General features: G+C 38.4%; 1 protein-coding gene across 1 annotated transcript; it reads right to left on the minus strand.

Annotated features, from left to right (window-relative positions):
* Positions 1-6616: 6616 nt before the first annotated feature.
* LOC131901566 (sulfotransferase 2A1-like) lies at positions 6617-51207 on the minus strand. Its single transcript, XM_059252679.1, has 6 exons — positions 51075-51207; positions 49791-49999; positions 48004-48130; positions 28240-28334; positions 11175-11352; positions 6617-6729 (listed from the first exon to the last, which is right to left on the minus strand). The coding sequence occupies exons 1-6, from the start codon at positions 51205-51207 to the stop codon at positions 6617-6619; spliced, it is 855 nt and encodes a 284-aa protein (XP_059108662.1).
* Positions 51208-72089: the final 20882 nt, after the last annotated feature.

Here is a 72089-nt window from a genome sequence, read left to right on the forward strand (position 1 = left end):
AACACAGAGACTTATATTGCTTACAAACTGTATGGCCGTGGCAGGCTTCTTGCTAATTGTTCTTACAGCTTAAATTAATCCATTTCTATTCATCTATACCTTGCCACGTGGCTTGTGGCTTACCGGTACTTTACATCTTCCTTGTCCTGATGGCAGCTGGCAGTGTCTCTCCCTCAGCCTTCCACTTCCCAGAATTCTTCTCCTTGTTTCACCTATTCTTCCTGCCTAGCCAATGGCCAATCAGTGATTTATTTACTGACCAATCAGCAACACACTTGACATACAGACCATCCCACAGCAAAAGTGGCTGTACAAGTTTGCACTCCCATAAACAGTGGAGGAGTGTTCTCCTTGTTCCACATCCTCTCCAACATAAGCTGTTTTCAGTGGTTTTGATTCTAACCATTCTGATATATGTAAGATGTTATATCAGAGTCATTTTGTTTTGCATATCCTGATGACTAAGGATGTTGAACAATTCCTTAAATGTCTTAAGGCCATTTGAGATTCTTCTGTTGAGAATTTTCTAGTTAACTCTGGAGCATACTTTTTGAATGGATTGTTTGGTATTTTGATGTTTAGTTTCTTGAATTCTTTATATATTTTGGAGATCAGGCCACTCTCAGATTTGGGGATGATGAAGATCTTTTTCCATTCTGTAGGATGTCATTTTGTCTTATTGACTATGTCCTTTACCCTACAAAAGTTTCTCAGTTTTAGGAGGTCTCATTTATTATTAATAGTTGCTCTCAGTATCTGTGCTACTGGTGTTCTATTTAGGAAGTGGTCTCCTATGCCAATGAGTTCAAGACTACTTCCTACTTTCTCTTCTACCAAGGTCAGTGTCATTGGATTTATGTAGAGGTCTTTGATCCACTTGGACCTGAGTTTTGTGCATGGAGAAAGATATGGATCTACATGCTGACATCCAGTTATGCTAGTATCAATTGTTGAAGATGCTTTCTCTTTTCCGTTGTACAGTTTTGGATTTTTTATCAAAAATCAGGTGTTCATAAGTGTGTGGGTTAACGTCAGGGTCTTCAATTCGACCCATTGATCCACATGTTGGTATTTATGCCAATACCCAATTGTTTGTATTATTATAGCTCTATATTAGAGCTTGAGGTCAGTGACCATGATGTCTCCAGTGGTTGCTTTATTATACAGGATTCTTGTAGCTATTCTGGTTTGTTTTTGTTTTTGTTTTTGTTTTTGTTTTATGAAGATGAGTGTTGTTCTTTCCAGATCTGTGAAGAATTGTGTTAGGATTTTCATGGGGATTGCATTGAATCTGTAGATTGCTTTTGGTAACATTGCCATTCACTATGTTAATCCTACCTGTCCATGAGCATGGAAGATAAGTCCATTTTCCTGATATTTTCTTTGATTTCTTTTTTCAGAGAATTAAAGTTCTTGTCATACAGATCTCTCACTTGCTTAGTTAGAGTTACCCCAAGGTATTTTATATTGTTTGCGTCTACTGCAAAGGGTGATGTTTCTCTGATTTCTTTCTCAGCCCATTTATCATTTGTGTATAGGACGGCAACTGATTTTTTTGAGTTAATCTTGTATCCTTCCACATTACTGAACATATTTATCAGCTGTAGGAGTCCTCTGGTAGAGTTTTTGGTGTCACTTATGTATGCTGTCATAGCATCTGCTAATAGTGAAATTTCACTTCTTCTTTTCCAATTTGTATTCCCTTGATATCTTTTTATTGTCTTATAGGTCTAGCTAGAACTTCAAGTACTATTTTGAATAAATATGGGGAAAGTAGATAACCTTGTCTTGTTCCTGATTTTAGTGGAATCACTTTGAGTTTCTCTCCATCTAATTTGATCTTGGCTGTAGGCTTGCTTTACATTTCCTTTATTATGTTTAGGTGTATTCCTTGAATTCCTGAACTCTCCAGGATGTTTATCATGAATGGGTGCTGAATTTTGTAAAAGTATTTTTTCAGCATCTAATATGATGATCATGTGGGTTTTTCCTTCAGGTTATATATATGGTGTATTATATTGACAGATTTTTTTTTGTTGAACCACCCTTGTATCCTTGGAATGAAGTTCACTTTGTGATGTTTGATTTTTTTTTCCTGTTCTTGATCTTGGTTTGTCAATATTTTATTGAGTAATTTTGCGTCAATGTTCATGAGGGAGATTGGTCTGTAATTCTCTTTCCTTGTTGCATCTTTGTGTGGTTTGGGTATCAGGGCAACTGTAGCCTCTTAAAAAGAGTTTGTTAATGTTCTTCTGTTCTTGTGTGGAACATTTTGAAAAATGTGGCTATTAAGTCTTCTTTGAAAATCTGGTAGAATTCTGCTCTGAAACCATCTGGACATGAGCTTTTTTTTTTTTTTTTTTTTGATTGGGAGACTTTTAATGACTGTTTCTATTTCCTTAGGGATTATTGGTCTATTTAAATTGTTTATCTAGTCTTGATTTAACTTTGGTATGTGGTACCTGTCTAGAAAATTGTCCATTTCTTTTATATTTTCCAATTTTGTGTAGTATAGGTTTTTGAGGTATGATCTGATGATGCTCTGAATTTCCTCATTGTTGTTATTTTTCCCTTTTCATTTTCGATTTTGCTAATTTTTGGTGCTCTATCTGCCTTTTGGTTAGTTTGGATAAGGGCTTTTCCGTCTTGTTGATTTTTTCAAAAAAAAAATACAACTCTTTGTTTCATTGATGCTTTGTATTGTTCTCTTTGTTTCTATTTTGTTGATTTCAGCCCTCAATCTGATCATTTCCTGCCACCTATTCCTCCTGGGTGAATTTTGCTTCTTTTTGTTTTGTAGCTTTAAGGTGTGCTATTCAGTCACTAGTGTGAGATTTCTCCATCTTCTTTATGTTGACATTTAATGATATGAATCTTCCCCTTAACACTGCTTTCAAAGTGTCCCATAAGTTTGGTATGTTGCACTCTCATTTTCATTGAATTCTATGAAATCTTCAATTTATTTCTTTATTTCATCCTTGACCTGTTTGTGATTCAGTTGGCCATTATTCAGTTTCCATGAGATGTAGATAACTATTAGGTCAATTTGAGTCATAGTATCTATTAGTTCCCTTTTTTATCTGTAAAGTTTCTGTTTGATGTGTGATTTATGCTTTAGTAATGTTTCTTTTACAAATGTGGGTGTCCTTTTATTTGGAGCATAAATGTTCAGACCTGAGATTTCATCTTGCTGGATTTTTTTTCTGTGATAAATATGAAATGTCCTTCCTGATCTTTTTTGAATGATTTTTGTTTGAAGTCTATTTTATTAGATATCTGGAAAGCTAAACTAGCTTGCTTTGTAAATTCATTTGATTGTAAAGTCTTTTCCCATCCTTTTACTCTGAAGTAGTACCTGTTTTTGAACGTTTGGTGTGCTTCCTGTATGCAGCGGAAAGATGGATCCTCTTTTCATATCCATCCTGTTATCCTGTGTCTTTTTATAGATCAGTTGAGTCTATATGGTTTTGTGTTATGACTTTTTTGGCTTTAGTGTTTTCTTTGACTGGTGAATCTATTTCCTCTATTGTATCCTCCATGCCAGAGATTCTCTCTCCTATCTGTTGTATTCTGTTGGCTACACTTGCATCTGTAGTTCCTGTTCATTTACTCAGATATTCCATTGCCAACAGTCCCTCTGTTTGTGTATTCTTCATTGCTACTATTTCAATTTTCAGGTCTTGAACTGTTACCTTTACCTGTTTAATTGCTTTTTCTTGGCTTACTTTAAGGGATTTATTGATTTCTTCCATTTTTTTCTTTGTCTTTTCCTCAGTTTCATTAAGGGAATTTTTTATTTTCTTTTAAAGGCCTATATCATCTTCATAAAGTTATTTTTAAGGTTTCTTTCTTCTGCTTCTTCTTTATTGTGATGTTCAGGTCTTGCTGTTGTAGAACCACTAGGTTCTTCTGGTGCCATATTGCTCTTCATGTTGTTGTATTTTTGCACTGGTGTCTACCCTTCCTCTAATATGTGCAAGAGGTGTCTATGCCTTTGGGAGCTGTACTTGGTACAATCTGTGCTTGTTGTGTCTGTGTTTCAGGGTGCCGTTCTTAGTACATATGGAGCTCTTGTTCTAGTAGGAGATTGCAGATTCTGTGTCTCAGGGAGCCACTGAGGTATTTGGGGGGATGCATGGGTTTGGGGGAGGGAGTAGGTCTTGTAGATTGTAGGGCCTGATGGCAGTGTTGATAGTGAGGCCTGCCTGCAGGAGTCTTCCCTGCTGGCCTGCAAATGGGGCAGCAATGTATAGGAGCCTGAGTTGTGCCCCAGGGAAAGTCTCTGCATGGGAGAAGAGTCACTCACCTCTTTGTTCAGTCAGAACTAACAGATTCTGTGTCTCAGGAAACCACAGAGGTCACTGAGGGATGTGTAGTTTTGGGGGAGCAAGTGGATGTTGTAGGTTGCAAGGTCGAATGAGGGATATTACTGGGGATGCCTACCCACTGGAGTCTTCCCTGGCGGCCTGCAACTGGGGCAGTCATCACTTGTATATTTTCAAGGACATTGTTTAACCATTTGGTAACCCTGGGGAAGTCTATTCCTTTTGCTCTCGGTGTTCCTTATTTGCCTGCAGTTCTTTGTGTAGGGTTGAGGTCTCCTGAGCTTTCCCTTGTACGTGTTTGCTCTGTGTTCAGCTCATATTTAGGCAGCTGTGTTGGTCAGACTTAGAAATCCCCAAAAGTACACTAACATCAGATTTTTTTAAAAAAAAAAAAGGAGAGGCTAGAGTGAATGTTCAGTTGTTGAGAAAACTGGCTGCTCTTCCTGGGGACCTGGGTTCAGCTCTTAGCATGTGCATGGTGTCTCACAATCTTTCAATTCTGGGATTGAATGTTCTCTTCTGTCATTTTTGGCTTCCAGGCACACAAATGGCACTCAGCTAGACATGCAGGCAAAACATTTATACACATGAATTAAATAAATCCTAAACAAATACTACTCTTACAGAACACACAGGTTGGATTCCTAGAACCAATATGGTGGCTAAAAAGGATGTGTATCTCCAGTTACACATAATCCATGGCTATGATGCTCTCTTCTAATTTCTGAGGGCACACACATATATGTCCACATTATTATTCATTTTTAATAATGATTTATCATTAAACACTTCATTTAACCTCAGATGGATTTATTTGTTTGTTTATTAGTTATGTGTGTGTGGTATTGGATAAGTCCACAGAAGTGCAGGGTCCTCCAAGGTGATGAGGGTGTTGGATTGTATGCATGGAGATTTACAGGCAGTTGTTAACCACCTGACAAGGGAACTAGAAAAAGAACTTGGGTTCTTTGCAGTCCCTGATGACTGGTTTTCCTTGTCACTTTGTGGTCCAGGAGGGGCAGAAGGAAGAGTAAACCTATTCATCTGCCAGAGCAGAAGGGAAGCTTAGGCATTCACAGCTGTTGTGATGCTAATAGCCACTAGGAGGCAGAAACACACCCACATTCCAGCCCCCGCGTGCACCCTGAACATGAGTGCTTGGTCTTGTGATTTCTAATTACCACCTGGGTTTTCCACATGGCCTCATATGTGGGAAAATAAGGTCAGTCAACACATATTTCTCCCATTCACGTCCCCTCAAGTAAACACACAGAGACTTATATTACTTATAAACTGCATATCCATGGCAGGCTTCTTACTATCTGTTCTTATATCTTAAATTAACCCATTTCTATAAATCTATACCTTGCCACGTGGCTTGTGGCTTACTGGTATCTTACATTCTGCTTCTCCTCTTGGCCGCTGGCAGTGTCTCCCTGCCTCAGCATTCCACTTTCCAGAATTCTCTCTCCCCACCTATACTTCCTGCCTGGCTACTGGCCAGTCAGCATTTTATTTATCAATCAATCATCCACAGCAATACTGAGTAAATTACAATGGTGTGCATGTTTGTTATAAATTTCATAGTGTAACCCAGTATTTTATACACTTACTAAAAGTTACAAAAAAAGGAAAAGTGAAATACTGATATAAAATACTAAGCAAAAATGTAAGTTTATAAACGTCTTAATATACCTTAGGCTATTTGAATGAAGTTTCAAATTCTCTAGAAATATATTTTTTTAATTTCTTTTGCACAAAAGTCACAGAATAAAAATTTTAAAATTCATGTAATTTTTTTATGTTTAAAATGTTTCAAAGATTGTTTTAAGCTGGGATTCCATGAAGCATATTGGAGTTAGCTGATAATGTATAACAAACCATTAATAAAAGAAGCAAATATTTGATGACTCAAGACTCCAAGATTCACAGCTGGAGAGATGATGCTGAGGTCAAGAAAACTGCACTGCCCTTATTGAGGACTTGAGTTCAGTTCCAAGACACAAAGCAGGTAGCTTATAGCATTATATAACTATAACTCCATGGGAACCAATGAGCTCTTGTGACCTCTGAAGGTACTATACACAAAAATATGGGGACACACACACACAAAAAAAAACAGCTACCTCCACTACTATTACCACTCCTAATACTTCTACCACTTAATATCTAAAAAAAAAAAAACTCTAAAATTCAATAAAAGGATTTATTCTGTGACAACACTCAGTAATTAACATATACAAGAACAGGAAAATAAATACCACTCTTTATATATAAATAAATTTAACAATTTATTCCCATGGGAACAACCCTGAAGGGAAAACGGCCATTTTCTCCTGGAATACTTCATCAAAGGCTTCAGCTTGGGCTACTGTAAAGTGATTCTTCCAGTCCCCAGCCATGCCTAGAAAATGTGAAGCAGATACATAGTTGGGTTAATGATGATCTCAACACTGCTCTCAGTCTTTCCTTCACATGCTTTTACCATCTGCTTGACAAGAACCACAAAGTTAGTAAAGTAGAAGTACCAGTGACTTCCTGGAGAATATATCTTATTCTCTTGAAATAATATACATCAATCTTCTAAGTCTGTGGTGATAATGTAACCCCTTATTCTTTCTCATCATATCAACTATATACTCTAATAGCTTCCACACTAGCTCTACCTTTTAGATGTTGAGATTATTCTTGCTTCCCACTACACCTGCATCCATCACACTGTCCAACTACTCAACAGAGTTTCTTATTTCAATTATCCAAACAGATTTCAATTGTTCTTTCTTAATTTTAGTGTACATTTTTAAAAGTTCTATAAAACATGCAAGCAATTTTTAAAAGATCTTTAAAATTAAGTTTAATTGTATGTGTGTAGATATACATGAATGCAGGTTCCTGCAGAGCTTTAAGGCATAGGATCCCTTAAGCTGGAGATGCACATTGTTGTGAGCTATATGCCAATTATCTTGATGCTTTCATCAGATGCAAGAGACCCAGATACTGCCAGCTGAGAACATTCCAAGATTTCTGTTTTCAATCACCATGGTGTCTGGTGATGCATGAAGACATACATGATCTTTTCACCAGACTTTGGTTGTCACCACTCCTTTCTAGTATGTCTTTAGTTTTGACATTAAAGATGACAAATTGTCCATCTCTATTATTGAATTGTGTGTTCCTTTTTTGTAGAATGCTGATGTCTTCCATATACTCACTTCTTGTTCTTTGGTTTCCTAATTTATTCAACTGTGAACACCTCTTTCTATCTTCCCTTCATGTAGTATTCTGCAGGCCCCATCCTTGCTGTCTTTATTTCATAACTCTAAAATTTTGATGAATTTTCTTTTTGTAAATTTGTAAATTTCTTTTTGCCTCAAATATGTATCTAATATATTTAAACTGTAAAATGTTTTTTTCATCAGCAAAGGCTTCATTCATCAAATAATAACAGACACATAGAACATACTCAGTATGGAATTGTTGAAAGCTTTTATGAATGAGGAAGGAAGGTACTGGCCTTGTTTTCATTTTGCAGAAGAGGAAAAATTAGTCCTTGAGATGATACACAGATTGATAGTGATGGATATAGACTTGAAGCCAAAAAGACTGATAGCAGAAGTCATGCTATTCCTAATTACGTTGTATTTATAATGTATCATTTAAGTTAACTTCACATTCCCAGTGGTATTATTAAAGAAAATATATGCTGTTCAAAATTAAATGGTAATTATTGGTACACCATATTCAAATAATATGCCATTAATTGATATGAGTATAAGAGTGTCATCTGTTAAGATGGGAATCTATCGGTATCCATTGCTACTCTCACGTTTATTATTTACTTCATTATTGGAATAAATTTCTTTATTGTTTCCCATAGCACCCCTGGCTCTTCATAAGCCAGACTGGATGCTGAGCTACCAGAATCTCAGTCAATTCAATGTCTACCCACATTGATTGAATCAGCCCAGATGAGAGAAGCATGTCTTTGCAGGTACAGACATGAAGTTGTAAGCCAAATTATGTCAAAATCCTGAGCACATTATAAGCATATATTTCTCTTCATGTGTTCATCTTAAAAATCTCTTCAAACTCTGGTGTGTCGGGGGACAGGATAACCCTAATTTTTGGTGGCTTAAGTCTTGTTGGAAAGGAACTTCCTCATAGTTATGGATGCTGCCAGTCTCACAAACGTTTGTTGTCCAGTCTTTCCCGATTTTTTATTGGCCTGCAGATAGTAGGCTTCATTCTAGGTCTTCTTCCCTCTGTGTCTCAGATTAATGCCTTCTAAGGACATGAGTGAAAATGATTAATGGCTCAAGCATTCTATTTAGGAAACATCCAATATGAAGTATTGAGTTCCAAAACCTATTAAGTTTATCAGAAGATGTTTTCTTCCACATGTCTTCATTGTGACAATGTCGAATGACTATCTCTCTAGTCTGCAGTATCTAAATATGGAATCATAATGATCAAAGTTGTTTGTACATAATTATTACTTGAAGCTTAAAACCAAATTCATCCCACCAAGTCAAATAACTGAGTCTCCCAGGTAAAGAGTAGCTCTTCAGAGGCAAGAAAAGGAATTTTTCTTGGATCCTGAGAAGATCAACTAAAGGACAGTGAAAATAGGTCTAGAGAATTCCTCCCACTTAAGGTCAGTATAGCAGTTAGCAAAGCTTTTCATGCATTATGATTTAGGGAATTAAGTATCTACTGGTAAGTAATTCAATTAATTTTAGAATTAATCTTTGATCACTCATACCTTCAATTTAAAAAAAAAAGGAACCAACCTGATGTAGGAATTGAAAAGACCAACATTATGCTCAAGCATCTTATTCTTTTAAAAGTATTTCCCAGATATCCATCTCAGCAAACTCTATTATGAAGTCATGAATCAGGGTGACGTAAATAATAAAGTTGGTCTCCCCCTTCAATGACCTGGTTTCCAGTGGGACTCATGGCTTATATTTTTGGTTGTGAGCCTAGCCTTTAATGGATGAGCTATCCCTCCAGCCCGACTCATGGCTTATAATGAGTGTGAGTACAAGAAAAATCCCCACAGTAAAAATTATCTTCTAATGTAGAAGAAATGGATGTCATATATAGTCACTACAATAAATTACAAAGGACTTACAGAGTCACATCATTTTTTTTGACAGAAATAACATATATAATACACAAAAAATACAATCTTTTGGAAGAGACTTAACTACAATTCCATTGTGGTCTCATTCTAGAAGAGTCTACATGGAAAAAAGGAAATGACAGATATCTTCACAGAATTGTGTCCTTAATTCTATTGCATCAGCTCAAGTGTGTTTCTGACAAAACTTTTTTTTTTTTTTATTTTTTGAGACAGCGTGTCTCTGTGTAGCTTTGTGCCTTTCCTGGAACTCACTTTGGAGACCAGGCTGGCCTCAAACTCACAGAGATGTGCCTGGCTCTGCCTCCCAAGTGCTGGAATTAAAGGCGTACACCGCCACCGCCGCCACCACCACCACCACCCGGCCTGACAAAACATTTACATGTAACTTTTACATGTTAGTTCCCATAGCCTTTCCCTATTAAACAAGCCACTTCATTCCTTTTGGCTTTCATTAAAGCCTTTTATGTATACATACTGTTTTGCTTTGGCCAAATTCGGATTCATTGCAAGAAATCCAAGAATGGGTAACTTCTCTTCTTATGTGGTACCTTCAGTTCTAGTGCAGACAACTCTGTCTCCATAGAGTCTGGAGCACAGCAGTCTGAGGTTATCTGTCAAAAGTAGTGGATTCTCCAAAGGTCTCAGTCCATAGTATATAGATGACCATATTTTTGAGGTGACATGTATGTGTGCTCAAATCTGAGCCCAAACTTCCTCTTGTGAGGACACTAGGAGTATTGGATTAAATGCAATCTGGTAACCACTTTAACTTACTTCTCTATATGTATACTTCAGATGTCTTTATGTTCTATGACATGATCCTTATAATCTAGGTAGAGGAGGATTGGAGGTTAAGGCTGAAGCCTGTAAATTATTAGAAGAAGAAAATTAAACCCATAAAACATAACTCTCCACTTGCTGCATGTATACCCATGTTCTTTACTTGTCCCCAAAGACCTGACACCTGATTCATTCCTTCTTCAATGCCAAGTCCCACCTCACTAATTATTTGCTAACAAGTTAAAGGTGACACTCGAGGTGTGATTCTTTCTGGCAAAGTTGTTCCTTAACTTTACAGCTATTAAACCATACCCTCAATCTGCACCAAGCATAGAGAGGTAGTACAGACATAGAGAAGATGTATATTCCCATTCCTGGAGAGGCATTCAGAACAAACTGTGTAGCCCTGACCCTGAAGAAATCTCATTTTAAGTTAATAAACATCATCAGATTGTAATATTGGTAAATAATTTGCTCAGTCTTTATGGGGTCTATTCTCACCCTAGTGTGGGACAGCAATCTTGACATGTTCGACATCTTTTCCAGCCATGAATGGAAGTTTTTCTGTGGTTATCATCCCAGGTATATGTTTGGCCCTATGCACTACATGTTTTCTTTAGATTTTTATGATATAAGAATCCTTACCAGACCTCATTGCAACATGTCTACCCTTTTGTTTTCCATTTAGGGTATTGGACACAACCATTTGCAAACCCAAGATGCTCAGCCAGAATAAATCAATTTTTTCAGAGCTACTGAAGCCTACATCATCACCATGGAATGACTAATCTTAAGGTCTGTGAGAAACTATGATATGATGAGCAATGGCTTCTGAAACATTCCCAACTTTTTCTTAGAGTCTTTTTAAAACACCAAGCCCTTCACATGTTCTGACATCATTTAAAGCTCAAAAATTTCTTCACCTTTTCTCAAGAGAACCAAATCATTAGCAGCCACATTTTTTGTCAGGAGACTGAAATTGGGCATTTTATTTTCCTTCATGGCTTGGAAGGAGCTGTACTTGAGTACCATATCCAGCTCATCTGGCTCTAATCTTTTTCCTAGGAAGTCACAAATCTTCTTTATAGTGCTCTTTGTGTCCTAAAAGAAGAAGAAACAAAAATGAAGGTAATCAACAGAAAGCTCTGAGAGAACAGATGCAGAGATGGGAACTATGGATGGAGGGTGAAAAGGGACATGAAGGAAGAAATGGCAATGTTAAATGAGAAAACACTAAAAAGGTTTTAGGAAAGATACAGGCAATGTAGACAGAGTAGGAAACCCACAGCATTTGTATATTGTGTGGGCTTGCAATGTGGCTGATCTTGCAGCCCTAAAAGACAGAGGCTGAAATTTCTTCTAGGGAGGGGAGGATATTAGAGACAGTGTCTCATAACTAATGCTGTTCTCAAACTTACTTCAAAGTGGATGAAGTCCTTGAACATCTGATCCTCCTGCTTTTATCTCTGTAGTGATGTATTCACAGGTGTGTGACAACCCACCTACTAAATGCACTGGGGTCTTTATTCTTGAGAAGTGTCTCAATATAGGGCCCTGTCTCATGGGATGGATTTTGATCTGGAGAACAGACTGACTTCAAACTTAAAGAGATCAGAGATCCACAAACATGCCTTTGGCACCTAAGTGCTGGCATTAAAGGTGTGCCCCACCATACTCAATCTGCCCTGTGGTGTTCAAAGATACTTATAGAAATAATTCTAGACAATTATCCTTGAGAAAAAAGTCAATGTGCACAAAGAATTTGAGAGAGGTTAATGTTTACACCATGTAATATTGTATCCTATGGGTAAATGAGAATAATATAGTTTTACACTTTCATAAGACTGATAATAATTATTACTTGGGGGTACTTCTCTAGATGAAATTCTAAGCAGTCTAATTAAATAAGAAACACAGAGCCAAATACAGGGATGAAAGCTTTAGAAAGCTATCATAAAGCTAGTGATAGCCAACAACTAACTTTAGCTCATCATGATGCCGTAGCTTCCCAAGAGAACCAGCTTCTTCTTGTCTAACCTGCACTTTTATTGCCTTGCTCTTCTGCCTTCTCATTGGCTCTTAGCCCAGCCACCTCACTTTCTCATCACTGCCTGTCTACACAGACCTCCAGGTCTCTATGGTTGGCACTGGAATTAAAGGTGTGTGTCACTGTCTTTTGCTGAGTCCTTGAACACACAGAGACTCTGCCTGCCATGTGATTGGATTAAGGGCATGTGCTACCACTGCCTGACTTCTGTTTATGGCTGGCTATGACCTCTGATCTCCAGGCAAACTTTATTTATTAGCATAAAAATAAAATATCATCATATTTCAGCACAAATAAAATATCACCACATACTTCTGGGAGACAATAGTTTTGAGTTTTACCTCATGTTCTAATTCAGATGGGCATTACATTCACAGATATCTTACTTCAGATATGTGTAGCTTGAGTTTTCCTGCCTGGCCCACAGTCAGGACAAATCTCTATCACCTGCCAGTCCCACAGCCTCAGACCCGACCAAGTAAACAGAGACTTATATTGGTTACAAACTGTATGGCCGTGGCAGGCTTCTTGTTAACTGTTCTTACAGCTTAAATTAATCCATTTCCATTAATCTATACCTTGCCACATGGCTCATGGCTTACCGGCATCTTCACATGCTGTTTGTCATCATGGCGGCTGGCAGTGTCTCTCTGACTCAGCCTTCCACTTTCCAGCTTTATTCTCCTCCTTGTCCTGCCTACACTTCCTGCCTAGCCAATGGCCAATCAGTGTTTTATTTATTGACTAATTAGCAACACATTTGCCATACGGAACATCCCACAGCAGATATGCATATCCTGGAATTACAACTGTGCACTGTCACAAGTGGGTTAATATTAGAAAATAGTCACAAGAAGGCACAATCTTCGATTGTGCTTTGAATTCCAGTTCTTTTCCTGGGTATCTTAATGTATCATTGTCTCAAAACTTTTATTATATATTTAATATTAGAATCAGTTAATAATACATGGGAAGGTAAGCAGCTATGTCAAGAACAGAAAACAAATATGTTGAATGGTTTGACAGAAAACTTATGGGAAACTGCACTACAATGCAACAGAGATATCTGAGCAAGGAAGTTTCCTGAGGAATATTGAATTTTATGATGAGAAAGTAAAAGATTTTCCAAAAGACAAAAGAGTCTTTAGTATTGCTACTTATGTGGAAACTTTCTGTTCCTGGATGACAATATTAAGAGATCAAATTCCTTTTGAATATTCCAATTTTCCTGTTTTTCTTGCTCCTTAATATTTTTCATTAAGAATTATTTTTTGACTACTGCCAGGGAAGCAGGTAGGCTGACTGCAGATTTTTACCTTTCACTGTGTTCTTCCAGATCCAATTCCCCAGTCTCATGCCCAGTTATGCCACAGATTTTCTGTGGCAACTCCCCCCACTCACCTAGAATGGATTCCACAGACCTTCTAACCTCATTCCTCCAATTCATTGTACTATCCCAATATCCAACTCCAACAGGCCCTCTTTGGGGAACCAAAGACCACTCTGGCCAGGGAAGAGGTAAGCTAACTACAGATCTTCACCTCCCCCTCATTCCTTTAAGACCAATTGTCCAGCTTTTCTACCAGCTCTGTAGCAGAACACCGATTTAGCCACCCACATCCCTAGTGGATCTCCAAGACACCTCGTAACATTCCAACACCAATGCATTGATTTGTTCCACACTTCAACTCCATCATGCATTTCCTGGGAACCCACAGAACAAGCTGGGCATGGAAGCAGTTACACTAAATGCAAATCTTCACATCTCTATTTGCTCCTTCAAGTCCAGTCTCCTAGTCTCATTCCCAGTTCTGTGTAGAACAGGTGCTACAGTCTCCCTCCTACAAATGTCCCTGTCTCATATTGATAACACAAGTCTTAAGTTCCAAAATTCCTTCTTCCTTCACATTGTTTTGTCCTAGCAAATCCTGTAAGCACCTACAGGCCACCCTAACCAGGGAAGTAAATAGGCTGACTGTAGATCTTCATTTCTTCCTCCATTCTTCCAAGTCCATCCCTTAATCTCTCAAAAGCTTTATATTGAACTTCTGCTGTGGCCTGACCTCACTCAGTGGCCACATTCTCAGGTTACTAACTAAGCAGCTCCTGTGGAAAACTCTGCTCTCTTCCCTCTTATGAAGCTTCTAATGACCTCCTCCTAGGTGATCCCCATTCCTAAGTGTCAGCTTTCTATATCTGGAAACATTTAACCTGGAACTCCCAGTGTCCACATCTATCAGGATCCCAGAATAATTTCCTACAAGGCAACACACAGCCACCACACTCTCCTAAGTACCAGGCAGAGCAACAAAAAATTAGGAAGGAGGAACCAACCAACCCAACAAAGACAAGACCAGATATCACCACCTAGAATTATAGTTTTCCCAATCCCAGATGCTTAGATGCCAACCTAAAAGCACAGTTAATAACATCCAAGACAGTGTGTTTTCGGTAGAGCCCAGCAACCATACTACAACAGGCACTGAGTAATTCAACATAGCTGCAGAACAAGAAAATGACCATAAAATAGCATGCATGGAGATGATAGAGGTCCTTAAAGAGGGAAAAGAGTAAATCTCATAAAGAAATCTATGAAAACACAAACAGTGGAAGAAAATAAATAAACCATTCAATACCTTAAAGTAGAAATAAAATCAATAAAGAAAACCAAATTGAAAGAAATCTGCAAAAGAAAAACCAAGGAACTCAAACAGGAAGCTCAGATGTGTGCTTCATGAATAGAATATAAGATATGGATGAGAGAATCTCAGACACTAAAGATAAAATAGAAGAAATGGATACATTTGTCAAAGAAAATGTTAAATATAAAAAATACTCATCACAAAACATGCAGGCTATCTGGGACAGTATGAAGAGAACAAATCTAATAATAAGAAGAGAGGAAGAAGATGAAAACCCAGGTTAAAGGCACAGAAAATATTTTCAAAAAAATCATACAAGAAAATTTCTCTAACCTAAAGAAGAACATGCCTATCAAAGTGAAAGAAGCATACAGAACACCAAATAGGCTGAATAAATTAAGTGAGTCCCTACAGCACATAATAATTATAAAAAAATCTAGATATAGAGGGCAAATTATGTATAGATACCTATGTGCTTGAATGGTAAGATCATGTGGGGAGGGTGAAAGGAGAGAGACTTGGAGGAGGGACTATTAGGAGATACATCAAAAACTAAGGGACATTTGAGGGAACATATTCTACCCAATAGTAGTAACTTATATATATATATATATATATATATATATATATATATATATATATATATATATATATGAATGAATACACACAGACATATATGTATGTATATATGTACACACACACACACATATATATATACCATCTAAATAATATAATAATGGGGAAGATGGTGTCCTAAATGGTCATCTCTTGTCACCATAGACTTTTCTATTTCTGAGATTTGTTTACACCTAATTGAGTTGTTGGCCAAAGAGATCTCATGGGAACTCCTAACAACACAGGCTATAGATTGCTCTTCACACTGATAGCAAGGTACTGTTGCTGAAGACAACACCTTCATAACTCATTGAACATGGAGATGCTTGGCTGGTGACTACAAAGAGTTTTCATCCCTACTTTCTAGCATCTTTGCAACAGGAATGTACTTTGCATACCATCAAAAAAGAAGTGTAAACATGAAGCCAGCCACAAACCCTTTGATCTACCAGGGTTTCTGCTGTAGTGCAATCTTTTTCTACATTATGAATCTGTATTATTCACATTGTTTAATAAAAAACTGACAGGAAGGTAGCTGGGCAGCAAGGTAAATGGGAAAGCCAAATTGAGAAGGATGGGAAAAAGAAGGTGGTGCCAGGAGAGCTGCCAGCCAACCACCCAGGAAGCAAGACATGCTAGAGGACAGGTAAAATGACAAGCCACCAGGCATTAATAGATTAATAGAAATGGGTTAATTTAAATGTAAAATTGAACTGATAACATGCCTAAGCTATCAGCTGAACATTTACAATTCATACTCAGCCTCAGATTCGGTTATTTGGGACTCGGAAGTTGCGATAGGAAATGTCCCTTTACATATGGTATTCCAATGTGTGGCTGAAATTTCCCCATAAAATCTGACAAAGCTTATAAAAGGCTCCTAGAGCCCCACCCCCTCCCCAAGATAACCATTCCATGTGGCACTAGAGACCGCTGGAGCCATAAGCCCACCCTGCACCACTTAGGAAATGGTAAGGCCCCATCTCCTGACTGTGCAGACCAGTTCTCTGACCCATAGAACCAGGGGATATGTTCCATGCCTCTCCCCTTACAGCTCAGACAGTACAGCCCTAGAGCCCTACTTGCCAATCCAATAATCCCCTGCAACACCAGTGACAACAGTAGCTATAAGCCCCCCCCCACCAATAGGGAACAAGTCGAGCCCCATCTCTGGACAGTGCAGACCAGGTCTCTAGCCTCTAGGCCCTAGGGGCACATTCTGTGCCCCTCTCCCCAAGTCACTAGAGCCCCAGGAACAAGGGAGCCATATCTGCCCTCCCCCCTCTTCAAGCCAACCACACCCTGTGGCACCAGTAACCACTATAAGTGCACCCTGTACCAACTGGGAATAGCTACTCCCCAAGACAGAGCCCACTAGTGCCAACTGGATTAAGAGCTGCTCCCTGAGACACAGAGTCCAACAGCACCAATTGAACCAAGAGCTCCAGTTAGATCAAAAGTATCAGTTGGACCAAGAGAGTCTCCCTCAGACATAGACACTGCTTACACCGAGTTGAGGAAGAGACGTGTAGATGCAAATGCAAAAATACAGTCAACAACATAAATACCAACATGGCACCATCAGAACATAGTGGTTCCACATTAGCAAGACCTGAACATCCTAACACAGAAGAAGCAGAAGAAATTGATCTTGAAAATGACTTTAAGAAGATGATAGAGGCCATTAAAGATGAAATGACAAATTCCCCTAAAGAAATTGAGAAAAAGACAAAAAATTGGAAGAAATCAATTAATCCCTTAAAAAGAGGTAATAAAAAGCAATTAAACAGGGTTAGGACACAGTTCAAAATTTGAAAAATGAAATAGAGGCAACAAAAAAAGACAAATTGAGGGAATGCAGGAAATAGAAAAACTGAGTAAATGAATAGGAAACACAGATGCAAGCATAACCAACACAATGCAAAAGAAGGAAGAGAGAAACTCTGGCACTGAAGATATGATAGAGGAAATAGATTCATCAGTCAAGGAAAATACTAAAGCCGACAAACATATAACACAAAATTTCCCAGAAAATTGGGACAATATGAAAAGACCAAACCTAAGAATAATAGGGATAGAAAAAGGATACCAACTCAAAGGCACTGAAAATATTCAACAAATCATAGAAGAAACATTCCCAACCTAAAGAAGGAAATGCCTGTAAAGATACAAGAAGCTTACAAAATGCCAAATAGACTGGATCCAAAAAACAAAAAAATGTCCCCTTGCCACTTAATAATCAAGCCACTAAACATACAGACAAAAGAAAAAATATTAAGAGCTGCAAAGGAAAAAAAGCCAAATAACATATAAAGGCACACACTTCAGAATAACACCTGACTTCTTAATGGAGACTCTAAAAGCCAGAAGGTCCTGGTCAGACATTATGCAGACACTAAGAGACCATGGATGCCAACACAGACTATTGAACTCAGCAAAACTCTCAATCGTCATAGAGTAAAGAAAATATTCCATGATAAATACATATTTAAACAATACCTATCTGCAAATCTGGCCCTTTAGAAAGCACAAGAAAAAAAATTCAAAACTAAGGAAGTTAGATACATCCATGAAAATACAGGCAAAGGATAATCCCATATCAACAAATACCAAACAAGAGAAACACAACAGTATCAAAAAATAACAGGAATTAACAATCACTGGTTGTAGCATGAATCTTAGAGAGTCTTACTAATAAAATCAAACCCGAGGCCAGTTATTGGGGTTAATGCTGGTAGATCAGAGAGACAGAACGAGCCACAGCTATCTCACCTTGCCGGATCCTCAGCTGGTCTTGTTTCCTCAGACTGGAAGCTTCTGTGTCCTCATCCCAATGGCTTTCAGCTGAACTGTTGCTCAAAATCCTGAACGCTTAACCAGCCAAATGCTTAACCAGCCAAATGCTTAACCAGCCAAATGCCTAACCAGCTAAATGCTTCTCGTTTCTGGTCCTCACGCCTTATAAACCTTTCTGCTTTGTACCACCACTCCTTGGGATTAAAGACTGCTTTCTGGGATTAAAGGCATGAGTCACCATGCCTGGTTGTTTCCAATGCGGCCTTGAACTCACAGAGATCCACAGGGATTTCTGTCCCTGGAATGCTAGGATTAAAGGCATATGCTAACATTTTCTAGCCTAAGTATCTTGTAGCTTTTCTGTTCTCTGACCCCAGATAAGTTTATTAAGGTACACAATATTTTGGGGAAAACAAAACCACCTCATACAATCCCATATCAACAAATACCAAAGAAGAGAAACACAACAGTACCAAAAAATAACAGGAATTAACAATCACTGGTCATTAATATCTATGAATATTAGTGGTCTCAATTTGCCTATAAAAAAGTCACAGGCTAACAGAATGGATACGGAAACAGGGTATTTCCTTCTGCTGCATAAAAGAAACACACCTTGACTTCAAAGCCAGATACTACCTCAGAGTAAAAGGCTGGGAAGAGACTTGCCAATCAAATGGACTTAAGAAGCAAGGTGGTGTAGCTATTCTAATATCTAACAAAATATAATTCAAATTAAAATCATTCAAAAGGGATCGGGAAAGACACTACATATTTATCACAGAGAAAATCCATCAAGATTAAGTCTTAATTCTGAAAATTTATGCCCCAAACATTACTAAAGCTGAAATTGCACTTCAAACCCCACACACTAGTAGTTAGAGATTTCAACACCCCACTCTCACCACTGGATAGATATACCAGACTGGAACTTAACAGAGAAAGAAGGGACCTAACAAATTATGACTCAAATGGACTTAATAGATATCTACAGAATACTCTGCCCTAACAAAAAAGAATACACCTTCTTCTCAGCACCCCATGGAACCTTCTCTAAAATTGACCAGATAGTTGGTCACAAAGCAAATCTCAACAGATACATAAAAAATTGGAATAATCTCCTGTATTTTATAAGTCAACCATGATGGCTTAAAGTTAGAATTCAACAAAAGAAAAATTACAGAACTCTACAATCTCATGGAAATTGAATAATTCCCACTGAATAAACAATGTGTCAAGGAAGACATAAACAAAGAAATCAAAGATTTCCTAGAATTCAATGAAAATAAAAGTAAAAAATACCCAAACTTATGGGACACTATGAAAGCAGTGCTAAGAGGAAAATTCATAGCACTGAATGCCCACATAAAGAAGATGGAGCAATCTCACACTAGTGACTAAATGGCACACCTGAAAGCTCTAGAACAAAACGAAGCAAACTCACCCAGGAGAAAAAAATACCAGGAAATAATCAAATTGAGGGCTGAAATCAACAAAGAGAACAATACAAAGAAACAATGAAACAACAAGTTGTTTCTTTAAGAAAATCAACAAGATAGACAAGTCCTTATCCAAATTAACTAAGAGAGAGAGAGAGAGAGAGAGAGAGAGAGAGAGAGAGAGAGAGAGAGAGAGAGAGAATGCAAATTAACAAAATCAGAAATGAAAAGGGAGACATTAACAACAGAACAGACATTGAGGAAATCCAGACAATTGTAACAAAATCAGAAATGAAAACGGAGACATTAATAACAGACATTGAGGAAATCCAGACAATTGTCAGGTCATACTTCAAAACCTGTACTCCACCTGAAAGAAATGGACAATTTTCTGGATAGGTACCACATACCAAAATAAAATCAGGACCAGATAAACAATTTAAATAGACCAATAATCTGTAAGGAAATAGAAACAATCAGTAAAAGTCTCTCAATCAAAGGGGAAAAAAAACCCGGTCCATGTGGCTTCAGAACAGAATTCTACAAGATTTTCAAAGAAGAGCTAATACCAATATTCTTCAAATTGTTCCACACAACAGAAACAGAGCAACATTAACAAACTCTTTTTTATGAGGCTACAGTTGCTCTGATACCCAAACCACACAAAGATGCAACAAAGAAAGAGAATTACAGGCCAATCTCCCTTGTACACATTGATGCAAAAATACTCAATAAAATATTGGCAAACCTAATCCAAGAACACATGAAAAAATTATCCACCATAACCAAGTAGGCTTCATTTCAGAGATGCAAGGATATTTCAATATATGCAAATCTGTCAATGTAATACACCATATAAATAAACTTAAAAAAGAAAACCTCATGATCCTCTCATTAGATGCTGAACAAGCCTTCAACAAAATCCATCACTCTTCATGATAAAGGTCCTAAACAACATAAAGGCAATTTACAGCAAGCCAACAGCCAACATCAAATTAAATGGAGAGAAAATCTAACCGATTCCACTGAAATCAGGAACAAGGCAAGGCTGTCCACTCTCCCCATATTTATTCAACATAGCACTTGAAGTTTTAGCTAGAGCACTAAGACAACAAAACAAGATAAAAGGGATAGAAATTGGAAAGAGAGAAGTCAAACTTTCAATATTTGAAGATGATATGTGTACATAATTGACCCCAAAAATTCTGCCAGAGAACTCCTACAGCCCATAAACTCCTTCTGTAATGTGGCAGGATACAAGGTTAACTCAAAAAAAATCAGTAATGTTCCTATTATATACAAATAATAAATGGGCTGATAAAGAAATCAGAGAAGCATCACCCTTTGCAATAACCACAAATAATATAAAATATCTTGGGGTAACTCTAACTAAGCAAGTGAAGGACATGTATGACAAGAACTTTAAGTCTCTGAAGAAAGAAAGTGAAGATGTCAGAAAATGGGAACACCTCTCATGCTCATGGATAGGCAGGATTAACATAGTAAAAATGGCAATCTTACCAAAAGCAATCTACAGATTCAATGCAATCCCCATCAAAATCCCTACACAATTCCTCATAGATTTGGAAAGAACAATACTCAACTTCATATGGAAAAACAAAAAACTCAGAATAGCTAAAAGAATCCTGTACAATAAAACAACTACTGGAGGCAACACAGTCCCTGACCTCAAGCTCTACTATAGAGCTATAGCAATAAAAACAGCTTGGTACCAGCATAAAAATCAACATGTGGACAAATGGAATCTAATTGAAGACCCTGACATTAATCGGCACAACTATGAACACCTGAATGTTGACAAATAAGCCCAAACCATACAATGGGGAAAAAAGACATCTTCAACAAATGGTGCTGGCATAACTGAATGTCAACATGGAGAAGATTGCAAATAGATCCATATCTGTCACCACGCACAAAACTCAAGTCCAAGTGGATCAAAGACCTTAACATAAATCCAGTTACACTGAACTTGATAAAAGGGAAAGTAGGAAGAAGTCTTGCATGTATTAGCACAGGAGAGCACTTCCTAAATATAACACCAGCAGCACTGACACTGAGAACAACAATTAATATATGGGACCTCCTGAAACTTAGAAGCTTTTGTAGGGCAAAGGACACAGTCAATAAGACAAAATGACAGCCTATTGATTGAGAAAACTCTTCACCAACCCCATATCTGACAGAGGGCTGATCTCCAAAATATGTAAAGAACTCAAGAAACTAGACATCAAAATACCTAACAATTCAATTAGAAAATGGGCTACAGAGCTAAACAGAGAATTATCAACAGATTTATCTCAAATGGCCTAAAGACATTTAAGGAATTGCTCAACATCTTTAGTCATCAGGAAAATGCAAATAAAAATGACTATGAGATACCATGATCAAAAACGCTGATGACAGCTTATGTTGGAGAGGATGTGGAGGAAAGCAAACACTCCTCCACTGTTGGTGGGAGTGCAAACTTGTACAGCCACTCTGGAAATCAGTATGGTGGTTTCAAAGAAAATTGGGAATCAATCTTCTTTAAGACCCAGCTATAGCCTTCTTTCGCATATACTCAAGGAATGCTCAATCATACTACAAGGACACAACTATGTTCACAGCAGCATTGTTCATAATAGCCAGACCTAGAAACAACCTGGTGTCCCTCAAACAAAGAATGGATGAAGAAAATGTGGCACATACACACATTGGAGTACTACTCAGCAGTAAAAAACAATGACATCATGAAATTTGCAGGCAAATGTATGGAACTAGAAAATATCCTCCTGAGTGAGGTAACCTAGACTCAGAAGGACAAACATGGTATGTACTCACTCATATGTGGATACCAGATTTCAAGCAAAGGATATCTAGACTGCAACAGGCAACTCCAGGGAGGCTAGCCAGCAGGGAGGATTCTAGGAGGGATGCATGGATCACTCAGAGAAGAAGAAATGGATGATATCTACATGAGCAAACTAGGGGTGAGGGGCTAATGGAGGGCAAGGAAGGGAGGATGAGAACATAGTGGAATGGCAGGTTTGAGCTGGAACAGGAACAGACTGGGAGAGCAATGAAAGAAATAACATGATAAATGAAAACATCATGGGAATAGGGAGAAACAGAGTGGTAAGGAAGTCCCTAGGAATCCACAAGGATGACCCCTCTTTAGACTATTAGCAATAGTTGAGAGGGTGCCTGAACTGGCCTACTTCAGTGATCAGATGGGTGATTATCCTAACTGTCATCATAGAGCTTTCATCCCGTGACTGATGGAAGCAGATGCAGAGATCCACAGCCAGGAGCCAGGCCAAGCTCCAGGAGTCCATTTGATGCGAGAGAGGAGGGATTCTATGAGCAAGGTACATCAAGATCATGATGGGGAAACATACAGAGATGGCCAGCCAAATTAGTGGAAATGCATGAACTGTGGACTAACAGCTGTGGAGCCCCCATGTTACTGAACTAGGCCCTCTGGATAGGTGAGACTGTTGTTTAGTTTGAACTGTTTAGGGGGCCTCCAGGAAGTCGGTTCAGGATCTGTCCCTGGTGCTTGAGCATGCATTTTGGAGCCCAGTGTCTATGGTGGGACAACTTGCACAGCCTTGTTGCAGGGAGGAGGGGCTTGGACCTGTCTAAACTTACTGTACCAGGCTCAGCTGATTCCCTGTGGAAAGACCTTGCCTTGGAGGAGGGGGGAATGTGGGTTGGGTTGGGGGTGAATGCAGGGGTGCAAGAGGAAGGAGGAGAGGGGTATCTGTGGTTGGTATGTAAAATGAATATAAAATTTCTTAATAAAACTTTCTTAGTAATAATTGAAAAAAGGAACCTAGACACACAAGAATGTAGTCAAGCATTGCTGATAGCAACTTATTTGCCAGTGGTCTTGGTTTGCTGGCAGTGAGCACAGGCATGGCTCCTTTAAGAGATGGCTTTCAGGCTTAGTGCTAGCAAAAATAATAGGCGGTGGCTCTTTTAAGAGGCCCTACTACCAAATACTTACATGGGGCTTATGAGCAGCTGGCAGCATGCTACTATGTGGCAGCATGGAACTAGAAACTTCCTAGAGGTCAGGAAGTAAACATGGCTCCCAATGCTGATGGTAAACACGCCTCTGCCATGAGACTAGACTCTCAGGGAACTGAAGGGGAGGAGCTAGTGTGAGCATTCTGTGATCTAATTTACATAGCACTTTTTTTGTTATCCATGTTTAATAAGGACAGAATTTTAAAGAGAGCCTCTAAACAGGTCACAGTGTGTTTAAAAATATGTATAGGCTTGGGAGAGAGAAAAAAAGAATATATATGGTCATTGATTAAAAAAATATAGTTTTTTAAAAAAAGAAATTTCCTTAAACAACAAGCCATATAAATACGGAAAACACACTAAGAGTCTGTATCCTGTATGCTATTGTATTCTCTTTAAATTTTTGACTCCTCATCAACAAATGAGAACTGCAAAGAAACATTTAATTATGAAAGTTGCTACATTAAACCAACCTATATATTTTAAAACTATCTTGACCTCAAAATTTAAGTCAAAAGATATGTTACTTTGGGAAAGAAATTCTGATTTTATTTCCACAGGAAGTGAGAGGCTCTGGAGTCATTCAGGGTTAAGAAAAATCAGGTTTGAATGAGAAAGACCCCCTGAAAAATCTCCAGTGGAAAGGGTTACCCAGCTGATGTAATGTTTGAGAGACCGTCTGTTGCAGTTCCCTCTGAGTTCTGCATCAGAACAACTTCAAGGCTGCTGGCTGAGATGATCCAGCCTCACAGAATACTTCAGTCAGAACTTGACCATAATCCTGAGTTTTCTCAGGATCCCCAAAAGATTACCAGAAGTCAAAATCAACTGCAAATAGTCTGGAGAGTTACACCCATGTTCCCAATAACACACTATGATTGTCATTATTTGGAGGGTTGGCTACAAGTTGTTATACATAATGGTCAGAAAAAAGACAAATGAAAGAGGTTAGATTCAAGAATCTTGTTCTGAAAAAGATAAAGGGGGGTATAGAAATGATAGGATAAAAGGGTAGACTATTGAATCTACTTTAATCCAAAAAAAACCAAACATTAATCTTATGTGTTTGATATTGATATGGATTTTGGTTTATTGATACAAATTTAAAGTTAATTTTGTTATAATGTATGTATATTTCAACTCTTGTTTCAGGTATTATGTTTATGCTGCTAATTTTAAAATGTAATATATAGTTAAGAAATATAGATTAATAGTCATCTATAATAGCAAATGTATAGTTGTGTTAGGTCTTATAGGTATACATAGGTATATTTCATATAGATAGGCAATCTTCAAACACTTCAAAGACCTACAGAATATTTAAAATGTTTTAAGAACATAGACTTTTCTGACAGTGAGACAGTAATCAACAATTACTTCAAAGAGGATGATGGGAATCAAAGAAATTCTATATGGAGTTTGTTTTCTTTATGGCAAAAGCTATCCACAGAGGTAAAGAAACTGACATTGCCTCAATTGCTAACAGTTACTGTCTGAACTTGACCAGCAGGGTGCTAGAAATGGGACTGCTGAACTTTGCCAAGATAGTGTAGGACAGTCCTTCAATATTCCCTGCTTAACAGAAAAGTCTGTCAGATATACTTGGCCTGAAGGCCAGCATTGGATGACTATCCAGGCAACCTGATGCCCTGCCATTAGGTAACTTTTTACTCTTCTGGGTTCTTTGATGGAGTTGAAGACTAGTTATAATTATAGTTTTCCTTAGTTATAATAGATAGTAAATTAGATACAAAATTTTAGACAGACCAAGATAAGATAGATAATTAAGTATTTTCTCTAATTTTGCCAAATGTAAATGGATCAGATACGATTACTCTAATTCTTACTTAATAACTGTTTTAGCTGTATATAGTTTTACTCTATTAAGGGGAAAACCTTCCTTTTTAATTAGACAAATAGGGGAAAATTATCTGTAACAATCCTTTCTAGACTATGAATATGTATTACTCATATTGATTAATAAAGAGCTGACAGACCAGTAGCTGGGCAGGAAGTTAGGCAGTAAAACCAAATTGAGAATGATTGGAAGGAGAGCAGATTCAGGAGATATGCCAGCCAGCTGATCAGGAAACAAGACATGGTAGAGGACAGGTAAAGCCATGAGACACCTGACAATACATACATTAATAAAAATGGGTTGATTTAAAGGTAAGACTTAGCTACTTACAAACCTGAGCTATCAGCCGAGCATTTATAGTTCACATTCAGCCTCTGAGTTAGTTATTTGGGACAAGGTGGTTGGGACAGGAAACTTCCTATTACATAGTCCTACCTACAAGATAAGCTAGGGCAATGATGCCACAAAGCTCATGAGAGTAACCATTGACGGGATTGATATGAAAATAACTGATTTTACTTAAGGCCTACTCTATGAAATGGGACACACAGCTGACACTGCTTTGTGGACCAGAGACTAGACAGACTGGGAACCTAGGGTAAAATCAAATAATACTGGTCTGAAAAATTCGTGACAAAATGACTCCAGATGGTGATCTGCTACGCTCTGAATAGTGCTTTGTACAGCCGCCATCGGAGAAGTTTTCTCCCAAAGCAGTTGAGGAGAAAAATAGAGATCCACAGACAGAGAATACACAGAGTTTGAGATACTTTTGAACAATCAGCCCTAAATGGTATGTCTCTACCAAATCTCTCACTTTAAATCTCAGACAACTCTCAGGAGAAGGAAGAGTGTTAGAGCCAGAGAAGAGGGAGGACACTAAGAAAACATGACCATCCACATCAACATAAGAAAAGCTCATATGAACCCACAGACTGGAGCAGCATGCATAGTGCCACACCAGTCTGCATCAATCCTCTGCTTATATGTTAGGGCCACAGATTAGTAATTTTGTGGTCTTCCTGGATGTATGATAATGTGGGTCTCTGCTTGTGCCTTCTCTTGTGCTGTTTTCCTTCTATTGGTTTGTCTTGTCCAACTTAGAGGAGATAATATTATTTCATCATATTGTACTTTATTTTGTTATATTTATTAAAAATAAATGAATGAAAACCTACCCACTAGAGTAAAGGTTAACAACTGAACTGTCATTTATACCTGCTGGTAGAGGGAAAATCCATTGTCTCCAATGAAGTGACACTGGATATATCAACCACTGCAGACAAAGTCTTCATGTGAAGGAGTAGTTGACCAACATGTACTAGACTCCACAGTTGTGTGTGTGTGTGTGTGTGTGTGTGTGTGTGTGTGTGTGTATGCTTTTATTTGGTTGCAGTTCAGTGGGTTTTTTGGTTATTGTTTTATTTTGTTTTCTTTCAGGAGGAATTTTGTTTTATTTGGATTTTGTTTGGTTTTTCAGAAACAATTTAAGCTTGTGTGGATAAGGAGGAGGAGAAAATTTGGAAGAAATTGTGGGAGAGAAAGAATACATTCAAAATACATTCAAATTTAAAAATTCTTTTAAACAATAAAAATTTTTATAAGAGAAATAAAAATGAAAACAAAAAATTTACAGCTGTCAGTAACCTTCATCATCACCAGAGTCTACTTCTAAAAGGTACACAGTGGCTATAAGATTCTTTTCCTTTCAATTTAATTTAATTCTTCTTTTCCTTCTTAACTAAATTTTTGAACTAATCTAAGGATGAGAAGTGTTTTCTCTGACAGACTGCATATGTTTTTTCTTGTTCAGTAAAAATTACAATTGATATTTTTATCTGTGATATATAAATGATGGTTATCTTTCACTGATAATTTCCAAACTACCTAAACTTTTGAGTTGCTAATCAAATTTGAATATATTTGTGCTTATATGCTTGGTGTCATTATTATGTGTCCATCAGTAGAGGGAGAAATTTTTAACTATATGAAAATAAAATACACAAATGAACTTAAAATTATTTCAATTAATGATCTTGTAAATCAATGTCTCTTTTAGTCAAGGTTGACCTCAATCCTACCATACAAACAAGGATAACCTAGATACCCAGGCACTCAGTGTTGTTCATGTGACTTCAGCACTTGTGCTCTCCCATGATTCACAGATTTCCTGTCTTCGTTCCTCTTGTTGCCATCAAGGGGAGATGACATACATTTGGGCCCAACAGTGGAATGAAGCTGCTTTACAAATTCCCCACTGACCACTGAGTTATCAGGTGTATCAAATGTGTTCCATAGACAAAATCAAAAACCCTATAGTACAAATGTGAGCAACCCCACCCTATCCCATGGTGGAGTAGGACAAAGAAGTTGTGGGTGATGGACAAGGAGACTGGAGAGAAAATTCCAGATTCAGCTCAATAAAAGACATAGGGCATAATCTCACTTTTATTGACTCTTCATTGACCTACCACTGACATGGGTATACTGAAGAATGTGAGGTGCTGCATGGGGTTAGTTTGTGAGAAACCTTGTGATTGAGGTAAGAATTTAATCTACCTGTTTCATGTCTTTGTAGCTCAGTAGCAGGAAGTTGTCACTTTCTCTCATGGACAGCCAGGCACGGGTGTGCTCAAACCATGATCCACATAACACTATGTGAAGGGAAGAGAAAAGTGTTGATTATAAAGAATGAAATGAGGTCTGCCTGATATTCTTCTCTTTTCTGCAAATGGCACACAGCTTTACTAAGAAAAATCAAACTGTGTTTCCAGTATACAACGTGACATTTAACACATAACACAGATAGTGACCTGATTAAATCAAGTTCATTAGTAAACTTATCATCTCACAGCTTTACCCCTGATGCCTCATAGAAACATCCTCCTGGTGGGCTACAATAATGGAGACATATTTTGAGAAAAGCAATCATATCAATACAGTAAGCCAGAGGGGTCTTTGCATGGCCATGCTTAGACTTTATATTACCATCATGTCTAAAGGTCTATCTTACCACTTTTGGAGGAAGATCCCCTCATCCTGGCATCTACCTCTAAGGTTCCACCACTTCTCAATAGTGACTCCTCAATACCCTAGCCTCCTAAACACAGACTACTAGAGACCTTCCAGGAATAGCATGCCACCTTCACTCCAAAGCTTCAATTACATTACCAGGGCTACTGTGATGTATTCTCAACAGTCACAGTGTCCTAACTGTTCTTGGTCTAGAGCTCTCTCTACATTTCTCAGATGCCATTGCACACTTGCATTTTTCATGATTATCTGAAGACCTAACTAAATCAAGTCAGAAGTGAAGTTAAGAGTTAAGCAAGGGTCAGAGCAGTAGGATGCATGAATTCAAGGAATCTAAGATTTGATTGAAAGCTGGGGTCAAATGATCTACAGAGAAGTAGTAGAGGGAAGTGAAATGCACAATACATGACAGAATTTTTTATTGAAAGCTGGGTGAAAATGATCTGCAGAGAAGTAGTAGAGGGAAAATAAATTGTACAATACATGACAGAATTAAGCCACTTAAAGAGATTGAAAGCTGGGCTCAGGTGATGTCTCAATGAAAAACATTTGCTTTGCATGTGTGAGGACCTGAGTTTGAATACTCAGGAACCATTCAACAATGGTGATGCAGTAAATTTGTTACCCTAGTGCTCCTTCTATGACAGCCGGGACCAGCTAATCTGGCACACACAGTGATGAACAAGAAGAAAGAGACTCTGTCTCAAACAAGGTAGAAATTACGGCTCAACACCTGATGTTGTTGTTTGTCTTCCACACTCAAGCTTTGGCACAAGAATAGCCACATTTATACATTTGTAACCACACCAGCGTAAACACACATACCTATGCACATCCAAAGAAAACCTAAAAGCCAAGCCAAATGTGGCATACATCTGCAAGACTAAAACTCTGGAGGTCAAGACAAGAGAAGACCAGAGGTTCAATGTCTTTTTCTATTACATAGAAAATTTGTGGTCAACCTGGGATACAACAGATCCTGTCTGAAAACAAACAAAAAGGCAAAAGCATTTTAGGGATGGCACTAAGCATAAGCTAATGGCATATATGTAGCTGATAATTAACAGTGGTTCTGCCTAGAAAGTCATTTTAAAAGATATGTGTTTATTTGGAGTTACAATATCTCAACAAGGCTGCCTCCATCTTGATATGTAGACAAGCGTGCTCTTGAACTATTGATTCATTTGAATCTGTCCCATGAATATTGTGATTGCAGGTTTGCACAATAGTAATCAGCCTGGATATTTATTATTTTGTTACCTTTTAACTGATGTGTATCAAGTGATGAGACCTAATGGACCTATCCAACAACAAACAACCACAAGATCTGAGTGTTAGTGGGGAGTAATTTTCAATTAGCACATAAGTAAGTACCTGTCTCTTGGTCCTAGAAAAACAGAAAGATTCAAAGACAGAGTTGGGAAGAATGTCATTTTGTATGACATTGGGAAGAATGATTCTCATCAATACAACAACCAGTTGAGTGAAACCAAACGAATGAATCAAGGTTGTATGACAACATTAATAATCACAATTAATTGAATCGAAGGAAATAAGTCATCAAGTAGAGAGAAAGAGGTGGAGAAAGAGGACAGGGAGTAGAAAAGGGAGAGAGAGAGAGAGAGAGAGAGAGAGAGAGAGAGAGAGAGAGAAAGAGAGAGAGAGAGAGAGAAAGAGAGAATATTATAAATGAACATTCAGAGAATATACAAGGCCCTAGAAACTTGTAGTTAATGAAATAATTTTTCAAAGATTTATTTTATTTTTTCTTTTTGTATATGTTTGTGTGTTTTCATATGAGTGTGAGTCTGTGTGTTTGTGTGTGCAGAGATGGCGGAGTGTCAGTTTCCCTGAAGTTGGAGTTATGGAAGATTGTGAGCCATTTGATGTGTGTACTGGGGAACAAACTCCCCTCCCCTAAAAAGCACCAAGTTCTTTTGAGCACCAAAGCATCTCTCCAGTGCCTAATGACATAATTTTCAAAAGTAAGTTATGAAAACAACTTTATTGCACAAGGAAGAGTAGAAATTAGCACAAGTGATCTACACAATTACTAAATAGTAAATGAAGTAAATAGAGATACAAAAGAGAATGGTGTCATTTTGAAATAATAATGGGTAAAAAAGTGCTTATCATATAAACCTGAAGACCAAACTATCTCTGTAACCCACATAAATCAGAAGTAGACAACTGACTCCACAAAGTTGTTCTCAGGTTCTTACCAATGTTTTGTGAGATGTGTGTACCCACACAGACAATCACACACACACACACACACACACACACACACACACACACACACACACTCACACACCAGATTACAATAAATGAGATATTTTTAAAGGAAAAAAATCACAGTGTGAAGGCAAGTTGCAGGACTTGGGAAAAGCCAATAAGAACAAAGTTAATAATAAGAATATAGAATATATAGCCGGGCGGTGGTGGCGCACGCCTTTAATCCCAGCACTTGGGAGGCAGAGCCAGGCGGATCTCTGTGAGTTCAAGGCCAGCCTGGGCTACCAAGTGAGTTCCAGGAAAGGCACAAAGCTACACAGAGAAACCCTGTCTCGAAAAACCAAAAACCAAAAAAAAAAAAAAAAAAAAAAAAAAAAAAAAGAATATAGAATATATAGAATAAAGAATATAATAAGAAGATAGGAGTAGGAATTCCAAGATACCCCTCACTCTATGAAAAGAGGAAATCTAAAGTTTATAGGTATAGAAAATATATTTAATATCATTTCCTATAGTTAGGAATAGAGTGGTGGTGTTTAGTAGCTTTTAGTGTTAACTTTACACAACCTACAACCACCTTGGAAGAGAAGGTTCCTGAGGAATAGTCTAGATTACATTGGCCTGTGGGCATGTCTTTCAAAGGTTGTGCAGATAGTACATGGATAATGTAGAAGGATGAAACACATTGTGGGAAGCATCGTTCCCTACTGGAGGGGCGCAGAAAAGCATAAGGAAAGAGAAGGCTAGCTGTGAGCAAGGAAGCATGGGTAAACATCTTTATTGTCTCTCTGCTCTTGACTGTGGACAGAGGACTGTAACTTCCTGCTGACCTTCTCATCAATCATAAACTAACCTGAGTTGTAAGCAACACAAATTCTTTTCTCTCTAAAATGCTTTTTGTTAGAACAGATGCCAATTGAGATGCAGGCAAAATTTCAAACACCACATAGACAAGACCAGAAAAGAACCTCCCCTCATAATATTATAATTAGATAAAGGAAGTACATTGAAATTCACAAGAGAGAAACACCAAGTCAAATGTAAGGGAAAGTCTGTCAGAATAACAGATTTTTTAACTCAGACTTTAAAATGCAGGAGGGACTGGAAAGCTATACTTCAAGTTATAAAAGACAACCAATGACAACTACCGTACTCATCCAAGCTGCTTGTCATAACTCAAGGAGAAATAAAATTTTACATGCAAAAATTATGCAAAATGTATTTATGCCCATCCACACAGCTTTACAAAATATATTTATGGGAGCCCTTCAGACTGAAGTGAAAAACAGATATGTCCATAAGACTGCAATACACACAAGATTGCTTTACCAGTCTCTAATATGGGACAGTACCAGTAAAGTACCAGTAAGCCATGAGCCACATGGCAACTTATAGATTAATAAAAATGGGTTAATTTAAGATATAACAACTGGATAACAAGAAGCCTGAGCCATTGGCCAAAAAGTTTAAATAATATAGTGTTTGTGTGTTTATTTGTGTCTAATAGGCTGCAGGTCCAGGCAGGACTAGAGACAATTCCAGCAACAAATGGCACACAACAGCTTGAGTTTCCACCTGAAACCTGAGAATATTTAATAAGCAATTCTAAACAAACCTAAAAACAGCTTCCTGATTGTCTCTCTCAAATTAGCCACAGCCTGCTTGCTTGCGCTACTCTATGGCGGGTTTGTGGCGAGCAAGCTTGACCTATGCCACATTACACAGAGGTGTCTCCAAGCTGTGTACTATGCTCCATGGGGGATTTGGTCTTTGCTAGTACACACACACACAAACACACACACACACACGCACACACACACACACACACACACACACACACAGAGAGAGAGAGAGAGAGAGAGAGAGAGAGAGAGAGAGAGAGAGAGAGAGAGAGAGAGAGAGAGAGAGGTTTCTGGGTTATATGCTGCTTTGATAGAGGCATAGACCCACTGCCTCCCAGAGTCAGGCAGTTAACATAGTTCCTCAGAAGCTGGAGGTAAACATAGTTCCACCAAATTGGAAATCTGAGGAAAGTGGAGCCAGCAGCCACAGCTGCCCTTTCAGTCTTAGTAATGATTTAGTTTAAAGCAAGAGATTCACAATAAGAGAGATTCAGATTGGACAGTTTACAGTAGGTATGAAAGTATATGTAGACTTGGAAGAGAGACAAAAAGGAATATATACAGCTATAAAAAGAAATAGTTTTGAAAATAAAGTCTTTAAGAGAAAATAAAAGTAATATAAAAAATAAGCCACATTAAGATGGATATCACACAGAGAATCTAGATTGTGTCTTCTTTGGGATTTTTAACTGCAGAAAGACATTTGATTGTAAAGACTGCTAAATTAAGCATTTATATATATTAAAGGTATCTTGACTTCAAAATTTTGATCTAAGGATATGTTGCTTTGGAAAGGAAGCTCTGCTTTTGTTTCCACAGAAATCAAGGGGTTATGGATTTGTTCCAGATTAAGATACATCAGGTTTAACAAGCCAAGACCCCCTGAAACGTCTCTGATGACACCATGGCCCAGATGATCCAACATTCAGAATGGTGTCAAGGCAACTGGCTCACACAATACAGCCTCATGGACTACTCCATAATCTTAAAATTTTCTTTATGTTCTGATAAGAAATATAGCACTCTCACTCAGCAGGAAGTAGTATGAGAAGCTATGCACAAATTCCCAAATATACCAGGCTGGCTTTGGAGATGGAATTGGCTCACTCCTTCTCTAAACCCAAGCATATTTCTAAAAAAATGCTGAGAGATTATTCTGTCCCATATTAGAACCCTCTGGTGTGGGACAGACAAAAAACAATATTTTATATAAAGCAGGTTGATTATAAATGCAATCTCTTTCTAAAGAAAAAGAGGATAATATAGATAATGATAAGATGAAAGGGTAGATTAATGAACCTACTTTTAAAGAACAACAACTTGTTTAGAAATGTTTTACATTGCTATGAATTTTGGTTTATTGATACATGTTTAAACTTATTTTTGCTACACTGTTTATGTATTTCTACTCTTGTGGGAGGTATTATGTTTATGTAACTCATTTAAATTGTAGTGGATAATCAAGAAATACAGATTAATAATTAGTTTTCTGTGATATTCAAAAGTATAGCCATGTTAGCTAAGTTTTCTAGGTATACATAGATATATTTCAGATAGATAGGTAATTTTCAAACACTTCAAAGACCTACAGAATATGACATTTAAAATGTTTTACAAATTTAACCTTTCTGGACAGTCAGATATGTCTGCTCCTGGCAACACTGGATTTACTTCAGAGAGGAGGATGGGCATTGAAGACACTCCATATGGAGTTTATCTTCTTCTTGGCAAAAATAGCCATTTGGGCAAGAAACTGTTCTTCCCTGGACTACTTGAAAAAATGTATCAACTGGACATGCAGGACCATTAGGAATGTGACCACTGAACTTTGCTTGGCAAAATGGTCCTTAAGGTACCTACTTCACAGAGGAAACTGCCAGACATTCTACAGGACACAGAGAGAAGTGACGGAGAGTCTCTAGGCCTGTGGGCTGAAGACAGATGCTCTAAATTTACATGACTGTCCAGGCTTCCAGCTGTCTCTGTATACTCTCACAAGACTCCTGAAAGTTGCTTGTGTCCTTCTCCTGTTTCTCAGTTAATATTATATCCTTCTGAGGTCTTTGGTATAGTTGAAGACTAGATATAAAATCCTTAGTCAGGATAAAAGATAAGTTAGATATGAAACCTTAGATTCACAAATATATCATAGAATATCTTCTTTAATTTTGCCAAATACAAATAGACTGTATATTATAAATAGACTAGATATTGTAACTGTAATTCTTGCTTGATAATTGTTCCGTTATATGTAATTTTACTATGTTAAAGTTAAATCATTCCCTTTTGAAAAAAAGAAAAGGGGAAGTGCTGGGATGTTGTACATGTGTTGCTCTGATTGACTGATAAATAAAATGCTGATTGGCCAGTAGCCAGGCAAGAAGTACAGTATAGGCAGGATAAGCAGAGAAGAGAATTCTGGGAACAGGAAGGCTAAAAAAGGAGTCTCCAGCCACTTCCACCATGAGAAGCAAGATGTAAAGTATCGGTAAGCCACAAGCCACATGGCAACTTATAGATTAACAGAAATGGGTTAATTCAAGATATAAGAACTGGATAGCAAGAAGCCTAAGCCATTAGACCAAACAGTTTAAATAATATAAGCATCTGCATATTTATGTGGGTCTAAGTGGCTGAGGGCCTGGGCGGGACTAGAGATAACTCCAGTAATACCAGTCAAATTGACACAACCTAGAATTATCTGAGAAAGTCTCAGTTAAGCTATTGTCCCTATCAGATTGTCCTGTGGCCAGGGGTTTGAGTTGTTGTCTTCATTGATGATTGATGTGTTAGGGCCCACAGCATACACAGCTGGTCCTGGGATGTATAAAGAATCTAACCTAGCCTGAAACACTGAATGAGTTAGCAAACAAACTAGTAAAATAGTTTCTGCTTCAGTTCTTTCTGGAGATACTGCCCTGACACTTTCCATAGATAGACTGTGACCTGAAAGTGGAAGCCAGATAAACACTTTCTTTCCCTATATTGTTTCTGACAAGAGCACTTTGTCATAGTAATTATAAAGCAAACTAGAACAACAGTTAAACAAGGAAACAGCTTGAGTCCCTTGACAAAATCATCAAAATGACAGTAATCAATAGGGACCTTTCACTAGTAACTGAATATTAATGTCAATTCCCAATTAAAAAACACAGGCTAGGAGATTGGAATAAAAAAGTAGGAAGTATATATTTGTTGTACTCTGTCATAAAAGAGAGATATAACCTTACAAAGAGGTGATGAAGAAAGGTGTTCAGGGCAAATGGAGCTAGAAAACAAACAAGTGTTGCTGATCTAATATGACAAAATAGACTTGAAAGTAAATCTAGTGAAAAAATGATATTACTTCCTACTAATTAAGGAAACAGTTCATGGAGAGAACTGTACAATTCCACACACACGTGCATCCAGTTCTATACAGAAAATACTATTAGATGTACAGTCACAGACTATCACTAGGTGTCATAGTAGTTTCACTCGCAACAATTAACCCTTCATCCCATTAGAGAGTAGACAGAAATAAATCACAGATAAAATTGCCTTAAAAGATATCTATAGAATATTTTATCCAAACACTGCAGAGTACTTCTTGTTCTCAGCAGTCCATGGAACTTTCTCTAAAATAGATCGTATATCAGGACAAAAAGAATATCTGAGCAAATATGAGGAAACTGAAATATTTCCTTATATTCTACCTGACAACAATGAGATAACTACATACAAACAGGAGAAATTCCAGAAGGTAAACAAACTCATGGACATCAAACAACTCACAACACAATTATGAATGATTTCTTGAAGAAATCTAGAGTAGAAAGTCTCCTGTAATAAAATGGAAATTAAAACCTTTGTACTTTAATCTGTGAGACACAATGTAGACAGTCCTAAGAGAGATGTTTAAAGGTCAATGTTCCTAAACTAAGAAATTAAAGAGATGTCCAATTATTTAGTTAATTATTCACCTTAGGGCTGTAGAAAAGTAACAAATCAAACACCAAAATCATTAGCTGGAAAGAAAGCACTGACGTTAATGAAATTAGTGAAAGGAAAACAGCTCAACAACAAAACAAACCACAGAGTCATGAAGTAGATTTGGTTCTTTCACAATATAAACAATATTGACAAACTTTAGATAAACTAACCAAAGGAAGAATGAATGCCAAAGTTCATACAGTAAGACTTGAAAATGGAGTCATTATGACAAGCTCCAGTGAAATTCAGAAAATTATTAGAGTTTACCTTAAGAACATTCCACCAACCTGGAAAATCTAAAACATATGGATGAATTTCTGCATAGATTAAAAACTACCAAAATTAAGCTAAGATGATATTTTGAACAAGTAAACAAGTAGGAATGGGGAGAAGGCTGAGCAGTTAAAAGCATTCACTGTTCTTTTATAGAATAAGGACTCAGTTTCTACTACCCACATGATAACTCACAATGCCTTCTCCCAGCCTCTATGGTCACCAGACACATATGTAACAAACACAGACATACAAGAAAAATACTTCTACACGTAAGATAATATGAACGTTAAAAATAGTCAGGACTGGCCCTGCCCCCACCTCTGGGGTGGAGGACAGCATAGAAAAGACCAGTGCTGAATAACTCAGCAACCACCCAGGCCCAGATTTAGGGCTTTGAGTTGGTTCACCCCCATATTTACCCTATCTATGATCAGGTGGAGAAAGTGGAAAGGGCCAGTCCTGCAGAAGCATAGCCACAGGATCTCCATGACTCTGAGCAACAGTAGGATATCTGAGAGACTAGGGGAGTCAGTATTGATGGTGTAGCAGAAGCCAGAGACCAACAGCTCATTGCAATAAACATTTGCAAGTAAAGCTGTCTGGGCAAGTAAAACATGTCTCTACATGACAAATCTCAGTTCCTGATGCCATTATGATGAACAAGTAGGTGATGGAGAGGTGGAAAAGATGGAGTAACAAAGTGGTACAAGTATGTTGGAATAGGGGACACAACAGTTTTGACTGTTATGAGAGAAGACTGCCACCGACAGAGGAGCATGTCATTGCCCAGAGGGATCGGCAAGATGGTTTGATTTTCGGTTTGTTTTTCTTTTTCTTTTTAAAATAAATGTATTTGTGTATTTATTTTACTTTCCAGCCACGATTTTCTGCTCTAACCTCTTCTCCCATTATCTCCCCTAGTCGAACTCCCCTCTATTCCCACCCTCCAAACCACTCTTCATCCATTTCTGTTTAGGAAAGGGCAGGTCTCCCATGAGTATCAACAAACCATCGCATATCAAGTTGCAGTAAGACTAAATACTTCCCCATGTATTAAAACTGGGCAAGGTGACCCAGTATGTGGAGTAGGGTCTGAAAAGCCAGTAAGAGAATTGGATATAGCCAGTGTTCCCACTGTTTGGAGTCCTATAAGAGCACCAATCTACAAAGTTATAACACATGTACAGAGGGCCTAGACCAGTACCACGTAGGCACCCTGGTTGGCATTTCAGACTCTGTGAGTCCCTATGATCCCAGGTTGACTCTGTGAGTGTCCTTGACCCTTGTGGCTCCCACAATTCTTTCTCCCCCTCTTCTGCAGGATTCTCTGAACTCTACCTAATATTTGCTTGTGGATCTGCATTTATTTCTATCAGTTGCTGGATGAAGTCTCTCTGATGACAATTGAGCTAGCACCAATCTGATCACAAGAGATGGACAGTTCAGACTACATATCTGCTATTGCTAGGAGTCTAAGGTGGAGTCTTCTTTGGAGATTCTTGGCAATGCCTTTTGCCAAGTTTTTATCTGACCCTGAAATGTACCCCTTTCCAGGAGTCTCTTTCAGAACTCTCCCCCTTCATCCCCTCTCTCAACCTGATTGCTCACGTTCCCATGCCCAACTGCCCTCAGTTCACTCACAAAATCTCTTCTATTTCCCTTTCACAGGGATGTCTGGGTGTCACTCCCCCCATGAATCCTCCTTGTTCCCTAGTCTCTCTGGGTCTGTGGATCATAACACTATTATTCTTTATTTTACAGCTAATATCCACATATGAGTGAGTACATACCATGATTGTCTTTCTCTGTTTGGGTTGCCTCACTCAGGCTGATTTTTTTTCTAGTTCCATCCATTTGTTTTCAAATTACCTAGTGTCCTTGTTTTAAGCAGCTGAGTATTGTTCCACATTTTCTTTATCCATTCCTTGGTTGAGAGACGTCTAGGTTTCCAGGTTCTGTCTACTACAAATAAAGTTGCTATGAACATAGTTGAGCAAATATCCATATTGTCTGATTGAACATTCTTGTTATTTGCCCAAGAGTGGTATAGTTTGGTCTTGGGGTAGGTTGATTCCCAGTTTTCTGAGAAACCTCCACATTGGTTTCCAAAGTGGCTGTACAAGTTTGCTCTCCCACCAGCAGTGGAGAAGTGTTCCTCTCACACTGCCTCCTCTCCAGAATGAGCTGTTACTTGTGTTTTTTTTTCTTAGCCATTCTGACTGATTAAGGTAGAATCTGAGAGTCATTTTAATTTGCATTTCCCTAATGACTGAGGATGATGAACATTTTGTTATTTTGTCTTTTTTTTTTCAGAGCTGAGGACCAAACCCAGGGCCTTGTGCTTGCTAGGCAAGTGCTCTACCACTGAGCTAAATCTCCAACCCCCATTTTGTTAAGTATTTCTTAGGCATTTTTGTTTTCTCTGTGGAAATTTCTCTATTTAAATCCATTTTTAATTTGGGTTATTTAGTTTGTTGGTGTCTAGTTTTTTGAGTTCTTTATATAATTTGAATATTAACTCTAAGTCAAATGTGGAGTTGTTGAACTTTTTTCCAATCGATGGGGCTGCAAATTTGTCCATATTGATGCTGTCCTTTGCTTTACAGAAGATTTTTTATAAAGCAAAGATGCAGTTTATTAGTTGTTAATCTTAATGTCTGTGCTATCAGTGTTCTGTTTAGGAAGAGTTTTCTCCTGTGCTAATGCATTAAAGGCTGTTCCCCATTTTTCCTTTTATCAAATACAGTATATCTTAATTTATTTCAAGGTCTATGATCCACCTGGTATTAAGTTTTGTGTGGGATGATAGCTATGGATCAGTTTGCATTCTTCTATGTGCCGACATCCAGTTAGACCAGCACCAATTTTTGAAGATGCTTTCTGTTTTCCTTTGTATAATTTTGGCTTCTTTGTTGAAGAGTGAGTGTCCATCAGTATGTAGATTTATGGCTTGGTCTTTGGTTCAATTACTCTGTTCCACCTTTCTATTTTTAAGCCAATACTTTTCAGAACTATAGCTCTGTAGTAGAGCTTGAACTCAGGGATGGTTATTTCTCTGGGCATTCTTTTTATTGTACAGGATTGTTTTAGCTATCCTGGACTTTTTGTTTTTCCATATGAAACTGAGTATTGTTCTTTCAAGTTTTATAAACATTTGTGTTAGAATTTCTATGGGAATTATGTTGAATTTGTAGCTTGCTTATGGTAAGATGATCATTTTTACTATGTTTATCCTACAGATCCATGAATATGGGAGATCTTTCCCTTTTTTGATATCGTATTCAGTAAAGAACAATACTCAACTTTTAAAAAAAAAATTCTTATTTTTTTTATTTTCTCTTAGGGGGAAGTTACAATGGTGGAGGGAAGGTTTGGAAGACCAGGGAAATGAGTGGGATTGGGGTAAATGATGGTAAACTCCCAAAGAATCAATGAAAAATTATGTTATACAACTACTCGGGCCTGAAACAAGCGATGAGTTTGCAGAAGTACTTAAAACAATCTCTAAATTTAAAAAAAAAAAAACCATCAGGTCCAGATGAATTTTCTCAGACCCTCAGAAAACTTGACAAAAGCTTGTTGAACTGTTCCATAAATGCAGGAAAAGATGGCACAACATCAAAGTACTTTTATAAAGTATCATCTTGATACAAAAAGCAGACAAATATTCAACAAAAAATCCATCATGAACATAGATGTAAAACTTCTCAGCAAGATACTTTCTAACCAAAACTGAGAATATATCAAATATCAGTTAAATGGCTCAACAGGTAAGGTTATTTGCTGCCAAACCTGATGACCTAAATCCACATGATGAAAAGAAAAAAACACATTCCTGTAAGTTGGCCTCTACTCTCCACCTGCACACTTGATTTCAATTGTACCACACAATTGTGTGTGTGCATATATATGTGCATGTGTGTGTATATGTATGTATGTATATTTAAGTAACCATTCATCATAATCAAGTACAAATATCAATAAATATAAATTAAATAGCATAAATGGACTCAATAACAGGAAACACATTGGAATCTGTGTAGACACAGAAAAGGTTTTTTTTTATAAAGTTCATAATCTTCAAGACTAAAGTCCTGAAGAATTTTGAATAGAAGAAATGTATTTCAATATAATATTTGCCTTATGTTAGGAAATATAGTTAATATTCCACTAAGTAGGGGGGAATCCATTGCATTTCCAGTAAAAGCTGGAAGAGCACAAGGATATATACTTCTTCCACTCTTTTTCAATGTAGTACCAAAGGCTATGTTAGAAGAAAAAGACAAAAAGAACAAACAAAAGGGATACAAATAAGAAAAGAAGTCAAAGTACCTTTATATTCAGATCACACAATTCTATCAATAAGAGAGCTGAGAGAGTTTACCAGGAAACACTTAGATCACATAAAGGCTTTTATACAAGTGACTGGGTATAAAATTATCATACAAACATCAACAGCTTTACTATGTACCAAAGACAAATAAACTGAGAACTAAACCATAGGAATAAGTCTGTTCACTATTGCCTCAAGAAAATACATTAGGATATATATAATCAAGGGTGATGCCTTGAAAAGTATGTCCCCTATAATTTTCAGGTGTTTGAGTATTTGTTTCCCTGTTGCTTGATGTTTTGGGAGGATTAGGAGTTGTGAATTTGCAGTAGGAAATATGTCACTAGGTAGGATTTAAGTTTTCAACAGAGTAGCACCATTACAAATGTTTTATGCTTCCTTTTTGTGGATTGAAATGTGGGATCTCAGGTGTTACTGGACTGCCATGCTTTTCCTTCTGGTGCCATGCTTCCTGCCATAGTGATGATGAACTCTCACCTCTGTAGAACAATAAGTTCCAAACAAACCTTTTCTTCAATAAGTGGTCTAGTTAATGATGTTTTATCACATCAATAGAAAAGTAATTAATGTACCAAATATTCAAAGTCCTCTTTAAGGGGAACTTCATCACAATGAAGACAGAAACTGATGTAGACAGTAGGCCATGGAAAATGTTCCCAGGGTCACAGACTAGAAGATTGGTGATATGTAAATGGCCCTCCTACCAATTGCAATGTCCAGATTTAACATAATCCCAACCATGAATTTAGTGTCACTATACACAAAAATAAGAACAAATTTAAAATTTGTACAGAATTTTAGGAGGATGCTCACTCCTAAATGGAAAGGTATGCATTTCCCTTTAAGGCTTAGAGACCTTTGCAGAAGTGGGAGTGAGAAGAACATAGAATGTGGAAAGAGAAATAGAAGAGCTGGAAAATGCTGACCTGTGGGCATGACAGAGCAATTGCAGCATGATCTCAAAGCAAGTGAGGCTGCTTGCAATGGGCTTGCACAAGACAGGCCCATCAGTGATGTATGATGGGTGGGGAAGGCACTCATGAGACACTACTTACTGCTCCCTGCTGAAGTCCTGGATACTGAAGAATTCTGGGTGATAAGAAGTCATTGTCTTCAGTTGTGTCCCACTGTTGTACCTACTAGGTTTCAAATGGTAGTACAAAACCCACAGCCCCACAGATGATCCTCATCATGATTAAACTAAATGGATCATAAATAAAGAGACATAAAGTTTTCAAAGAGAAATTTAGGGAACGAATTAGTACAGACAGGGTGATTAGAAAGGGTGAAGGGTTTCAATAATCAGCATGTAATTTATACAAGGTATAAAATTCCCAAAGAACAAGTTCAGTTACAAATTCCTATGAAAGCACAGATAATCCAACCAATTTTCCAAAAGATACCCTGTTTCAAGCTATACTACAGCAATATAGTAATAAAAACAGCACTGCACTGATACAAAACAGACATGTAGATTAATCGAACAGAAAACCAAGATGTAAGTTCTGATAACTGTAGGCAACTGATTTTTTGACAAAACGTCAAACATATTCATTGGACTAAAGACAAAATCTTTAGTAAATGGTGCTTTGAAAATTGGATTACTATGTGTAGAAGAATTTATTTATATCTTAATCTCTCCTAGCACACACACACACACACACACACACACACACACACACGCACGCACACACGCGCACACACACACACGTGCATTCACCCCATTTCCAAATGGATCAAGAACCTCAATAGAAGATCCAAAACTCTGAAAGTGGTAGAGAAAAAGATAGGAAGTCCTCTTTGAAATGGAATCATAGCTAAGGACTTTCTAAATAATACTCATCTCACTCAGAAAAGTAAGTCAGATAAACAAATGGGACTTCATGAAATTAAAAGGCTTTTACCAAACAAAGGAAACCATTAATCATGTGAATATACAACATACAAAATGGAAGAAAATCTTTGTCAACTACATGCTCTCAGACAATATGTACCTAGTATCTATGAGGAAAACAATGCCTTGTGTGCATTTTTAATGTTTTAAATATTCAACATCATTAGCTGTCAGGAAAATACAAATAAAACTAATTAGAGAGTTCATCTTACCCCAAGTCAGAATGGCTATTGTCAAGAAAACAAATGATGCTAGAACAGTTGCACAGAGAAACACTATCTCAAAAAAAAAAAAAACAAACAAACAAAGGAAAAAAGACATCAAATGACAACAAATGTTTGAAGTGTGGGGCAAAGAGAAAAAAAATCCAAATACAAGGGGGTGAGAAAGGAGGATGAGAGTGTTCAAAGAGAATATAAGACTACTGTTTTCCTAGTTAAAAATTTGTCATGGAATTTGGTATTGATGATGGAAAATTGAGTGTAGTATAAGTGATATTTAAAGTGGAACATTCAACGTGACTCTCAACAGCTTCTCTTTGAGTATCAAATCTAACTGTATTATATACAATTTATATTTATTAAGTTTATAAGCTTAGAGTCTCATTAATTTGGATTTATCTTATTTTTACTTATTTATAAGTTCTTTATAATAAAGCTTAGTTTTTAAAATTTTAAGAGGAAAATATGGGGAAAGAAAATGTTGGTGGGAGTGCAAACTGACACAATCCTTACTGAAATCACTGTGGAGTTTACTTAAAAAAAAGCTGAAAAGAGAACTTCCATATGACCCAGCTATAGATTCTGAGTTACATACTCAAACTGTTTAGGTATAGTCTACTATATACTTAGGTATGTACAACTGTACAGGTGTTTGAACATCTGTGTTCATTACAGCTCTACTCACAATAGCTAGGAAGCAAGTTCACCTTACATGCCATCAACTGAAAAGTAGAAAATGAAATTGTAATATGTATACACAATTAAATTTCATTCAGCTACAAAGATGAAATTCTCAGTAAAATAGATGGAACTGAAAAATATACTTAATGAGGTAACGCCAGCACAGATAGACAACCATTTCATGTTGTCTCTCATATGAGGATCCTTGACAAATTCTTAGTGTATTTAACTTGAAGTGCATGTTAAGTACAGGAAACTGGAAAGGGGCCATTAGAAGGGAAACATGAAAAAAGAGACCTTAAAGAAAGAGAAATTCCAGAATATCTCTGATATGAATGTGAAGGGAGGGAATATGAGACTGAGTGGGTTAAAGTAAAGATGGGGTGAGTGGATAAGGGATAAAATTAACCAAAACTGCTGGGAAGTGGTGGTGCATGCCTTTAATCCCAGTACTTGGAAGGTAGAGACAGTAGGATCTGTGTGAGTTCGAGGCCAGCCTTGGCTATAGAGTGAGTTCCAGGAAAGGCACAAAGCTACACAGAGAAACCCTATCTCAAAAAATAAACAAACAAATAATTAAATAATTAAATAAATAAATAAAAATTAACCAAAACCAAGAATATATGACAATGCCTTATGGAAACTCATCAGTTTATAAGCTCATTAAAAACATTAACAAGGATAAGTCAAGGTACAAAACTGCTCCCAGAAGTCATAGGTTACTAAATGAAAATTCCACTGCTAGTGTTGGGATACCTCCCTAGGAGTAGTTTGTTGCCTAGAAAGGCCTGAGGAACCAAATAATATAGGCAATTGGCGCTTTTGTCAGTACCCCCTAAAACTAGTTGGTAAGACCCTATTTCTAAACACACCCTCATATTCTTATCATAGTACATAAAAAAGCACACTAGGAATGGGCTTCCTGCTCAATAGTTCTCATAGTACCAGAAAGTGTCATGCAGTCTGATAATAGGAGACTCTCATCAACAGTCATATTCAGCTGTGGACACTGTGATCTATACTTCAACCAGCCTTACAAGATATGCCCACTAGTGCAATAATGATAATTGTGGTATCAGGGTAACCAATCAATTTCTGATTGAGAAGAGTTCAAATGTGGTATAGTCAATGTGGTTGAATATCCATGATGGGGAGGGAATATATCCTAGTGTTGAAGCTTACTGTTTTCCTGCTGAATGGACTTGATGTGCACATCAAATTCTCTTCTAAATAGCTATGATTCTCCTTATATATCACTACTGTCAGCTTGGTTAAAAAAAAGATTCTTCTTGCAGTGCAGTGGTAGATTTGGAGACTCAAAATCGACCAAAATGCTGAGAACAGGTATCTCTTTCAGTGCTCACCAAATGAGATAATCTAGAGCCCCCATGTAACATTAAGAAACATGGAGGAAGAAGGTATGGAAATGATATAAAAGCTTAATTATGTGGTAGAATGATGTGGAATATTGTCTTCCAGACATGACATGGCAATAGTACATTTTAACTCTTAGTATCCAGGATTACTGCACAAGACTGGGCCCTAAAATACTCTATCAAGGAGAGAAAAGGTGCTCACAAGTAACCACCCCTTTTCCATGGCTTTATGAGCAGCCAAGTGTAATTAGGGGGCAGGGCCCATGAGACGCCCTCCTTTCACGGTCTATAGGCAGTTAGTGGTTGCTGGTAGAGGTAAAGGTGTTTTCTTTTTTTCAGTATAGGTGCTACTTGTGAGGTACCCATGTTCCTATAAATGACTCCTTCCCTGTGTTTCAGTAAGAAACCCCAATGGACCTCACTGGGTCACAAACACCCACATGTAGAAAAGGGACATGGATGTAGAAAGCAGAGTTACTTGGGAAGAGGGAAAGGATCAGCAAAAGTGGGGACAGGAGAAGAGAGGTTAGTGGGCCATTATTTTGATCAAAAATACCTGCACACATGTATTAAAATATTATCATGAAACTGGTTACTATATATAATTATTGTAACTCAATAAAAGTTAAACTATATACAAAGTGTTAAGAATTCATGCCTATGAAAATACTTTTGAGATAATAAAGAAAATAGGATTTACAATATTTGGTAAGATGCGTCTTAACAAAATGGTGGACAGTCAGGACAGTGTATGGGAAGCCAATAAAAAAAGACTAAGAGAATCCACAAATGAGTTATGTGGTAGGAAGACAAGGACATTTTTTATTTTTCTGTTGCTTTGACAAAATATCATCAACAATGGAAACTAAAGAAAGCAGAAAGAGATTAAGTTTGGCTTATTACTCAAGAGGGATAAGAATAAATGATGGGAGAAAAGAGGCAATGGCAATAAGCTTCAAGCAGGGCTATAGCAGCAGAAAGCTGAGAGGTCATCTCAACTACAAGCTGGAAGCAGAGACAAGGAACTGGAAGTGACTTAAGAACTTAACCTTTGATGTGGATTTAGGGGAATGCTCCTCCACTGCTAGTGGTAGTGCAAACTTGTACAGCCACTTTGGAAATCAATATGGACATTTCTCAGAAAACCATGCTACAATCCACTGCCCCATAGAGACTAGGTAACAAGGATGGCCTAAAGAAGATGGCGATGCACAATGTCCCTGGGAAGGGAAAATAGAAGAGATCTCTTTGTTGACTTGGGATGGGAACATGATAAATTAGTTTGGGGACATGGTTGGAATGGAAGAGAAATGAAAGAAACATCTTGATGGTGGGCATTTGGGTGCGGTAGATACCTGGAAAAAGAAACTCCCATGAATCTACAAGGATGACTCAAGCTAAGACTATTAGCAACAGTGGATAGGTAGCCTGAATTGACCATCTCCTGTAATCAGGTTGGTAACTACCACATTGTCATTTGAGAGCCTTCATCCAGTGACTAAAAGAAGCACATAGAGAGCCCCACAGCCAAGCACTGGGCCTAGCTCAGGGAATCCTTTGAAGAGGCAGAGGAAGGATTGGATGAGCCAGGTGGGTCACGGTCACCACAAGGGTACCCACAGAAACAAATGACATGTACTCATAGGAACTCACAGACTTTGGACTGATATCTAAAGATCCTGCCTGGAACTGACCTAGGGCCTCTACATATGTATGACAGTTATGTAGCTTGATCTGCTTGTGAGACTCCTAGTGATGGAAGCAGGGCCCAGCCCTATTTCTTTGACTGACTTTTAGGAACCTATGCCTCATAGTGGGTTGCCTTGTCCAGCCTTAATACAAGTAGCAGAGTTTAGCCCTACCTGAACTTGATACACCATGCTTTGTTGACACTCATGCTGAGGCCTGCACCTTTATGAACAGAAACAGAGGAGGAGTGGATTGAGGGGTGAGGTGGAAAAGATGGTGAAGAGAGCAAATTGGAGGAAAGGAGGGAGGGGAAACTGGTCAGGATAAAGAACAAATGAATAAATTTAATTAAAAAAGACTTTAAAACTTCTCAAAGTCCACACTCAGTGATGGACCTCCTGCAAGGTTGTGCCTCATAAATCTTCTGAAACAGTGCCATCAAGTGGGAAACAAGTGTTCAAATGTCAAGGTCTATTTGAAGCATTTCTTACTCTATACCACCAATTATAATACCTACCTTAGTACTAGAAAGACCAGTTAATCCAAATGCTGCCAGGATAATGTGTTATGTGTCAAGCTGTAGCTGTGCCCTGTTATTCAGTGGTGTGTGAAAACAGGAAGACTTCACAATTAGGTTCAAAATGGTGATGAGAGGTGGAAGCAACAATTGATTGAATATAGAGAGATAAGATGGAGCCAAGTGAAGTCTACAGAATATACTAAAGACTAGGGACATAACCGAGTTAGATAAAATACATAATCTTGTGGGTGTGAGCCCCAGCATTAAATTGAGGGAACATGGTAGTAGATGCTTTTAGTACTAGAACTCTAGAACTAGATGCAGGAGGAGCAGAGCTTCAACATTGTCCCTAGCTATAAAGAATTCAAGACCAACTGGAGCTATATCTCACCTTGTCATTAAAAATATCTCTGAGCCTCCCCCAAGTCCCATATTTAATATGACACTCACCATTTCCTTTGAGGAACCATTCAAAATAAGTTGTCATTGACTCTGGACTCCTAACAAATTTTGTCTTACTCCAGAAAAAATAACCAGACACAAGAACATCTCTGGGATTTCTGATCATATAGATCATCTTAAATAGAAAAACATGTACATGAAGGTCAACATAGTAATTCCAAACCTTTTAACTGGCACAATTTATATAAAATGTCAATCAAATCTCCATGAGGTTTCTAAAAACATTAATTATTTTGGTTTGGACAAAATATCCACATAAGTGCAAACTATCTATAGTCAGAATTCTCTTTTATAATTTTATTTAGTTTACAAACATGTAACAGCAAACTTACTCAGGTCACTAATTCTGTAAAAAACAAAACAACAATAACAAAAATACAAGACTGATTTTGTAGTTGTAAAGATCAGTGTCTTACAGTGTGAAAAAGAATCCATCCACCTTGAAGGAACCTCTTATATACTCAGAGATGAATGCTGTGCTAAATCTATGTGCAATATGAGAACCTAATTGTTTTCCATAACTTTAACTACCAAACATAACTTTCGAAACAATCATGGTGCAGAGCTCAAAGCCAGTGTGTCATTGCACAATAGTGAACACAAAGACCTACAGGCAACTCAGAAATGCAAAGAATTGGAGAAATAGACTTTCCCTGGAAAAAAGCATAACAATTGGTTATGCAATTCGAAATGCTCAGCCCTGAAAATATACATACAAATAACATTTTACAGACTGAGCAGGTAGTATTTAAATATTGAGAAATATGTAGATACGTATACAGATGTAAAAACAATTAATGAAAAAAGAGACTACAAATTTGAAAGAGAGAAAGGAGGAAAACTTGCAGGGAGGAAGGAGGAATGATGTATGTAATTATATTATAATCACAAACAATAAAAGAAACTCATAAAAAATAAATAATATTTTTAATAAAAGGAAATTTATATTTTGTGTCAATTGACTTTGTGACATTATTCTAGAATTCAACTCTTTAGGCCTCAACTTTCCCAGCTAAGTATATGTTAAATCTTGATAATGTACATGCATATAACTGAATGGTTACAAGTTCCTCATGATATTTTCAAGAGAGGAAATTTTTCTAAGTTTGTCTTTGTAGTTTAAGCATAAAATATTTTCAGGCTCCATGGTGCAGGGACTTCAAAATAACTTTCTTACTAACAAGAAACTATGATAGTTCAGAACCTGGATATTTCTGATCCCTTCTAGAGATCCTCTATCAGTGATGTGGGGGATTCCTGTGGCTACTGATCTCAATGGACAGCTAGATACAGCAACACAGTGGGTACAGATGAGCCATGACTGCTGAACAATCTCCATGATTAGAGCACTGATGCCTGGTCAGGCTGCTACCCCTATGAGCAACAGTGTCTGGGGTGATTCACACACTGCTCATGGGATATATGTAGAATCAAGATTAGCTAATTGACTTTGATGACAGCAAAACAGTAATGTGCACTGTACACTAGAGTGTGCCCTCTGTTTGACCTGTATCTGTAGTTCCTGAATGCTCTAGTTGATATTTCACTTTCTCTCATTTATCTGCCCAGGATCACTGAGTAGTACTTGACATTCTGGTGCTCTGATGTAGTCTGAGGTGGAGACACATCTGCACCACTTAGTGCATGAGAATCTCATGTTTGTACCCACAACCTACACAATTGGAGTCCATTTCTGCCAGAGCCCCAGGGCCCATCAAGGTAGATGAAGTTCAAAGAGCATTTGGTCAAAGATTTCTCAACCACTGGACACTGACCTTGGCCTTTGAACTGAAGAAAGACTTGGGGAAAAGATGGAAGGGAAGGTGGGAGCTGATGAGGCGTGGTCCTTCCTTATTGATTAATTTTTTATATCCATTTTGAGTCTCCATCCAGGGTGAGCGGTCCCAGACAGGCACAGATTGGATCCAATTGGGATCCCCCTTGGTCTGAATCAAGCAGACAATCTCAATCAGCCAGTTAGTTCCTGCAGAAGGAAAAGTAATGGTCACTCATTTCAATAGTGCTTATGAAAAAGCCTCAAGAAGAAAATTGTACACCTGTACAATTTACAGTGCAGCTGTTTCCAAGCGCACAGACCTGTAGTGTTCACAATGTCCACATGCTCTAAGTACAAAGTATATTCATCCAGCACATTGCCAATGCTTCACATGGAGAAACTGAGACTATACTCAATTAACTCCACTTGAACATTCCCTGAAGTCCTGGGCCATCATTATTCTACATTCTGGTGCTTTGAGTTCGACTTTCCCAGATACTTCACAGGGATGTAATTGTGGACTCTGTCCTTGAGTCTCGATCCCTTCTTTTAATGCAAAGCAATTGAGATGCATCCATGCTGCAGTATGTGTGTGAGTACTGCTTCTCTTTAGGTGAATAAATCCCCTTCTGTCCATTTACCACACACATTTGTATTTATGTTTACATGTTCACTTGTCCTTGGATATTTCTTTAGCTTTCTTCTCTGGGCCATTGTATGAATCTTCTTCATGCATTCCACCCACCACCCTTGGCTTTTCCATGTTCTTTCACTGTCAGTGTCAGCAACCCAAAACTTACCTATGTTTAGTGCTTCTGCCACCCAGCATACAACCCTCCCCAAAGCCCATGATGCTTCTTTTTTGGTTCCTTGAGTTTTGAGACTGTTTTCACTCCCTGGACAAGGTTCATGGTAATTCTTCTTCTCCCTGACATTGTCCTCTCCTCCACATATTCTTACATCCATTCCTTTATACCTTGGTGCTATTTTTTCTGTATATTTTTGTCATTTCTCCCTTCCACTCTCCTCCACTCAGAGACAGAACAATGCCAGAGTCTGCCTTAGAATCCACTGGCATTGTTCACATGGCTTAAATGACCCTCTGCCCACACAGACCGGGTCTTTCTCTGAGTGAAAATGCACTCACACACAGCAATCCATGCCCACAAAACATTTTAAACATCAGATATATAGAGCACTCTACTTATTGCCCAAATTCATGAGGATCAAAGCTCTATTCTCACTCATACACTTCAGGATCATCCTCACTAACAGTCCTTACCTGATTTAGGGTAAGTCAGTATGACTGTGTCTTCATCTCTCATCACAAATTTGTCACAAGTTTCTTTAATTATCTCTTTTTCAAACCCTACAGCAGGGAAAGGTATCCCTTCAAACCAAAGGTAGTATGACATGGCAAAGAGCTCTTTGTGGGTGCTGTTAGATTACACCTTTAACCACCTTTTCAGCTTCTAGCAAATGCTGAGACATAATATTTATGTGCAGGCAAAGAAATCATTAACACCCCACAGTTCATTATAAAACTAGCTACTGAGGGGAAGAAATAATGTAACAACTAGTTAAAGGTTGTTGTGTTAAGCAATTGTGAACTCATTCAGAGATCATTCTGCAGTATTTGTGAGCCTGAGTTCACGACCCCAAACAAGAAACTCAATAACAAGTACTAGGACATAGAAATGGGGCTAATTTAAAGTGTTTTCTAATATAATTCAGCTTTCAGAATGGTTTTAAATGTGCATAAAAGTTACAGAGATCATACAAAATGTTACCACATGCAATTCTTTTTTTTTTTTTAAAGTAGTGGTTGTTTATGAGAAACTCAATTCCTTAGCTGTGCTTTGTGACTCCCACCCTCACTCTTCCCATCCAATGCCTCACTCTCTTCCCATATTTATAATCTCTTCTTTAGTTTTCAGTTTATGCATATGTACATGTATATTATCACATGTACATATAACCTACTGAGTCCAATTAGTTCTGTTTGTATGTGAATGTATTCCATGCTGGGCACTTGTAATTGGAAAGCCTTATGGGATTTCCCTCTTAGGATATCTTGCCAGTCAAGTTATTTTTGTAGTTCACAGATAGCACACCTGGATAAGCGGAGTGATTGTTCTTCTCCCTTGGCAGCTTTTCAATTTATGAAAGCCACTTCTATGGAAGTTTAAAATACACATATTGATTTGACTCAGCAGCTTTTACAATCAAATGTCTTTCTGCTGTTAAAAATCTGAAAGACAACACAATCCAGAGTCTCTGTGTAATATCCATTTTTATGTGGTTTATTTTTTATATTACTTTTACTGTCTCTTTAAAGACTTCATTTTTAAAAACTATTTCTTTATATAACTGTCTATATTCCCTTTCCTCTCTCTTTGAAGCCTATACACGTTTTTACACATAGTGTAAAAAATTTAGAGGTTTATTTAATCTGCATCTGATTTATTGTAAATCTGTTGCTTTAAATTGTAGAATTGTAAAATGACTAGGACTGAAATGGAAACTTTGGATGCTGGCTCTGCCCACCTAAGCTTCTCAACATAGCAGAACTACGTTTACAGTCAGCCCTGGGAACCAAGTTCACCACCGACTCTGGGAAGCAGTGGCTCTATCCTTCCATCCCGCAGTGTATAGTCCAAAAAACTTTTATTCCTTTGCCTTAGCAAAAGCTGTTTCTTTCACGCAATGTATTATGTGGCTTAGAGACTCTACTGTGTACTGCAACAGAAATCAACCATGCTGCACTCAAGCCCACATGCTCCTGCTAACTGCCCATACCATATCTCATGGCTTGCCTGAGAGACACAACTAGGAAGGTGTTTTTAGTTCCATTTCAGAAACTTTTTTAAAAAAAGCTTTATCAGGTTTTAGGTGGAAACTCTTGCCCAATGTTGGGCATCATTGTTAGCAGAGTTTCCCTGTGTCCCACTTGGCCCATGGTCAAAACAAATCTCTCTCACCCACAAGTCCTGCAGCCACTTGGGACCCATGTAAACACAGAGACTTACATTATTTACAGACTGCATGGTCATTAGCTCTAGCTTTTTACAGGCTCACTCTTACATTTAAATTAACACATAATTCTTATTTATGTTTAGCCATGTGGCTTGGTACCTTTTCTTAGTCTGACATTCACATCTTGCTTCCTCTGCATCTGGCAGGCAATTCCTGACTCAGCCTTCCTCTTCCCAGAATTTTCCTTGACGGCTTATCCCACCTATATATCCTGCCTGGCTACTGGCCAATCAGCACTTTGTTTATCAACCAATCAGAACAACACATATTCACAACATGCAGAACAACATTCCACAGCAAACCTGCCTTAGTTTCACTTCCAGTGTTGTGATGATTCACCCTGAGAAAAGAAACCTAAAGGAGGAAGGTTTCTTTGGCTCATAGCTCCAGGACACAGCCCATCATTGTGAGGAAGTCAAGGCATAGGTCTTTGAGGTAGGTAGTCACATTACAACAGACACACAGCATACTGTGGGAAATATAGTAGAGCCATTGTACCTGACATAAAATCAAGAGTGATGGCACAACTAGACTGTGAAATAATATTTAGCAATAAGCAGTGATTGTTATCTGAGATTTATGAAGTTGCTTTTTCTGTAGGATCTTAGATTCTTTGCATGAATTCAGTAACAAAATATTCATGATAAACTAGAAAGTCTTTTTTTAATTGTATTTTTTATTTTATAATTTAATTTTATTTTACATATCAGCCACGGATTGCCCTGTCCTCCCTTCTCCTCCCTCCCCCAACCCACCCCTTATTCCCATCTCCTCCAGGGCATGGATTCCTCTGGGGATTCAGCTCAACCTGGTAGATTCAGTCAAGGAAGGTCCAGTCCCCTCCTCCCAGGCTGAGCAAAGTGTCCCTGCATAGGCCCCAAGTTCCAAACAGCCAGCTCATGCACTAAGGATAGGTCCTGGTCCCACTGACTGGAGGCCTCCCAAACAGATCAAGCTAATCAACTGTCTCACTTATCCAGAAGGCCTGATCAAGTTGGGGGCTCCTCAGCTATTGGTTCATAGTTCATGTGTTTCCACTAGTTTGGCTATTTGTCCCTGTGCTTTTTCCAAGCATGGTCTCAACAATTCCCATTCATACAATCCCTCCTCTCCTCCTCTTTCTCGCCAATTGGACTCCTGGAGCTCCACCTGGGGCCTGGCCGTGGATCTCTGCATCTGTTTCCATCAGTCATTGGATGAGATTTCTAGCACGACAATTAGGGTGTTTGGCCATCCAGATCACCAGAGTAGGTCAGTTCAGGTTTTCTCTCGACCATCATCAGTAGTCTAATGTGGAGGTATCATTGTGGATTTCTGGGGACCTCTCTAGGACTTTGCTTCTTCCTATTCCCATGGGGTTTTCATTTATCATGGTCTCTTTTTCCTTGTTCTCCCTCTCTGTTCTTGATCCAGCTGGTGTCTCCCACTCCCCTCAGCTCTCTTTCCCTCGACCCTTGTCCTTCATTACCCCCTCTCACATGCAGTTTGCTCGTGTAGATCTCATCCATTTCTGTGTCATTGAGGGATCCTTGTGTCTTTCTTAGGGTCCTGTTTTCTAGGTAGCCTCTCTGGAGTTGTGATTAGCAATCTAGTCATCCTTTGTTTTACATCTAGTATCCTTCTATGAGTGAGTACATACCATTTTTGTCTTTCAGATTCTGGGTTACCACACTCAGGATGATTTTTTCTAGATCCATCCATTTGCCTGCATAAATGTGGTACATATACACAATGGAATACTACTCAGCAGAGAAAAACAATGACATCATGAAATTTGCAGAAAGTCTTGCAATGGATAAGAATTGCTTGGATAAGCCGGGCGGTGGTGGCACACGCCTTTAATCCCAGCACTGGGGAGGCAGAGCCAGGTGGATCTCTGTGAGTTCGAGGCCAGCCTGGGCTACCAAGTGAGTTCCAGGAGAGGCTCAAAGCTACACAGAGAAACCCTGTCTCGAAAAACCAAAAAAAAAAAAAAATGAAAAAAAAAGAATTGCTTGGATAATATGTTCTTTCTGATTACCCCTAGATCAGATCAAAGAATATGGCATGTGGAATTTGACTTGTTAAAAATACCTTGTGTGTAATAATTAATGAAATGATTTATCAAGGCAAATAAGGGTTCAGTCCACTGTGATTCCCTCCTTGCTCTTTCAAGGCTTCATTGTATCCTTGAGTGTCTCTCTTTTTTTCTGGTCATCTCACATGAAACAGTTATTGACACTTGTTAACCAACCTGTGTTGCTCAAAAAATGAGGGGTACAGATGCTCCAGGACTGCAGATTAAGTCCATTCACATGCAAATGAGACTCCAGGATTGGTAAGGGACATAAGTAATTTCCCAGTTCAGAAGCAGCAATATGTGCAGTTGCTAAAAAGTTTGTCAAAAGGAAATGGAAAGTGAAAGAAAAACAGCTTAACAAGCTTATAGAACTGATTAAGTGGCTTTGTATTGATTTCAGGAAACTCCTCACGTTGAATTAAAATGACAGTGTCAGAGTATTGAGAGCTTTCAGGAAAGCTCATCAAAGAAGAGAAGCTATGCTCTTTCAGATTTGGCCTTTATGTAAATATTTCCAATGCTTTGGAGCTGCTGCAGAATGAAGAGTCAGAAAAGGCTTCATCAGATGTAGAAAAGGGAAATAAGAAGGAGAATATTCTGGCTAGGAACTGTCAGAGAAGAATATTGTCTCAGAGGAAAATAAAAACATTGTTTTGGAGTAAGATGAAGCTGTGGAGGCTCAAGATGCTGGAGATGAAACTCCTCTTCCTCCTTTAGATGAAACTTGGATTAACTGCATTGGATTAATGAATGTAACCCAGTGAGAGAGGTGCATATTAATCTCTTACCACAGGGAAACCTGATAAAGAGCCTAGTTACCGGCCATGGACCAAACAATATGAGCCACTTATATCCTGTCAGCAATGGAGTAACTCATCAGGAAAGCAATCAGGGGAAAAATACTCAGTATTGGATATTTAATGCATGCTACTTTGGGTAGTGATGGTTTACATTTGGCTGAGGATAAACATCTTACATTATCTCCACAAAATACTTGTTGTAAAATAGCCACTGGAATGTATATTCCGCTTACCTCAGGGACAGTGGGCAATAATTTTTGACGATTTTTGACAAGGCTAGAGGGATGAGAGCAGGGAAGAGCGGGGGAGGGGGGGATCTGTTATTGTTATGTAAAGAGAATAACATTTTTCCTAATTAAAAAAAGGTATCTACCACCACAGGTAGCCTATTTTACATTATTTAGAAGTTTTTCAGAGGTATTTGTGTTTCATCTTTTGAGAAATCTCAATTTAGTTTTATACCCCAACTTTAAATTTGATAACTTGCTGTCTTTTTTTATTAAGTATTTTGAGAGCATGTCTGTCTTTGTAGCCTTAGCTGTCCTAGAACCATTTAGAAAGACTGGGCTGTCCTGGATCTTACAGAGATCCACCTGCCTTTTCTTCCCTAGTACTGAGATTAAAGATGTGTGCTTCCACGATTTGCTAGGCCAGCTTGTTCTTATACTACATTAAAAAATGTTTGTGTATTCTAAATATTACACATCTGTCAGAACATGTTGTTTGAGAAAACTTTTGATGTAGAGACATGACAGACCCCTGTCTACTCACTTTCTATAGGGAACCCATGACAGAACAAAGTAGGGATATCACCAAAGTCCAATTGGAGCTCAGCATGGTGGTACACACCTTCAATCCTAACTCTTGAAATAAAGAGTCAGGAAGATTTCTGTGAGTTTGAAGGCAACCTGGGCTACTGATCAAGTGCCACAACCCGCACAGCCAGAGACCGAGAACTGGCGAGGGACATCAAGGTTAAGCAGCACTCAGGACACACCTTGATTCATCATTCAAAGAGAGCCCTTTATTGACTATCCATCAGCCTTATATACCCTGCTACTTCCTGCTCTCCATGTGGTCAGGGTACAGTCCTCAGGTTCCCATCCACATCCCAGCAGCTCAGCCAAACAGGAAAACTGCAAGCGAATCAGCAGAGAGCTGATTCTTGAAATAATGTTCCAGCAATAGCTATATCGTAAACATGTGACTTACTGACCACAGGAAAAGAGGAAGAAGAAAAGGGCACCTTAGGGCAACTTAGGGCAAGCAAACAGGCTATGCACAAGGCCTGTTCAGCATCTGCTGCCAACAATCAAGTTCCAATATACCCAGCATTACACAGAGAAATTCTGTTTCCAAAAAAAAGAAAGAAAAAGAAAAAGAAGAAAAACTACAAGAAGAAATAGTAGTTCAGTTTGGTGAACCATAAGCTTTCTTAGGTTCCTTATACATTGTTAGAGACTGGGTATAACAAACATAGTCTACTTCAGGCCACATGGTCAGGGCTGGAGATAACGGTTTAAATGGACTCCACTAGGTGTCTGTGGTTGTGTTACTTATTTTCATTAGAGATAATAACCCTGATGTTTGGTGAATTTGATGTGGATAAGAGCTGGAGTATGGGAAGGAATAGGATTTCACATATCTTCACATCTATACATTTGTTGTTTGAGAAGTTCTTTTTGTGGAGCTCCAGATATCCTAGAAAGTGTTACGTACATCAGGCAGGCAACTAACAGGGATCCACCTGCCTCTGCCTCCTGAGTCCTAGGATTAAAGGTAGAATCTATGCCAAGGTAATTAAAATATAGTTAATACACTTTTCTCCTAAAAAGCCAGTAATTATTTTTCTGAGACCACTAAGATGGCTCACTAAGAAAAGGTATTTGCTGAAAAGAGATTCCTGTAACTTGTCCACTGACCTCTCCATGTGACTCCACAACCGTCATACTACAGGAAAGGTAATTTTTAAAGTCATATAAAGACTTCAAAAGCAATCTTCTTGGACTGAGTGTGTCACTGAGTCTTAGGGTGCTGGCATAGGAGCAAAGATGAGGTTGGAAGGTTCATCTCAAGCCACCTCAGACATTCCATCTCATCTGCCTCTTGTCAGGCCTTCCTCACAAAATTTAATCATACCTTGTATTCTCTTCTCCTTTCTTTCTTGAACTTCTAAAGACTTGTGATTGAATCAGGGTCCTATACATAGTAAAAATGGAAAAAGTCATCTGTCTCATTCAGATAAATTTCTAATGTTCATCATACTTTTTCAAATGAAAAGTTCAAGCCACATATCCCTGGTTGAACTCAAAGTCACTCTGTAGCCCAGGCTGTCCTTGAACTGTTAGTTCTCCTGGTGCCACTTCACAGGTAGCTGGGATTACAGATCTATGGCTCCAGGTTTTGCTCTTATGTAGCTCTTGATAACATTAAGGGTGTGTAATTTTTCTTCTCATTTGAAAACCTAGAGACTCATAGAGAGATTTGGTCTGTTGTTGCTTTATGGCATTTTCCTACTGAGACAGGATCTCCTGTAGCCCAGATTTGGAACAACTATGTAGTTTGTCTAGGCTGGCCTTCAACTTCAGATCTTTCTTTCTTTATCTCCAATACAAAAAGGCCTGGTGTCCCAACATGTCATGAAGAAGTAATAAATTGTCCTAACTTTGATAACTTTACCACTATTTGGCAGTTATGTTAAAGGCTACCAAACAGGCCAGCATTGGACTATGGATTCATTCTGGACATCAGAAGCAAGATGGCAGGAGAAATATTCCCTTAGCTTCCATTTTGCACATAATGCTGTCACTCACTCCATAATCATTTGGAAAACAATGATCAAGCCTCTCAGTGTCCTGGTTACTCACTTCTTTAATGCCAGCAGTTGGGAGCATGAGCAAAGGTTATATATATATATATATATATATATATATATATATATATATATATATATATTATATATATATGTAAGTTTGAGGCCAGGCTGGTCAACATTGTGAATGTTAGGTCAGTTGGTGTATTAGAAAGACCTTGACATAAAAAATATTATGATTTTTTTCTAGATCCATCCATTTGCCTGCAAACCTCAAGATGTCATTGTTTTTTTCTGCTGAGTAGTACTCCATTTTTATATATGTACCACATTTTATTTATCCATTCTTCAGTTGAAGGGCATCTAGGTTGTTTCCAGGTTCTGGCTATTACAAACAATGCTGCTGTGAACATAGCTGAGCATGTGCCCTTGTGATATGATTGAGCATTCCTTGGGTATATACCCAAGGGTAGTATAGCTGGGTCTTGGGGGAGATTGATTCCCAATTTTCTAAGAAAGCACATATTGATTTCCAAAGTGGCTGTACAAGCTTGCATTCCCACCAACAGAGGAGGAGAGTTCCCCTTGCTCCACATCCTCTCCAGCATAAGCTGTCTTCAGTGTTTTTGATCTTAGCCATTCTGAGCCTCAGGACCATTTCTTCTGGAACATCATGTCTAAGTCATACTTACATGCTTGAGAAAGACTGCAAGTGAGAACTGACCTCCTCAAGGTCCATAGTCCTTCCTGAGCTGTTCCTTCCTTTCTCCAGGTGCTGACAGACTCTTCACAATTGCTATGGTCAGGTTATGAAGATAGAAAACTGCAAGTCCCTCATAGACAACCCCTACACCAGGTCCTACTCATACGCATATTCTGGAAATGAGGTCACCTGCAGTGAGGAAAAGAACCCCTGTGAGACCTTCATCTGCAACTGTGACCACAAGGCCGCCATCTGCTTCTTTCAGACTTCATACTACATTGAATACAAAACAGTTGACTATTAGACTTATCAGCTCAGTTACTGCCTACACCATCCCTGCCTGCCTGGTTGTGGTCACTACTCACTGCCTCCTCTAATAAAGCACATATAGAAAGAAAAAATTATGATTGAATCAGTAAGATTAGGACTCTCTGGAGTGGGGATGATATTGAGGGGCATAAACTGGTGGTCTTGAGTAATGGATTAGATAGCATGCAGGTTGGGAGGAACCAAAGGATAGGTGGAGGTTTTTTAATTTTCACCTTGGAGAAGGTATTCAAGCCCTGTTTATTGGACTAATGTTCAAACATTGAGAGGAATCAGAGCAAGTTGCAGCAACCTACTGATTTCCTGGTGAGGTGAGACCTCAAGGTAGGTTGAAGGGTACCTTGATGGGGGAGAGGGGGAGCTATTCAAGCTGTCTGGTAGCACTGTGGACCTAATATGGGTGTTTGGAGTTTGAAGTTCACAAAAAGCCTGCAGCAGTAGATGGCAAAGAAATAGTGTAGGAGTTATTGACTGTAAGGCTTCTTGGATCTCTGTTATTAATCCCAGGTTCTCCAGTATTAGAAGATCTCACAATGCAATCAAGTTCTCCTGTAATCACTGGCTGCCAAGGCCATCAAGGATCCCCCAGCTCCCTGGAGTGAGTGGACCCCACGTTGTACTTCCAAGTAACAAATCCTATAGTTCTTCAGTGAACACAGATAACCAAGATTCCACAAGTGCCTCAGTTCCACCATTTCAAGAGAGTTTCCTGGCATCTCAAGTTCCACCTAGATCACAAGATTTACCTAGTGAAACAAGGAAGCAACAGAAGCAACTCACTGTGTTCACCCAGGACCAGAAGCTTGTTCTTCAGGAACATCTTTAAAAAGTGCATAAATGTGAGCCAAGAGCAATGTATGGCACTGGCTCAAAGGTTTGCCTTAAAGGAGCACACTATCAAGGAATGTCCCCCTCATGTCTCCTTTTCTTCTATTCTGATAGCCTGTCTCCCAGAAGCCACCCACACACTTCCCTGAATCCTCTAATTCTAGTTACCCAGCATTATTTGGGCTACTTTTTTACAGTAACATTTTGTAGCCATGTAATGATCCTGTATCTCAGGTTGGATGGGAATATCCCTTAGCCCCTTAGTGCAGATTCAAGAACAGACAAGCTTGGGAGAAAGAGAAGAAGGCTAAAGAAGTTCCTCAGAAGCCTGGCTGTTGCTCTCACGATAGGCCCACCTGCCAGGAAGGTTTTGTCCCTGTTGACACCTCTGCCAGTGCAGATTCCTTGTGCCAGAGACCTGAGCTCCCAAAACACCCATCTTCTATAACAAACTGAGTCTCTAAATGTCTGAAAGTCCCCTAATTACTCTAGGAATGCTAATGCAATTAATTTTTCAATGGTACTCAGATCCTGAAAGGATCCTAGGTCCCCATGTGTCCCCAAAACCTTCAATGAAACCGCATATCCCAATGTATCCATGTAGCCCAACACTGGGAACCGAGTCAGTATACTTTAGTCACCAGATGCCTTCATGCTCCTCAGTGAGTTCTGCTTGGGAATATTCTCTAGGCCTTATGGTGCCTACAGTTAAATATGATGACCAGTAAGTTCGCCCTGAAGCTTCAAGGAAGCAACAGAAGGAACTCACTGTGTACTCCAAAGAACAAAAGCTCTTCCTCCAAAAACATTTTGATCAGTGCATTTACCCAAGTGTTGAGCAATGCCTGAAGCTGGCAGTATTAATTGGTGTGTCCCACTGTGAGATCAAGATCTGTCTCTCTCTTGTCCCTCCCTCTTGAAGCCAGAATAGCCATGGCAGCTGCACACTTAGGAGAATCTCACACTCACAATTCATTATTCCATACTGCTTCTAGCACCTTGGGACAGTTGTGGGAGGTGAACCTATGTGCATCCATGGCTGCACCTGTTTTATACTGCTTTAATAAGAGGTACCACTTTGGAGACTTATTATCACCCTGGCAGGGTCTCAGGGATGCAGACATAAGGGACCCTTATAAAACCCCAGACATTCTTGCTGCACATTCCCTAGTTCTTTTTTGTCATATCATAAACCATCTTACCTTCTTACCTTCTTTTAGAGCCCCATACCTCTGTGTTTATGACAGTAGTTGTTAGAAACAAGATTTCCATACAGCATGTTCAACTGGACATACAGGTCATCCCCTGATTTTTTTTCTTCTCTTTTAAGTTCTGGATCAAGAACCAGTGTGCTAAGCACAAAGAGAAGAATCCCCAGAATGCTCAAAAAGGACTGTCAGAGCCAAGTGGAATCTCTAAAGCTGTTTCTGGGTCAACCTATTCTCATGCTCACTTATCTGTCCTTGTCTCTGCCAATGTAGAGTCCATGTCTTCGGGAATATCTACTGTGGACTCCATCCCCAAACTCAACCCCAGCCTGGAAGCTTCTGTCTATGATAATCAGGACATGCAAGACACTCGATGTAGTCTCCAAGAGGAGTTGCTTGATGGTAAGCCCTGGCTCCAGCTTCCAACCCTGGTCAACCTACAGTAGCTGATACCCACACTGACCCAGCAATGACTGAAGATGTGGCCACAGTGGAAGCTCCAGTTCCCAGCACAGCTGCAGCCAGAGGACCAAATGGTGCTCATGAGTTATATCCAACTACTGAGCCCCTCTGGCAATGCATTCTTGAGGCTCTGGACACATGGTAGGACCTGTAGACTTGGACTTACATCCTGACTCCATACAATACCTCTTACATGGAGCAGTCCATGGAAAGAAATATTTCCAGAAAGGAAGAGGTGTGGAGGTTCATGTCTTCAATCTCAGGATTTAGGAGACTGATGCAGGCTCATCTGTAGTAGTTTCAGGCCAGTGTGGGCAATACACTGAGATTAAAAAAAATTGGGAGGAGGGGATTGGACCTGCCTGGACTGAGTCTACCAGGTTGATCTCAGTCCTCAGGGGAGGCTTTGCCCTGGAGGAGGTGGGAATGAGGGGTGGGCTGGGGGGAAGGTGAGGGGGGCGGGAGGGGGTAGAACAAGGGAATCCATGGCTGATATGTAGAACAGAATTTTATTGCAAAATAAAAAAATTTATAATATTGATTAAGTATTGTTTTCTTACATGATAAATAAAATTAGAATATATTTTTGCAAACTTTTTTTAACATTTGTCTATGCCAGAATTACTTAATGCATGATTTTTTTCAAAAATGGTACACACACAAACCTATTTTAAAGAAAGCTGGAATACTTCTGTGATAGAGTGTTCTGCCATAGACTATCAGGAGTCCTAGATCAGATGCAACAGCAAAGAGCCTGTATTGTATGCTTGAGCTTGGGCTTCCCATCTATTTGTGTATAATAGTGGAATCAGAGAGAGCATTGAGCTCAGTCGAGGCAGGGTTTTTAAGGAATAATGAATGGGGTTTAGGAGAATTCCAGATTCAGGAGGGGGTTAAACTCCTTATTGAAGCAACAAGAGTTTTGTCAAACAGTGATTGATACTGGTATTGCTGCAAGGAAATTGGAAATTTATATACAAGTGATGTAAGCAAGCCTTATGTTTTATAACATTTAGTACTTGTTTGTCTCAATTCTGATTGGTCTCCTACAGGGTATATTTTGTGACTTTTCCTGGTTTTTGAAATGTTGAGGCCTAGTCCCAGTATTGTTAGTCTGCAGCCTGTCATAGCTACATTAATGTTAAGTTAGGCCTCTTCATTTCCCATTCTACAAGTAACTGTAGAGGACCAATCATGGGTCCTATGTGTCCAAAGGTTCTAGGGGATGATATTGAACCTGAAGGACCATCATATATTATCCTTTTACACCACGAATGTATGGTGTCAACCCTGTGTTGCAGGCCCATCATCCAGATGGAGCAGAGTAATGAGTTTCCTTCTTCAATGATCAAGATTTCTTTTTGTTGAACTAGCACAGAATTATTGACATGTAAGTCAAGGGGTTTCCCTAAAGGGAATTTGCCTTTAACTTAGCATTTTCAGTCTGGTAAGGGGACAGGCATGATGTATTCTCATCTGTAGCAGCTTCCAGCTGAAACTGGGGTGTCAGTTGTCAAGGCCCAGGAAGGCTGAAATGCTAGTCAAGGGCTGGGCAATGGGACATTTACCAGGAACATCTGATTAGTGGTTTCTGGTGAAGGGACAGGGAGAAATCACATTGTCTGGACTAGTTTAAATCAGGTTTCAGCAAATCCAGAGCTCAGCAATTTACAGTCCATAGGTATTCCCTGGATGGAGTCTGTTAAATTGCCTGAGACATATACAGACTAAAAACAAATGTTAAAATGTTGGACCTTTAAAGAAAACTGTATATTTGGATTTGTATTTATCTTTAAGTTTATAATAAAATTAAAAATCTTGAGCTTATAACTGAATAGTGAGTACTCATTGCTCTATCAGTTTATCTGAATTCCTTTTATATGTTAAAACTCTAAACCTCTGAAATCTCAGTGTAACAATATACTTTTAGTCGAGTTTGCAAATCATACTGAGTGTATAAGATTAATGTCCAAGACCAATTGTCCTGTCAGGCTTTCATTTTTTTTTTTGAGTATTAAGGGAACACATAGAGAAATAGAAACAGAAAAATTTATAATATATGATGCTTTGTCTATCTGACAAAGCTACAGATAGCTTAGCCATCAATGTCAGAGACCTGAGAAGGATTAATCAAAATTATAGAGGAGAGTTTACAGCCTTACCTAGACAGATTCTTGGGCTTCTGTGTACTCTATGCCTCTGGAGGGCTAAGACTAAAGGTGGGTGCCACCACCACCCAGATGAAATTATAATCTTTCATGTTTGGATGGAATGTCCTACAGATGTCTGTTAAGCCTATTTGAGTCATAACGTATGTGAGTTCCCTTATTTCTGTGTAAAGTGTCAGTCTGTCCGACCTGTCAACAGGTGAGATTGGGGTGTTGAAGTCTCCCACTATTAGTGAGTGGTGTTTTATGTATGAATTAAGCTTTAGTAATGTTTCTTTTACAAATGTGGGTGCCATTGTATTTGGGGCATAAATGTTCAAAACTGAGACTTCATCTTGTGGATTTTTCCTGTGCTGAATATGCAATGTCCTTCTCCATCTCTTTTGATTGATTTTAGTTTGATGTCTATTTTGTTAGATACTAGGATAGCTACACCAGCTTGCTTCTTGAGTCCATTTGATTAGGTATTTTCCCAATCTTTTACTCTAAGGCAGTGTCTGTCTTTGAAGTTGAGCTGTATTTCCTATGTACAGCAGAAGGATGTATCTTGTTTTCATATCCATTTTATTAGCCTGTGTCTTTTTATAGGTGAATGAGTCCACTGATATTAAGGAATATTAATGGCCAGTTTTGTTAATTCCTGTTATTTTTTGGTGGTAGTATGTGTGTATTTCTTTTCCTTGTGATTTGCACTTTTGGGGTTATATATTGGCTATGCTTTCACTGCCTTAGGTTGGAGTTTTCCTTTTATGTCTTTCTGTGGGGCTGGATTTTTGATAGGTATTGTTTAAATCTGGTTTTGCCTTGGAATATCTTGTGTACTCTGTCTATGGTGATTGAAAGTTTTGCTGGGTAGAGTAGTCTCTGTGGTCTCTTAGTTTCTAACAATGTCTGTCCAGGTCCTTCTGGCTTTCAGAGTCTCCAGTGAGAAGTCAACTGTTTTTCTGATGGGTCTGTCTTTTTAAGTCACTTGGCATTTTAACTTTGCTGCTCTTAATATTCTTTCATTTTTTTCTGTGTGTTTAGTGGTTTTATTATTATATAAAGAGAGGACTTTTGTGAGCTCTAGTCTATTTGGTGTTGTGTAAGCTTCTTGTATCTTCATAACATCTACATCTTTGAGTTGGGAAAATTTTCTTCTACGATTTTGTTGAACGTCATTTCTACACCTTTGAGTTAGTATTCCTCTCCTTCTTCTATCCCTATTATTCTCAGGTTTGACCTATTCATGGTGTTTCAGATTTCTTGGAGATTTTATTGTGACATTCAGGTCTTGTTGTAGAACCATGAGGTTCTTCTGGTACCATATTGCTCTTTATGTTATTGTATTTTTGCACTGGTATCTTCCTTTTATTTTCCTCCAATAGGTATAAGGGGTATCTTGGTCTAATCTCTGCTTGCTGTATCTGTGTCTCAGGGTGCCACACTTAGTCCAACTGGAGCTCTTGTTCCAATTGGAGATTGCAGATTCTGTGTCTCAGGGAGATGCTGAGGTAGTGGATGCATGTGTGGGTTTGGGGGAGGGAGTAGGTCTTATAGTTTGTAGGGTCTGATGGGGGTGTTGATGGTGAGGCCTGCCTGCAGGAGTCTTCCGTGCTGGCCTGCAACTGGAGCAGTGATGGGGAGGGGCATGAGATATGCCACAGGGCCTATGTTCTAGAGATAGGACTTTCTGGGTGGGAGAAGAATCACTCACCTCTTTGTTCAATCAGGGCTGACAGATTCTGTGTCTCAGGAAGCCACTGAGGTCACAGGGAGATGGTTATGTTTGGGGATGTAGTAGATCTTATAGATTGAAGGGTTGAATGGAGGGTTGTTGCTGGGGATGTCCAACTACTGGAGTCTTCCCTGCTGGCCTGCAACTGGGGCAGCCATCACTTGTATATTTTCAAGGATATAGTTTAACTATTTGGTGAGCTCTTTCCTGGGGAAGTCTATTCCTCTTGTTATCAGTATTCCTTATTTGCCTGTATTTCTTGGTGTAGGGTTGAGGTCTCCTGAGCTTTCCCTTGTACATATTTGCTCGGTGTTCAACTCATATTTAGGCAGCTGTGTTGGTGAGACTTCAAAATCCCCTAAAGTACACTAACATCAGATTTTAAAAAAAGAGAGGCTGGAGAGAATGTTCAGTGGTTGAGAGAACTGCCTGCTCTTCCAGGTTCAGCTCTTAGCATGTGCATAGTGTCTAACAATCATTGACTTCCAGGGATTGAATGTTCTCTTCTGTCATTTTTGGCCTCCTGGCACAGAAATGGCACTCAAACAGACATGCAGGCAAAACATTTATACACATGAATTAAATAAATCTTAAAAAAATACTACTCTTACAGAAGACACAGGTTGGATTCCTAGAAAAAATATGGTGGCTCAAAACTATGTGTATCTCTAGTTACACATGATTCAGGGGCGTGGTGCTCTCTTCTAGTTTCTGAGGGCACTAGCCACACACATGTATGTCCACATTATTATTCATTTTTAATAATTATTTATCACTAAACTCTTCATTAAACCTCAGCTGGATTTATTTGTGTGGTTATTTGTTATGTGTGTGTGGCATTGGATAAGTCCACAGAAGTGCAGGGGTCCTCCAAGGTGATGAGGGTGTTGGATTGTATGGATGGAGAGTTACAGGCAATTGTTAACTACCTGACAAGGGAACTAGAAAAAGAACTTGGGTTCTTTGCAGTCCCTGATGACTGGTTTTCCTTGTCACTTTGTGGTCCAGGAGTATTAGATGGAGGAGCAAACCTACTCATCTGCCAGAAAAGAAGGGAAGCTTAGGCATTCATAGCTGTTGTGATGCTAATAGCCACTAGGAGGCAGAAACACACACACACACACACACACACACACACACACACACACACACATCCCAGCCCCAGTGTGCACCCCAAACATGGGTGCTTGGTATTGTGATTTCTAATTACCACCTAGATTTTCCACATGGCCTCAGATGTGGGTAAGTAAGGGAAACCCCACTTTTAAGTGAGAGGAAAATGGGAAAAAGGTGCAGAGAGTTTGCTATTTGATCTATATCAGAAAACAGGAATTTGGTGATGGTTTATAAAGATTGACATAGGAACTAATACTTTGGTGTGAGTTTGGCTGCCTAAACTAAACTTATAGCACATCTTACCTTTTGTTTTTGTTTTTTTTTCTTTCTAGCTGCTAGACATCAAATCAATGTCTCATTAATGCTATGCTAGTGGAAAATAGCTGAGACATGCCACCCAACCCTTACCTGTGGATTCCAGGCAGGTGTGCTGCCACTAAACCACACCCCCAGTGCCTCACTTGAGCAATTCTACATCTGTGTTCTACTGTTGAGCTACAACCCCTCAGGCTGGATTTGTAGATTCAAGGCAAGTGTTTTAGTCTCTAGACCTTTACATACACTAAATAATAACACAGATATTTATTTATTAGTTTTGGATAATTTTTAATTAAAATTATTTTAGCATTTGAAAGAACATTACATCACTTTCTTTTTTCTTTCCTCCATCCAAACCCTCTCATGTGCTCTACCTCACTCTCTTTCAAATTCATGACCTCCTTTGCTTTCCTTGTTTATATGAATATATTATTCCTAAGTATGTAAGTATTACCTACTTACTCTGTATAATATTACTTGTATTTACATTTTTTCAAAACTTACAATGTTCTATTAGATAACCAACTGTTGTTCTTTTAACCTTGGGAAAACTGTTATTTTCATTCTCAGAATTCCTTAGTTTCCTATACTTCTTTGTCTAGGGTTGAGGCCTCTTGAGATTTTTCCTCCACATGCTATCATGCCCACTTGTGTTGTTGTTGTTCAGGTTATCCTTAGACAGCCATGTTAGTAAGATTTGACATCATAGGTGAAGCAACTCTGACATTTCTAGGAGATACAATCTGATGGCAAACTTGCTAGTCCTCTAGTTTTTCTTTCCCCTCACTCTTGGACAATAATACCTGACCTTAGATGCAAGAGTTATTTTGTGGGTTTATCAGTTGGGACTGGGATCCACAACTCTGCATTTTGTTTGGTTATGGTGTACAATGACTGCTTCATTTTGTGTAACAGTCTAAGTCTGTTGTAAAGAGAAGTTTCATTGATGAGGGTGAGTGTTACATTTACCTGTATGCATAAGGACAAACAGTTATAGTGTAGTTGGGGGTTATGCAGGTTTAGTAAACTGGTGGTTGTAGGTTCTTCTCCATGATCCATGACATCATAGGCCTGGGTAATTGTCTAGGATTCTATTACCTAGCATGAATTACCACTGGTGTTGGGCATAATTCAAATTAGAGAGCTATTAATTAACATCAGTGTATGTATGCATCTGCTCTCTTAAAGTCAGGTCATGCCATTGTTGTGGTATGTAGATTTTAAGGTAGGTGGGACTATTAGTTACTTTCCTTCATTTGAAGCTTGCATGGCTCCTTCTGGTACAATGAAAGCTAGTACTAAAGAAGATGCTTTCATATCAGCTTGTGTCCTCTGTGCAATGTGTCTGGAGGGTATGATGTCTTCAGCAATCAGGACTTACTTTCCACCTGGGTGGGGAGGTTTGCACATGAGGTCAACAGGAATACTTTATAAGTTTTGAAAATTTCTCAGAGAACCCTATCCACAAATCAAAAGAGGGCTTTCATGCCTGGTGTTTATGTTTTAATCAGAAAATAGTTTTGAGGAACATTTTCAACTTAGATAAGAAATTTTAATAGAGAGAGTCTACCAGCACCAATTGGAATAAGAGATGAGTCTTTAAGAGACCATGGATGCCAGCCTAGACTAATAAAAAAAAAGTCCCCTCGCCACATAATAATTAAACAATTAAATGTACAGAATAAAGAAAAAATATTAAGAGCAGCAAAGGAAAAAGGTCAAGTGACATATAAAGGCAAACCTATCAGAATAACACCCGATTTCTCAATGGAGACTTTGAAAGCCAGAAGGTCCTGGACAGATGTAACGCAGACATTAAGAGACCATAGATGTCAGCCTAGACTAATATACCCAGCAAAACGTTCAATCATCATAGATGGAGTCAACAAGACATTCCATGACAAAGCCAGATTTAAACAATATTTATCCACAAACCCAGCCCTACAGAAAGCACTGGAAGGAAAATTCCAACCTAAGAAAGTCAGATACAACCTCGAAAACACAGGCAATAGATAAAGCCACAGCAGTAGACCCCAACGAAGAGAAGTACACACACATCACCACCAAAAAATAACAGGAATGAACAATCACTGGACATTAATATCCCTCAATATCAATGGACTTAATTCACCTATAAAAAGACATAGGCTTACAGAATGGATACGAAAGCAGGACCCATCTTTCTGCTGAATACAAGAAACACATCTCAAATTCAAAGATAGACACTACCTAAAAATAAAAGGCTGGGAAAAGACTTTCCAATCAAACGGTCTTAAGAAACAAGCGGGTGTAGCCATCCTGATATCCAGCAAAATAGACTTCAAACTAAAATCAATCAAAAGAGATCAAGAAGGGCATTACATACTCATCACAGGAAAGACCCACCAAGATGAAGTTTCAATTCTGAACATTTATGCCCCAAACACAAGGGCACCCACATATGTAAAAGAAACACTACTAAAGCTCAAATCACATATAAAACCCCACACATTAATAGTAGGAGACCCCAACACCCCACTTTCACCACTGGACAGATCTCTCAAACCAAAACTTAACAGAGAAATAAAGGACTTAATTGATGTCATGACTCAAATGGACTTAATCGATATCTACAGAACATTCCATCCTAACAAAAAAGAATATACCTTCTTCTCAGCACCCCATGGAACCTTCTCTAAAATCGATCACATACTTGGCCACAAAACAAATCTCAACAGATACAAAACAATTAGAATAACCTCCTGTGTTCTATCAGACCACCATGGTCTAAAGTTAGATTTCAACAACATCAAAAACTACAGAAAACCTACAATCTCATGGAAACTGAATAATACTCAACTGAATCACCAATGGGTTAAGGAAGAAATAAAGAAAGAAATTAAAGACTTCCTAGAGATCAATGAAAATGAAGACACCACATATCCAAACCTATGGGACAATATGAAAGCAGTGCTAAGAGGGAAATTCATAGCACTAAATACCCACATAAATAAGCTGGAGAAATCTCACACTAGTGACTTAACAGCATACCTGAAAGCTCTAGAACAAGAAGAAGCAAAGTCTCCCAGGAAAAATAGAAGCCAGGAAATTATCAAAGTGAGAGCTGAAATCAATAAAATAGAAACAAAGAGAACAATACAAAAAATTACTGAAACAAAGAGTTGGTTCTTTGAGAAAATCAACAAGATAGACAAGCCATTATCCAAACTAACCAAAAGACAGAGAGAGAGAGAGCATCCAAATCAACAAAATCAGAAATGAAAAGGGGGACATAACAACAGACATTGAGGAAATCCAGAGAATCATCAAGTCATACTTCAAAAACCTCTACTCCACAAAACTGGAAAACCTAAAAGAAATGGATAACTTTCTGGATAGGTACCACATACCTAAGTTAAATCAAGACCAGATAAACTATTTAAATAGTCCAATAACCCTTAAGGAAATAGAAATGCTCATTAAAAGTCTCCCAACCAAAGAAAGTCCAGGACCAGATGGCTTCAGTGCAGAATTCTACCAGATCTTCAAAGAAGAGTTAATACCAATACTCTCCAAATTGCTCCACACAATAGAAACAGAAGGAACATTACCAAACTCCTTCTATGAGGCTACAATTGCACTGATTCCTAAACCAAGCAAGGATACAACAAAAAAGAAAACTACAGACCGATCTCCCTCATGAACATTGATGCAAAAATACTCAATAAAATACTGGCAAACAGAATCCAAGAACACATCAAACAATTATCCACCATGATCAAGTAGGCTTCATTCCAGGGATGCAAGGGTGGTTCAACATATGAAAGGTGTCTTCTGACAGGCATAAGGTGGTATCTCAGAGTTGTTTTGATTTGCATTTCTCTGATGATTAGGGATGTTGAGTAATTCCTTAAATGTCTTTCAGCCATTTGAGTTTCCTCTGTTGAGAATTCTCTGTTTAGTTCTATAGCCCATTTCTTAATTGGACTGTTGGGCATTTTGATGTCTAACTTCTTGAGTTCCTTATATATTCTGAATATCAGTCCTCTGTCACATGTGGGGTTGGTGAAGATCTTTTCCCATTCTGTAGGCTATTGCTTTGCCTTGTTGACCGTATCCTTTGCTCTACAAAAGCTTCTCAGTTTCAAGAGGTCCCATTGATTGATTGTTTCTCTCAGTGTCTGTGCTACTGGTGTTCTATTTAGGAAGTGGGCTCCTATGCCAATGCGTTCAAGACTACTTCCTACTTTCTCTTCTAGCAGGTTCAGAGTAGCTGGATTTATGTTGAGGTCCTTGATCCACTTGGACTTAAGTTTTGTGCACGGTGATAGATATGGATCTATTTGCAGCCTTCTACATGTTGATATCCAGTTTTGCCAGCACCATTTGTTGAAGATGCTTTCTTTTTCCATTGTGCACTTTTGGCTTCTTTGTCAAAAATTATATGTTCATAGGTGTGCGGATTAATGTCAGGGTCTTCAATTCGATTCCATTGGTCCACATGTTGGTTTTTATGCCAGTACCAAGCTGTTTTTATTACTGTAGCTCTATAGTACAGCTTGAAGTCAGGGATCATGATGCTTCCAGAGGTTGTGTTATTGTACAGGATTCTTTTGGCTATCCTGGGTTTTTGTTTTTCCATATGAAGTTGCGTATTATTCTTTCCAGGTCTGTGAAGAATTGTGTTGGTATTTTGATGGGGATTGCATTGAATCTGTAGATTGCTTTTGGTAAGATTGCCATTTTTACTATGTTAGTCCTACC

Source organism: Peromyscus eremicus, unplaced genomic scaffold (genome assembly GCF_949786415.1).
Source record: "Peromyscus eremicus unplaced genomic scaffold, PerEre_H2_v1 PerEre#2#unplaced_112, whole genome shotgun sequence".
Lineage (NCBI taxonomy): Eukaryota > Metazoa > Chordata > Mammalia > Rodentia > Cricetidae > Peromyscus > Peromyscus eremicus.

Coding starts and splice junctions, on each gene's coding strand:
- LOC131901566 (XM_059252679.1), bottom strand. CDS start 51,207: ATGTCATACTACCTTTGGTTTGAAGGGATACCTTTCCCTGCTGTAGGG. Junction 50,000..51,074: donor ACTGACTTACCCTAAATCAG/GTAAGGACTGTT, acceptor TTCCTTCTGCAG/GAACTAACTGGCTGATTGAG. Junction 11,353..28,239: donor GCTACAAAGACATGAAACAG/GTAGATTAAATT, acceptor TTCTTCTTTTAG/GACACAAAGAGCACTATAAA.